This window comes from Gymnoscopelus microlampas (assembly GCF_963454915.1).
Source record: "Gymnoscopelus microlampas genome assembly, chromosome: 11".
In the NCBI taxonomy this organism is placed as follows: Eukaryota; Metazoa; Chordata; class Actinopteri; order Myctophiformes; family Myctophidae; genus Gymnoscopelus; species Gymnoscopelus microlampas.
Window position 1 is genome coordinate 32,391,577 of NC_139948.1, and position 63,167 is coordinate 32,454,743.

General features: G+C 40.6%; 3 protein-coding genes across 4 annotated transcripts; all 3 read right to left on the reverse strand.

Annotated features, from left to right (window-relative positions):
• Positions 1 to 24,572: 24,572 nt before the first annotated feature.
• Positions 24,573 to 30,410, reverse strand: LOC311055254 (7-methylguanosine phosphate-specific 5'-nucleotidase-like). Its single transcript, XM_084071377.1, has 9 exons — positions 30,266 to 30,410; positions 29,161 to 29,259; positions 28,282 to 28,351; positions 28,112 to 28,158; positions 27,712 to 27,797; positions 27,519 to 27,608; positions 26,441 to 26,603; positions 26,154 to 26,354; positions 24,573 to 25,529 (listed from the first exon to the last, which is right to left on the reverse strand). The coding sequence occupies exons 1-9, from the start codon at positions 30,266 to 30,268 to the stop codon at positions 25,419 to 25,421; spliced, it is 870 nt and encodes a 289-aa protein (XP_083927503.1). The 5' UTR covers positions 30,269 to 30,410; the 3' UTR covers positions 24,573 to 25,418.
• A 200-nt stretch (positions 30,411 to 30,610) lies between these two features.
• LOC311055379 (kelch-like protein 11) lies at positions 30,611 to 35,168 on the reverse strand. The gene is made up of 2 exons (XM_084071556.1): positions 34,588 to 35,168; positions 30,611 to 34,327 (listed from the first exon to the last, which is right to left on the reverse strand). Exons 1-2 carry the CDS (start codon positions 35,043 to 35,045, stop codon positions 32,743 to 32,745), a joined length of 2,043 nt encoding a protein of 680 aa, XP_083927682.1. The 5' UTR covers positions 35,046 to 35,168; the 3' UTR covers positions 30,611 to 32,742.
• A 934-nt stretch (positions 35,169 to 36,102) lies between these two features.
• aclya (ATP citrate lyase a) lies at positions 36,103 to 60,095 on the reverse strand. Of its 2 annotated transcripts, XM_084072702.1 has the most exons (28): positions 59,920 to 60,095; positions 58,579 to 58,701; positions 55,628 to 55,690; positions 55,291 to 55,481; positions 51,732 to 51,811; positions 49,850 to 49,980; positions 48,524 to 48,642; positions 47,814 to 47,950; positions 46,553 to 46,614; positions 46,339 to 46,456; positions 46,076 to 46,230; positions 44,920 to 45,013; positions 44,549 to 44,578; positions 43,642 to 43,783; positions 43,041 to 43,209; positions 42,832 to 42,936; positions 42,507 to 42,703; positions 42,287 to 42,368; positions 42,027 to 42,137; positions 41,786 to 41,913; positions 41,094 to 41,187; positions 40,657 to 40,811; positions 40,423 to 40,573; positions 39,618 to 39,761; positions 39,393 to 39,506; positions 39,052 to 39,134; positions 37,532 to 37,608; positions 36,103 to 37,429 (listed from the first exon to the last, which is right to left on the reverse strand). In XM_084072702.1, exons 1-28 carry the CDS (start codon positions 60,076 to 60,078, stop codon positions 37,335 to 37,337), a joined length of 3,309 nt encoding a protein of 1,102 aa, XP_083928828.1. In that variant the 5' UTR covers positions 60,079 to 60,095; the 3' UTR covers positions 36,103 to 37,334. The 2 variants fall into 2 exon arrangements, with proteins under 2 accessions (XP_083928828.1, XP_083928829.1); XM_084072703.1 differs by lacking the exon at positions 44,549 to 44,578.
• Positions 60,096 to 63,167: the final 3,072 nt, after the last annotated feature.

Genomic DNA, 63,167 nt, shown 5'->3' on the forward strand with positions numbered 1-63,167 from the left:
ACTTTACTTGAACATGGTGTTTGATACAGGAATAGACGGCACCTCTTTGCTAAATTGGCAATGTTTCTCCCAAAATGTAAAGCAAATGAAGAATTTGCAAAATGTTCTTAAAGCAGGGGTCTTCAACAGGGGGTCCAGGACCCAGAGTTACTACAGGGGGTCCGCCAAATCTTTTTTTACATTAACCACTTGAACCCTAGCATCCCTTTGCTGAGGAGAACTTAAGCCAAAAATAGCAGATCTACAAGCTCACAACGCCTCGCGCTGCAAGGCGTAGTGAGCTTGTAGATCGGCTATTTTTTAGCAAAGAGTTATAGGTGTAGAGGGAAAAAAGAGCAGCAAAAGTGTATCCCAAACACAATTTTATACAATATAGAGGGGGTCCCTGCTTCATCTCTCTCTCAGCTAGGGGGACCTTGGCCTGAAAACGTTGAAGACCCCTGTCTTAAAGGGATAGTTACTTTAAAACACTTTTTCCTATGGATTAGTCACCCCATGGAGACATGAATTCATGAATATGTTTTTGTTTTTGTCTCATTCCTAAACCAATAATTTGATGACCGGTTCCGGTAGGAGAAACAAAGAGTCTCCTTTGTGCCTACCGGTCCATAATTCAAGGCTCCGTGGGGTGACTAATCGAAAAAAAGTATGTTTTTGGGTGAACTATCCCTTTTTAAGTAATGTAAAGTATACATGATGTGAACATGTACGGGTGGGTACATCATTATCAGACCTAAAACGTATTGTTTTATGTCCACAGTGGCTGTAGGCCAGTCAAGCATCTTCAAAGCATGTACTTAAAGGAGTAGTTCACCCAAAAAATCACTTATTTTCTATGAATTGCACACCCCATGAAGCCTTGAATTCATGATTTAGTTTTTGTCTCATTACTAAGCCAATCATTTGATGACCGGGTGTATTTCCGGTAGGAGACACAAATAATTTACTTTGTGTCTCCTACCGGATACATTAGCCGGTAGGAGACGGGAATCTAATTATTGGCATAGGAATGCGACAAAAACAAATCCATGAATTAAGGCTTCATGGCGTGTGCAATTGATAGAAAATAAGTCATTTTGTGGGTGAACTACTCCTTTAAGTTACTTAATTACTTACTTTGAGGAATAGAAATGGCCAATTACACATTGAAGTGCCCACTTTTCCCGGGTGCCCACTCTTCTAGTTACAAAAATGTATAAAATGTGATTTATTTTCAAACATGTTCAATGTTCATGTACAATACAATTAAATCCTTAATCACAATTCTTTGTGACAATTACTCAAGTAAAATGCCATAATGGTGACACAGCCCTGTCAGTGACCAGCTTATGGCTCTACAGACCATCTTGGCTTCCAAAATGTCACCCTGTAAGGCCTGCTCAACTCAACGTTTTTGTTTTCTTTTTTGTGTCGTACAGAACACGAAGATGACAAGAAGTAGACGTCCGTAAGTGAAGATGGCAGGAAGGTAGGAACCTTTTGATTGCAGCTGCTGCTTGTTAAGGGGCTACATGCTACATGCTACCATACCATGTATGTGGTAATTTGCGTCGTCTATCGTTTCACGTCATTTGCATCGCGTCGGTCCACATCACATAGGACCATGTGCCTTTCTGTGATGTGGATTAATGTGATTTTATTTATTGTTTCACGTCATTTGCGCCCAAAACTTTGATCACATCGGTCCACATCACATATGACCATATGTGGTCGTAACTTCTCCTCTTTTTCTCTATTCTTTGCTTTAATAAAGCAATAACAAGATTATTTGTTTTTATTTACTTTTGTGTCTGAGTTATTTGATCGATTTTTTATTTTTGTCTATCTTTCTTTTCACAAACACATTTATTTCTTCTTGCCTGTCTATTGCACTAGTTCTTCACTAGTAGTTTGTGTGTACAAATGTATGTGATGTGGAGCTATGTGATTTATGTCTGGTATCATTATGGTAGCATGTAGCCCCATTAACACTGTTAACAGTCATCTATGCTGTAGGTCTGTGCAAACTAAAAGAGAAAGCAAATGATGTGCGTGGTGTCATTTGCTTCTTTCTTAGTGTTTTTTTAATTTCATCTGCTGTTTGAGTCGTGGCTGCTGTTCAAGGTAAGTGATAGTAGTGACACGGTCTATCATTGGTTGTCGGGCAGAAACCATATATATATATATATATATATATATATATATATATATATATATATATATATATATATATATATATATATATATATATATATATATATTTATATTTTTATATTTATATATATTTATATTTATATATTTATTTATTTATTTTTGTCGTAAAGACATTTCTTTACTTGGTCATACCGTGTGACAGTGTCACATACTAAAGCAGTACAAACAGCCGATCTACAAGCTCACAACGCAAAGATCATGATAATTATATTGGATCCATTGGAACACAGGTTATTTTGTGTCCATTTTAAAAAGTAACAATTTTGGACATACAAGGTTTCTGCCTGACCTCCATACTTTAACTTCCCCTCTTTTCTCTTCATTATTTGCTTGAATAAAGTTATAACTTTTTTTCCTTCTAGTGTGTCTTTGAGTTTTTTACAAATGGAACCAAATGGACCCGTCACTGGTCCATTTGGTTCTATTCGTAGTACTGACAGTATACGTATCCAGGCTGTTTATGTAATGACAGGGTACAGTATAGGTAGGCCTACGCTAAGCTGTATAATATAGTGACAGGGTACAGTATATGTATACTAGGTTGTATAATATAGTGACAGGGTATAGTATATGTATACTAGGTTGTATAATATAGTGACAGGGTACAGTATATGTATACTAGGTTGTATAATATAGTGACAGGGTATAGTATATGTGGCTCTTGGTCACATAGCAAACTCACATAGTTAAACCTATTTGTGCTTTATCTATTTTTGATAAAGTTAAAAATATAGCTTTTTTTTTTGCCCTGTCATAGTATCAACTAAACATTTTTTTTAGCTTTAACTGTAAAATTTGCACTATCAGCGCCGCTTGCGTTGCGTCATTTAACGGGTGGCGGGCCAGTGGTTTGCGTCGTTTGCGTTCAATGCCCGTCATTCGTGAAGAATATGTAAGGGACTGGACCATTTTTTTATATTATTGGGTCACGGCCAGCGTTTGTGTGATTTATGTCTCGTAGCATTTCGCGTCATTTGCGTTAAGTAATTTGATTTGCGTCGCGTCTCAGGATTTCACGTCATATCCGTGCAGGTAAGTCTTCATCACGTCAGCCCACATCACATAAGTCCATGGTGTAGTGTAGTGTAGTATGTGATGTGGATTGATGTGATGTATGTGTTGTCATTTCACAACACATGCGGGTAAAAATTACATTTGATTTCACGTCGCTTCCGTCATATGCAGGTAAGTCTTCATCACGTCAGCCCACATCACATATGACCGTACACGGGGGCCGTATGTGATGTGCATTGATGTGATGTATGTCTTGTGTTGTGTCATTTCACAACATATGCGGGTAAAACATCATCACGTTAGTCCACGTCACATATGAACATATGTGGAGGTATGTGATGCATGTCGTCCTTTACGTCGTGTGTCGTTTCGCGTAATTTTATTGCCGTTGTACCGTTTCAGGCTATTTGCGAGTAAAGCTTCATCACGTCAATCCACATCACATAATAATAATAATAATAATAACATCACATTACTGGTCGTAGGGTTAGGGTTATATGTGATGTGGATTTATGTGATTTTGTGATTATTTCACGACATTTGCGGATAGCTCGTCATTCACATCGGTCGGCAATTTTTTCTTTTAGGCGAGGTACACGCCGTTGTTTACAGTAGGTCAGAACAGGGAGAGATGTAGGGCCATCATTCATATCATGCATTTAATGACTTTGGTTATTCCTGTTGCTTGTGTTGTATGTTGTGTATTAATGTCATTCATAGTGTTGTATATTGTGTACTAATGTCATTCATAGTGTTGTGTACTAATGTCATTCATGCTGTTGCTGTATTGCTGACAAATATTGGCACAATTGATTTTGCGTTGCGTCATTTGCGGTAAAGCTTAATCACGCCAATCCACATCGCATATGACCAGTATGTGATGTGAAGGTGTTTGACGGATGTCGGCATGTGCATCACGTATAGTTGCTCGTTATTTGTGCCGTCATTTGCGAGTAAAGCTTCATCACGTCAATCCACATCACATAATAATAATAATAATATAATATAAACGATACATACAATCATATGACCAGTATGTGATGTGGACTTCGTTTCACGTTGTTTGCGTACAATGCTCGTCATTTGGCCGGAGAATAATGAAGAAAATGGACTGATGCTGGACTGAGACTGATGCAGAGAACATGAAACAAAGAATGCTGCTGCCATTGCGTCATATGCGCCTCGTATGATTTATGTCAATCGTTCACAAATGATGTAAATTATACGAGTCTCTCTATCTATCCCTCTCTCTGTCTCTTCATCCCTCATCTCTCTATCTCTCCCCCTGCTAAGTATGTTGGTGAATGTAATGCACATTACAAAGTGCTTTGGTTAAAGGTACTATAGATAAATGCACCATTTACATTGAAACTTTGAATTGAACTCATAGGCATCAGCTAGCAGCCACTGTGACACTGTGTAAGAGGCAGTTCAGTCACTGTAGACTGTATTACTTCTGGAAAATAAAATAAACATTAGTCATAACTGTGTGATTGCATTCTAAACATTACAGTCATAACTGATGTCATTCAAAATGTGTAAGCTCTATATTTAACAGCTATCAGGCATTGTGCCACTGCAGAGGTTCCCAAACCTTTTAGCCCAGGACCCAAACTAGTGAAGATAATAGATTTGCAAGCTCACAACGAGCATGTAAATCTATTTTCACAACCTCTTTTTTTTGTTTTGTTTCTAATTTATTGCTTAGATTTGTTGTTTTCACGAAATAGCACATGTTCTATTTTGCTTGCTTCTTATATGTGCTTTTAATTCATTTTCATTTTACTATTTGACCCCAGAAAAAATAGTCACTGTTTGAATCTGGATCTGAAATTATCAATAAACAAGCAATGGCAAAAACACTTCAGTGTAAAGATTTTCATAACGTTTTAGCTCGAGACCCAAAAGAGAAATGTGATGTCTCCTGGGACCTAGTGAGAATAGCAGATCTACAAGCTCGGCTTGTAGATCTGCTATTTTCATTACTCTTATTTTAATATTTTAAATTGAATTTCTTTGATTTTTGTTTTTAAACGTATCGGGTTCTTTTGAAACATAAGAACGTTTTACTACTCTAAATATTGTATTTTATTCATGTAAAACAAATGTAGGATGCTAAAAGGAAAGAGGAATATTCACTGACTGATCTCAAAAACAAATTAAAACTGGCAGAAATAAAGACTCACTCCATAAAAACCTTAAGGAAAACTCCTCAGACAGAGACTAAGAACATATATTTTTATTTTATTTTTTCTATGTTCATAAAGTGCTCCAAGTGCTCAAAGTGAAAAGTGCAGCGACACACATTTAGGTCGTAGGACCATCGTCAGTGCAATTAAAGCTTCATCACGTCAGTCCACATCACATAATGACCGTAGTGTAGTGTAGTGTAGTATGTGATGTGGATTTCTGTGTTGTCATTTGTGGGTAAAGCTTCATTATTCATGCCGGTCAATAGGCGAGGCACTGACGATGGTCCTTTGACCAAAACGTTTGCTGCTGCACTTTTCACTTTTAGCACTTGGAGCTCTTTATGAGCATGAACAAATAAAACACTAATATATTTTTTTAGTCTCTGTCTAAGGTGTTTTTCTTAAGGTTTTTGTGGAGTGAGTCTTTTCTTCAACCGGTTTTCCTTTTGTATAAAGATGTTAACATGGCTTCACATTTATGGTCTGTAATGATTAAAGTATTACACATTTCTAAATGTTTTTGTTTGGAAGAGTCAAGATTGTATTTCACACTTGTAAGTTCTGTGGATATTTTTGCTTTGTTTTTGTTGATAAAAATATGATGTATTGTTTACACGATGATTAAATGCATTATCAGGTTGTCATTAAAAAAAAAAGTAAAACAAAAAATCCACAGAGCTTTAAAAAGTGTTGAATAAAATAGTTTTTCCTTTAAAAACAATCTTAATTGTGAACTACATTTTGCTCATGTACAGAGCGTTAATCGATAGGGTTATGTTTTGATGTTGTAGATCTTTGATTTGATTGAATACTTTATTAACAGGTTTGGGGGGGGGGGGTATTTACTCATGACCCAAGAAAATGTGTCCACGACCCACCATTGAGTCCCGACCCATAACTTGGGAAACAGCGGACCAGGGTCCATTTGTTGCCTTAAATGTATGAGGTTCTTTTGAAATATGAGAACTTTTTATTTCTGTAAGTGTTTTATTTTTAAAAAAATGTAGGAAACTTAAAGGAAAAAGAGAAAGATTGATAGACAGATTAAGAAAATGATCATAAAGTGATCCAAGTGCTCAAAGTGAAAAGTGCAGCAACACACATTTAGGTCATAAGACCATCGTCAGTGCTATGTCATCAGATCTAATCATTTGCGGTTAAAGCTTCATTACGTCAATCCACATCACATAATGACCATAGTGTGTGTCTGGTGTAGTGTAGTGTAGTGTAGTATGTGATGTGGATTTATGTCTCGTATCATTTTGCGTAATTTGATTTGCGTCTCGTCTTATCATTTCACGTCACTTATAAGTCATTTGCAGGTAAGTCTTCATCACGTCAGTCCACATCACATATGACCATAGGCGCTGTATGTGATGTGGATTTATGTGTTGTCATTTGCGGGTAAAGCTTCATTATTCACAGCGGGTAGGCGATGCACTGATAATGGTCCTTTGACCCAAACGTTTGCTGTTGCACTTTTCACTTTTAGCACTTGGAGCTCTTTATGAGCATAAAAAAATAAAACACTAATATATTTACTTAGTCTCTGTCTAAGGAGTTTTCCATAAGGTTTTTGTGGAGTGAGTCTTTTCTTCAATCGGTTTTTATTTTTTTTAAAGATGTTAACATAGCTACCCATTTATGGTCTGTAAATGATTACATTATTACAAATTTTAAAAATATAAAATTGGTTGGAGGAGTCAAGATTTTATTTCACACTTGTAAGTTTTGTGGACATTTTTGTTTTTTGATAACAAATATGATCTATATGTCATTTACCCGATTAAAAGCATTATCAGGTTTTTATTAAAACAAAGTAAAACAATGTCCACAGAGCTTTAAAAAGTGTTAAATAAAATAAAGTTCCTCTAAAAATGTCAATCTTAATTGTGAAACTTAATTACATGTTGCTCATGTACTTAATCCATAGGGTTAGGTTTTCATCTGCCGTAGTTGTAGATCTTTAATTAAATGTTCATGTACAGAGTGTTAATCCATAGGGTTATGTTTTCATCTGCTGTAGTTGTAGATCTTTGAAATGTGTAAATCAGTGGTTCTCAACCTTATTCTGGATCTGACCACTTAACATGGCAGCCGTGTTAAGTGGACAGATGGGTGGGCCTTTTCAGATCATGCTTTAAAGACCAATCAATCCATTGGTACTAACTTAGTATAAATTATTTATTTAGTATAACTTTTTTATATTAAATCTTAATGTTTTTGCCAAATATTTAGGAGGAGATCCACTGGTTTAAATTTCAACTAAATGTAAGTTGTATGTTAAACAAATGATTCCCCTACTTTATGGAATTGCTTCTTTTTTAATTTACTTTATTAAATTAGTTTGAGCTTGTAGATCTTCACTCTTGTAGATTTTCATTATTTTCTTTTCTTTATGGAATTTCTTATTTAGCATTTTCCTAAATTACATTATTTTGAATGTTTTTCTTTATTTTTGTGACATTGATCTTGTAGATCGGCTATTTTCACATTGTATAATGTTTTTTGGACATCAACAATATTCCAATATGTCATATCTGCTCTATTCAGAACAAACCAATGTCATTTTCAAATGTATTTAATACATTACAATGTTCAATGAACCGTAATCCACAGGCCAATCACCTGCTGGAAGCTTTGATTGAATACTTTATTAACAGGTTCGGGGGAGTGGGGGGGGGGGGGTTATTTACTCATGACCCAAGAAAATGTGTCCACGACCCATTATTGAGTCCCGACCCATAACTTGGGAAACAGTGGACCAGGGTCCATTTGTTGCCTTAAATGTATGAGGTTCTTTTGAAATATGAGAACTTTTTATTTCTGTAAATGTTTTATTTAAAAAAAATGTAGGAAACTAAAAGGAAAAAGAGGAAGATTTATAGACGGAGATTAAGAAAATCTATTTTTGTTTTATTTCTTTCATGATCATAAAGTGATCCAAGTGCTCAAAGTGAAAAGTGCAGCAACACACATTTAGGTCATAGGACCATCGTCAGTGCTATATCATCAGATCTAATCATTTGCGGTTAAAGCTTCATTACGTCAGTCCACATCACATAATGACCATAGTGTATGTCTGGTGTAGTGTAGTGTAGTATGTGATGTGGATTTATGTCTTGTATCATTTTGCGTAATTTGATTTGCGTCTCGTCATATCATTTCACGTCACTTATAATTCATTTGCAGGTAAGTCTTCATGTCAGTCCACATCACATATGACCATAGGCGCTGTATGTGATGTGGATTTATGTGTTGTCATTTGCGGGTAAAGCTTCATTATTCACAGCGGTCAGTAGGCGATGCACTGACGATGGTCCTTTGACCCAAACGTTTGCTGCTGCACTTTTCACTTAGCTCTTGGAGTGCTTTATATATATTTTCTTAATCTCTGTCTAAGGAGTTTTCCTTAAAGTTTGTGTGGAGTGAAAACATGGCTACCTATTTATGGCCTGTTCATGAATTTTCCATGGCCAGTCATTTGGGATCAATAAAAGTAGGACAAAAGTCTGTTATTCTAGTCCGGACTTGTCCTTTAACATGGCAACCTTGTTAAGTGGATAAACTAAATTGGTAAATAGATGAACTGTGACGGGATAGATGAGGGAGGTCAGCAAGAGTTTTTTTTTGTGCAAATATTAATTTGAATATCTGTTAGTTTATTGTATCTTGTCTGTATTTTGTTTTAGTTTTTCTCCTTTTTTATTGTAATGTTAATTATTGACATGTATTTTGGGTTATTGTTTTCCTGTTTTCTTCTTGGTCGTCATGACTTCATAGGCTTGTCAAAATTACATAATAGCATTAGTCTTGGATATGGATAATATCATTGGAAATTATGTAATATTTGCACAAAAAATATTTCAGTTGTAATGTATGTTTTGTTTTAACTTCCATTTACTGTATTTGAATGTGATTGTATTCTATGTATGTGTTTACCTTGTTTATTGTGAGTCACTCTGGACAAAGAGTATAGATGAATATCTACATTGAAAATTGTGAAGTGACTTTACTGTTGAAATGTAAATGAGTGAATGTTACCATGATTTGTAAATAACATAAAAACAAAGGCTCTGGTGTGGTTCTCCTGGTTTACCGGGATGGGGTTCAATTCCCTGCAGTGCCCTACTCATAGTGTTGTATTTACCATTTTATATTGTCTGTTTTATTTATGTTCATAGTGTTGTATTTACCCTTTATGGTTTTATGTTTTATTCTTTATGTTCATTGTGTTGTATTTACCCTTACATGGTTTGTTTAATTCTTTGTTCATAGTGTTGTATTTCCCCTTATGTGGTTTATTTTATCTTTATGTTCATAATGTTGTATTTACCCTTACATGGTTTGTTTTATTCTTTATGTTCATTGTGTAGGGTTGGGATCCTTCATTATCATTATAATTGTTGATGACCAAATGGACCATTACAGGTCTGTAACTCTTTAGTGTACAAATGGAACCAAATGGACCCGTTATGGTGGTCCTTGAAACGTAAAAGTTTGAGGACCACTGGTATTGTAATGGTTTATCTGACGTGAAGTCCACACACCAGCTCTGACAGTGTGATGGATACGGTTCCCAATGCTAACGCAGCTACAAACACCCTGCAACTCTTAGCCTGTCTCAAAGTGGGGTCCGGGGTCCTTGGGGGGATTTCAGGGGGTCCCCAGCTAAAGTAGTTAATATAGCATCATAAACATTTTAACCACTTTATCCATTTATATGTTTGCTATTCAAAAATAGCAGATCTACAAGCTCACAGCGCGTCACTTCGTGCCGCGCTGCGAGCTTGGACATCTGCTATTTTTTAACATTTTCGAAGGCCCGCTCTTGTCCTCCGACGGCCAGGACGCGCTCGCCTCTTTCGCCGTCTCCATGCTATGATCCCTGCCGAGACAAAGGGAAGATCTCCCACCACCCAGCCGGTGGAGGGTTATCTGCGAAAAAGTCCGGAATTCTGTGTGCGATCGCTGTGCTGATGTCCAGAAGTGCTTGTCTGTCATAACTCCTTAGACACCTGACGGTGTAGGAAAAAAATAAAAGGCTTAAAAATTCTAAAAAGGAGGAAAGGAAAAACTTTGCGACGCTGAGGAGCGTGTACGGAAGCAGCCTTCCCCCTCCATTGGCGCTCCCATATAACAATGAATTCAATACCTATAATTCTAGCTTCACATGTGTACTTTTTATAGAATGTCATATCAGAAGACCGAGCTTCGCAGTGTAAAGAATAGTCATACCCTTCCAGTCAGAGCTCTTATGTCTTCAAGGACCCTATGTCCGTCCCGAATAGAGCGAGCTCTGACCAAAAGGAGCCTTGCCTTTTAGGGAAGTGTGTTGTTAGGATTCTGTTCTAACATTAATAGAGAGTTGATTCCAAGTCCTTGGAATCTATAAGCGAATAATAGTTGCCCCTTCCTACCGGCGTCTATAAGGTATATGTTGCATTCTGACTTTGACTCTTGCCTTGAAGACGACTGTGTCCGCCGGGATATGACTCTTGTCTGGAAGGGTATAACTATTCTCTATGCTGCAAGGGTCTGTCTTCTGATATGACAATTCTATAAAAGGTGCAAATGTGAAGCTAGACTTCTGGTCATTAAATTTGTGCAATAGTAATGCTGAAGTCGTAAAGATGGCTAATTTGGGGTGTGGCGATCAAGCTCAGTGTAGCCATTTAGCACAAATACATATTTAGTTGATATAATAAATATATTTAATTAATCATGAATAAAGAGTACATGTAGTACTAACTATTATTTGAGTAGACAATAATAAATCATGGTTATCGATTTATAGAAGTACCTAAAAAGTTCCAGTTCTGAATACATCTGACTTTTGAGTTTGGTAATCTATATATAGAAGTACAATTAACTAAAAAAGTTAAGTTCTGAATACTTAACTTTAATACAAACTTTTTAGGTAAATGATTGCCTGAAAGGTTTTGAGTATTGATACTTTTACTTAAGAAACATTTGAGTACTTTTTGCCGGCTGATAGGAGGGGGGTTGTTGCCATGATCACTACATGGTGGGGAGACTCCTGTTACTGAACAAACACTCTATGGCAATGATTATTACTATCAAAATATAGTGCTTTAACCTTAACATTTTTTTGTTTTAACCCAAAAATATTGGTGTCAATCCGTTTCTCTACAGTGGAATCAAGCAGCTCTGTCCTTAAAGGAGGAGTTCACCCCAAAAAAATCTTATTTTCTATCAATTGCACACCCCATGAAGCCTTGAATTCATGGATTTGTTTTTGTGGCATTCCTAAGCCAATAATTTGATGACTGTGTATTTCCGGTTGGACACACAAAGAGTCACCTTTGTGTCTTCTACCAGATACATTAGCCGGCAGGAGACAGGAATCAAATTTTTAGCTTAGGAATTCAAGGCTTCATGGGGTGTGCAATTGATAGAAAATAAGTAATTTTTTGGGGTGAACTACTACTCCTTTAATGTATGTTGAGTGATGTCTGTCTGTGTCACAAGGACAAACAGAGAGACTAGAGAATAGTCGTCTCCATTATAGGACAAGTTGAAAATAACTTTATATGGGGGCTCGGTAGCGCTGTCGCCTCACAGCTAGAAGGTCCTGGTAGCTAGGTAGCTTAAGGCCAGTTTTTTGAAAAATGTGGACACGGCTGACAAAAGCGCCATTTTTTTTTTACATGTTCTCCATCACCATACGTTTCATTTTGGAAGGGGAGCCACACCATCAAGATGGCAGAAGGCAGCCATCTTGGATTACAAAGATGGCCACCATGCAATATCTACTAAAAGCCAATATCTCAGCTTCCAAGCCACTTAGAAGGTCAATCTTGGTGTCAAAATATACATTTTCTGGGACAAGGAATGCAATAAAACTATAGGGAATAACAATAAGTGACTAATTCAGCCAATATTAGATAATTTGGTAAATTCTGGCAAAATATGTACACAACTATGCCCGATGGATTCCTGTCCACATCCGCATGAATGGAAGCTTGCCAACGTCCATTCATGAGGAATTTGCAGAACATGGTCATTGGGTTGTTCCCAAGACCACAAACAGATTCTCAAGCATACCAATAGACCAGGCTCATGAGCAGAATAATGATCTGGTGAAGGGCTCTGGAGGTGCAGTTGGACTGACAAAGAATCCCTCCGCATTCAAGAGGTGGATGATCGCAGGGCCTGAACAAGCGCGACTCCTAAAAGAGTTTGAGCATGAGTATGAATTAGAAAAAGGAAATAAACAACACCACCATGAAGAAGGAATGGCTACACAAAAGACATTCAAACACTAGCGCTTGTGCACACCATCAGTGGGATGGGCAATCCGTTCCTAGATGATAGCCACGAGCTTCTAATGTTGGACACACGAAATGTGATTGACGAGTCAGTGGTTAAAACAGTCCACACTGTGGAATCAGTGGGCAGAGAACAGTTAACAAGTACCATAAGACAGTGATCATGGACCGCACACACTCTATTCATGAGCCCATCAAAAATAACTCACTGCCTCTCTTTAGATGCCCGACACTCAAGATCAAGACCAAGCAGGCAGGGCAGATCTCAATGTTGAAAGATGATGTGGCACTCTTCTCCCGGTTATATATAGCCATGCAACACAGAGAGGGGAACATGAGCACCTTCTTTAAACATGAAAACCACCCATACCCTCCCTCTCTATCTGACAGAGGGAAACTACGGCTGGGAAAGAAGTCAGATCTGCTAAATATTCTGACACAGAAGACACAAGAAGAACCTCCAGCTACGTTTGATGTCAACGTACTCGATGGAGCTGCTGTGGTGCACTTCCTGTCCACTACCAACATTACCACATTTGACGAATATGCCAGTTGTGTCTTTGTTCCCCACATCATGAAACACCTGGAGATCTCCAAAAGAGTTGATGTGGTCTGGGATACTTACTGTACATCACCAGCAGCATAAAAGAGTCAACAAGGGAGAAGCGAGGCAAAGGGATACGACGGAAGGTGGCTGGTCAGAACAAGCTGCCGGGGAATTGGCCAGATTTCCTGCGTGATCCTATAAACAAGCAGGAACTCTTTACCTTTCTCTCTGGGAAGATTGCATCCACCGCCTGGCCAGAGGGCAAGCTGGTCTTCATCACATCTGGCATCACAGTGGTCGGCACAGACACCAGCCACTCCATGCTGCCATGTAACCACGAAGAGGCCGACACCAGGATAGTGATTCACCTGCTTGATGCCCTGGAACATGGCTGTTCTACCTGCTTGATACGCACTGTGGATACGGATGTTGTCGTTATCCTCATCGGCAAGTTCCATGCCCTGCTCACCAAGTATCCAGCTGCAGACATCTGGGTTGCTTTTGGCACTGGCAAGAACTACACCTATGTTCATATAAACACCATCTGCCATGCTCTGGGCAAAGACAAGTCCACAGCACTTCCCATCTTCCACTGTTACACAGGCTGTGACACAACATCAGCATTCTGCGGGAAAGGGAAGAAGTCAGCATGGGTGGCGTGGAAGTCCTACCCTGAGGTCACCCAGGCCTTCAACTACATGGCAGAAAATCCATACACTTCAGTGACCATAGATGCCCAACACTTTCAGCTTCTTGAGCGTTTCACAGTCATCATGTATGATAAGACAAGTGATTTGGAATCTGTCAATGAAGCACGGCGAGAGTTGTTCTGCCAGAAGAACAAAACGATGGAACATTCCACCAACGCAAGATTCACTGTTGCAACACGTGAAGCGAGTTGCCTACCAGTCTGGGATCTGGGCCACGTCTGAACTGGCCCAGCAGCCGACACCCAGTCCAGAAGGATGGGGATGGACATTGGATGACAACAACCAGGTCTGGCTTCCTGTGTGGAGCATTCTACCGATGGCGTCAAAAGCCTGCAATGAACTGGTCAAGTGCGGTTGTAAACGTGGTTGTGGTGCATGGTGCTCATGCAAGAAGGCACACTGGAATTGCACAGATCTTTGCAGTTGTCAATGTGACAGATAATTTGAATGTTAATTCACTTCATGCTCCATGTGTCTGACTGCTAACCGAGTTGAAAATTATGTAAATATGTTGCTAGAATTACCATATTTATTTGATCTTGGCACAAATAAACATCTAGTGGTATTCTCAATCGCTTTATTGCATTCCTTGACCCAGAAAATGTATATTTTGACACCAAGATTGACCTTCTAAGTGGCTTTGAAGCCGAGATATTGGCACTTATAGATATTACACGGTGGACATCTTTGAAACCCAAGATGGCCGCCTTCTGCCATCTTGATGACGTGGCTCCCCTTCCAAAATCAAACTTATGGTGATGGAGAGCATGTAGAAAAAATGTGGCGCTTTTGTCAGCCGTGTCCACATTTTTTTGTTAACCTCCCTCACTATGGGTTCGATTCCCGCTGGGGGTGTGTCCTCTCCTCCGCATCATCAGTACCCATACCCTAGGTGGGGTTGGCGAAAGGGCCTTTCTGTGTGGAGTTTGCATGTTCTCCCATGTCTCCTAGGGTAGGTGCCCTCACAAAAATCATGCAGTAATCCTGGTCTCTATACCGCCTCCCCCTGGCCAGCCGGGGTTCCTGATGGAGGGGAAAGGAACTGGAGCCTGTTCCTCAAAAGGTGAATTAGAGCTTAAACCTGGCTTTAACACCTATCCTGGCTTAATTTAGCCAGGATTAGGGCTGAATCGGTTCCTCAAAAGCTGAATTATCTTGAAGATTAGTTTAGCCAGTTCACCCTGGCTAAGTTTAGCCATGACCCGATTCCTCAAAAGAGAATTGAAGCAAGCCTACTTTAGTTACCATGGCAATTTAGCTGTGAAGTTAGCCTGGTCAGGAGCAGGCTACCAGCCAAGCTTACTTAATCCAGTGCCTTTGTTCTTCAAGTTTGTCCACAGTTAATTCAACACATGTGTTTGTATATGGACTCATTGAATGACCCTGCATTCAAATAAAATGAAATAAATACAATAAGATATAATCAAATTAATTATATTACTGAAATAGTGTGTGACCATGAATCATAATTGTTTCACAATGACTCATGTGATATGTCATTGTCACTCTGTTAACACAATAGTTCATATTGTTGTTAGATGTTTGATAATATATTACAGATATTTTTTAATATTATAAAAAATGTCTGACATCATATATATATTTTTTTTTTATTTTTTTTTTGAGGTCCCAAAATCCTCCATCGACGTCCTCCATTATAAATCTCCGAACTTTTAAAGGAGTACTATTCTAAAACAATGAAACATTTCAAAGATCCCTTTTCAGGCAAAAATGTCCATATTAGGATGAACATTTTAAAGTTTGAATGGGGTTTCTATTCTATATATGACATTTTGAATCATTACAGTCAGTTCACCTTCTTTTGGGTCTTGAGTCGAACCGATTACTCCCGCGGAGACATCAAATTTCTCTTTTGGGCCTTGAGTCTTGGGACTCAAGGCCCAAAAGAGAAATTTGATGTCTCCGCGGGAGTAATTTGTTCGACTCAAGACTCTTTTGGGTCTTGAGTCTTGGGACTCAAGACTCAAATCCTGGAAATCAAATCCTGGAAATGGCAAATCAGCATGTGTGGGATTTGAAGGTAAAAGAGTCAGGTAAAAGTTGGACGGTAGCACTTTACAATAATGACCCGTTATAAAGCATTTATAAACGTTTATAAGTAGTTTGTAGACTATTAACAAATCATTAACAACCTGTGTGTTGACATTCGTAAATGATTACTAAAACCTTTATAACTACAGTTACAAATCATTTATAAAGTATTAGTAAGTAGTGAACTATTCATGAATAAGCCATTTATATACATCTGTAAAAGATTATTAAATCATTTGTAACGACCCATTCTAAAGCATCTATAAACGTTTATAAGCAGTTTGTAGACTATTAACAAATCATTAACAACCTGTTTATTGACATTCGTAAATGATTACTAAAACCTTTATAACTACGGTTACAAATCATCTATAAAGGTATTTTATGACTATTCATGAATAATGTATAATACATCTGTAAATGATTATTAAATCATTTGTAACTGATGTTACATAATATATACAAGCTATTGGTAGCTTGTTCATGTTTAACATATGCTTTGTTAAACATTCCTAAAGTATCTATAAATCCTCAATACATGTTATTATGTGCCCTATAGTAAAGTGAAGACAGTTCATCATTTACAACTGTCTGTTAATGTGTTTGTTCATGTTTAACATGCTTTGTAAAACATTCCTAAAATATCTAAGACTATGCATTATTATACTCTACCAGGAAGGCTGTACTTGTCAGCCATCTGTTAGCTCAATGGGTTGAGACGCAGTATTCATGATCCAGAGGCCATGAGTTCAAATCCCATTGATGTCATTCCTATGATTCTTTCCTTTGCAGACTGGCTTCCAGAAGATCAACTGAAAACTACCAGGAAGGCTATATTTGTCATCCAACTGTTAGCTCAATGGGTTGAGACGCAGTATACATGATCCAGAGGCCATGAGTTCAAATCCCATTGATGTCTTTCCTATGATTCTTTCCTTTGCAGACTGGCTTCCAGAAGATCAACTGAAAACTACCAGGAAGGCTATATTTGTCATCCAACTGTTAGCTCAATGGGTTGAGACGCAGTATACATGATCCAGAGGCCATGAGTTCAAATCCCATTGATGTCTTTCCTATGATTCTTTCCTTTGCAGACTGGCTTCCAGAAGATCAACTGAAAACTACCAGGAAGGCTGTACTTGTCAGCCATCTGTTAGCTCAATGGGTTGAGACGCAGTATTCATGATCCAGAGGCCATGAGTTCAAATCCCATTGATGTCTTTCCTTGAGTGGGTTCGATTCCGAGTCATGTGTCCCCGGTAACTTGGGGCAACGGATAAATTGACTGATATTCTTCGTGATGCTTCCCTTTGCAGAATAACTTCTAGAAAAACAAGTTAAAACCACCAGGAAACCTGTAACTCTCAGCCAACAGCATAGCTCAACTGGTAGAGCGTCTGTCCAATGACTTGACTTGACTTGACTTGAGTGTGTTCGATTCCCACTCGAGGCAAGTGTCCCCGGTAACTTGGGGCAACGGATAAATTGACTGATATCCTTTGTGATGCTTCCCTTTGCAGAATAACTTCTAGAAAAACAAGTTAAAACCACCAGGAAACCTGTAACTCTCAGCCAACAGCATAGCTCAACTGGTAGAGCGTCTGTCCAATAACATGACTTGACTTGACTTGACTTGAGTGGGTTCGATTCCCACTCGAGTCAAGTGTCCCCGGTAATTTGGGGCAACGGATAAATTGACTGATATCCGTAGAATAACTTGTAGGAGCGTGCTGGTTCAAATCTACAAGTTATTCTACGGATATCAGTCAATTTATCCAAGTTACCGGGGACACTTGCCTCGAGTGGGAATCGAACCCACTCAAGTCAAGTCAAGTCATGTTATTGGACAGACGCTCTACCAGTTGAGCTATGCTGTTGGCTGAGAGTTACAGGTTTCCTGGTGGTTTTAACTTGTTTTTCTAGAAGTTATTCTGCAAAGGGAAGCATCACAAAGGATATCAGTCAATTTATCCGTTGCCCCAAGTTACCGGGGACACTTGCCTCGATTGGGAATCGAACCCACTCAAGTCAAGTCAAGTCATGTTATTGGACAGACGCTCTACCAGTTGAGCTATGCTGTTGGCTGAGAGTTACAGGTTTCCTGGTAGTTTTAACTTGTTTTTCTAGAAGTTATTCTGCAAAGGGAAGCATCACGAAGAATATCAGTCAATTTATCCGTTGCCCCAAGTTACCGGGGACACATGACTCGGAATCGAACCCACTCAAGGAAAGAATCATAGGAAAGACATCAATGGGATTTGAACTCATTGCCTCTGGATCATGAATACTGCGTCTCAACCCATTGAGCTAACAGATGGCTGACAAGTACAGCCTTCCTGGTAGTTTTCAGTTGATCTTCTGGAAGCCAGTCTGCAAAGGAAAGAATCATAGGAAAGACATCAATGGGATTTGAACTCATGGCCTCTGGATCATGTATACTGCGTCTCAACCCATTGAGCTAACAGTTGGATGACAAATATAGCCTTCCTGGTAGTTTTCAGTTGATCTTCTGGAAGCCAGTCTGCAAAGGAAAGAATCATAGGAAAGACATCAATGGGATTTGAACTCATGGCCTCTGGATCATGTATACTGCGTCTCAACCCATTGAGCTAACAGTTGGATGACAAATATAGCCTTCCTGGTAGTTTTCAGTTGATCTTCTGGAAGCCAGTCTGCAAAGGAAAGAATCATAGGAAAGACATCAATGGGATTTGAACTCATGGCCTCTGGATCATGAATACTGCGTCTCAACCCATTGAGCTAACAGATGGCTGACAAATATAGCCTTCCTGGTAGTTTTCAGTTGATCTTCTGGAAGCCAGTCTGCAAAGGAAAGAATCATAGGAATGACATCAATGGGATTTGAACTCATGGCCTCTGGATCATGAATACTGCGTCTCAACCCATTGAGCTAACAGATGGCTGACAAGTACAGCCTTCCTGGTAGAGTATAATAATGCATAGTCTTAGATATTTTAGGAATGTTTTACAAAGCATGTTAAACATGAACAAACACATTAACAGACAGTTGTGAATGATGAACTGTCTTCACTTTACTATAGGGCACATAATAACATGTATTAAGGATTTATAGATACTTTAGGAATGTTTAACAAAGCATATGTTAAACATGAACAAGCTACCAATAGCTTGTATATATTATGTAACATCAGTTACAAATGATTTCATAATCATTTACAGATGTATTATACATGTCTTATTCATGAATAGTCATAAAATACCTTTATAGATGATTTGTAACCGTAGTTATAAAGGTTTTAGTAATCATTTACAAATGTCAATAAACAGGTTGTTAATGATTTTTTAATAGTCTACAAACTGCTTATAAACGTTTATAGATGCTTTAGAATGGGTCGTTACAAATGATTTAATAATCTTTTACAGATGTATATAAATGGCTTATTCATGAATAGTTCACTACTTACTAATACTTTATAAATGATTTGTAACTGTAGTTATAAAGGTTTTAGTAATCATTTACGAATGTCAACAAACAGGTTGTTAATGATTTGTTAATAGTCTACAAACTACTTATAAACGTTTATAAATGCTTTATAACGGGTCATTATTGTAAAGTGCTACCAGTTGGACAAATGTCCAAGTTGGATTTGAACTGGGAACCTTCCGGTTGTAAGCCCTGTATCTTAACCACTACACCACAGTGATTCTTACTGACTTTGTTCACTTTTGTGTTGTTCACTAAAAGATTAGATAAAGGTGCAGGAGTCAGGTAAAAGTTCAAAAAATGTCCTTGTTGCATTTGAACCAGCAACCTTCTGGTTATAAGCCCTGTATCTCAATCACTGCACCACTTTAATTCATCCTAATTCTGTTCACTTGCATATTCTTCATTGAAAGGTTAGATAAAGGTGAAACAGCCACGTAAAAGTTGGAAAATATTCCTAGTTGGTTTTGAACTCAGAACCTTCTGTGTGCAAGGCCTGTATCCTATCCACTGCTCCAACATGGTTCATACTTTCTCTGGTCTCATGCACGATCTTCAGTGAAAGATCAGATAAAGGAGCAAGAGTCAGATAAAAGTTGGAACACTCTCCTGGTTGGATTTGAACCAGTAACCTTCTGGTTGCAAGTCCTGTATCTAAACGACTGCACAACAGAGGTACTTGCTTGATCTGTTAACTAAGCCTGCTAAGGCTTGTACTTTCCCCCCTCTAAATATCCATTGCCATTGACAATGTATTGGGCGCTTAAAGTTAAATATTTCAAAAACTACAAATCATTTCAAAGTAAAACATCTCAAGGATGTATGTCCACAGTAAGGTGGAATTTCTGAACTGTGAATGGAGTTTCTAGGTGAAAGTGTTTTTTTGAGGTCCCAAAATCTTCCATCGACCTCCATTATAAATCTCTGAACTTTTAAAGGAGTACAATTCTAAAACTATGAAACATTTCAAAGATTCCTTTTCAGGCAAATATGTCCACATTAAGATGAACATTTTAAAGTTTGAATGGGGGTTCTAGGTGTAAGTATATCCTGCCAAAGTTTGTACTTTTTCCCCAGTTTAAATGCCCATTGCCATTGACAATGCATTGAGCGCTTAAAGTTAAATATTTCAAAGACTACAAATCATTTCAAAGTAAAACATCTCAAGGATGTATGTCCACAGTAAGGTGGAATTTTTTAACTGTGAATGGAGTTTCTAGGTGAAAGTGTTTTTTTGAGGTCCCAAAATCTTCCATCGACCTCCATTATAAATCTCTGAACTTTTAAAGGAGTACTATTCTAAAACAATGAAACATTTCAAAGATCCCTTTTCGTGTCACTACCGAAACGAAAGTTAAATCCGAAAAAATCACTAAGTGTGTAGGCCAAAATCGTCCCCCCAAAAACCTGTTAGGAGTACGTTTCAGGCAATTTAGAGTTGATTGGTAGTACTTTGTAGTGGAGTAATTTTTTTTCCACCATTGTGTCACTACCGAAACGTTTTTGTGTCACTACCGAAACGAAAGTTAAATCCGAAAAAATCACTAAGTGTGGAGGCCAAAATCGTCCCCCCAAAAACCTGTTAGGAGTACGTTTCAGGCAATTTAGAGTTGATTGGTAGTACTTTGTAGTGGAGTAATTTTCTTTTTCACCATTGTGTCACTACCGAAACGTTTTTATGTCACTACCGAAACGAAAGTTAAATCCGAAAAAATCACTAAGTGTGGAGGCCAAAATCGTCCCCCCAAAAACCTGTTAGGAGTACGTTTCAGGCAATTTAGAGTTGATTGGTAGTACTTTGTAGTGGAGTAATTTCTTTTTCACCATTGTGTCACTACCGAAATGTTTTTTTGTCACTACCGAAACGAAAGTTAAATCCGAAAAAATCACTAAGTGTGGAGGCCAAAATCGTCCCCCCAAAAACCTGTTAGGAGTACGTTTCAGGCAATTTAGAGTTGATTGGTAGTACTTTATAGTGGAGTAATTTTTTTTTTCACCATTGTGTCACTACCGAAACTTTTTATGTCACTACCGAAACGAAAGTTAAATCCGAAAAAATCACTAGTGTGGAGGCCAAAATCGTCCCCCCAAAAACCTGTTAGGAGTACGTTTCAGGCAATTTAAAGTTGATTGGTAGTGACTTTTTTTTTGGTCCCTAACATTCATCGAGCTCTGGACTTAGTAATTTTTTTTCCGTTTCGGTAGTGACACAATGGTGTCACTACCGAAACGAAAAAAATAATTGTTCCCCCAAAAACCTGTTAGGAGTACGTTTCAGGCAATTTAAAGTTGATTGGTAGTGACTTTTTTTTGGTCCCTAACATTCATCGAGCTCTGGACTTAGTAATTTTTTTTCCGTTTCGGTAGTGACACAATGGTGTCACTACCGAAACGAAAAAAAAATTGTTCCCCCAAAAACCTGTTAGGAGTACGTTTCAGGCAATTTAAAGTTGATTGGTAGTGACTTTTTTTTTGGTCCCTAACATTCATCGAGCTCTGGACTTAGTAATGTTTTTTCCGTTTCGGTAGTGACACTACCGAAACGAAAAAAAAAATGTTCCCCCAAAAACCTGTTAGGAGTACGTTTCAGGCAATTTAAAGTTGATTGGTAATGACTTTTTTTTTGGTCCCTAACATTCATCGAGCTCTGGACTTAGTAATTTTTTTTCCGTTTCGGTAGTGACACTACCGAAACGAAAAAAAAAAAGTTCCCCCAAAAACCTGTTAGGAGTACGTTTCAGGCAATTTAAAGTTGATTGGTAGTGACTTTTTTTTTGGTCCCTAACATTCATCGAGCTCTGGACTTAGTCATTTTTTTTCCGTTTCGGTAGTGACACAATGGTGTCACTACCGAAACAGAAAAAAAATTGTTCCCCCAAAAACCTGTTAGGAGTACGTTTCAGGCAATTTAAAGTTGATTGGTAGTGACTTTTTTTTTGGTCCCTAACATTCATCGAGCTCTGGACTTAGTAATTTTTTTTCGAGCTCTGGAAAATGTTCCCCCAAAAACCTGTTAGGAGTACGTTTCAGGCAATTTAAAGTTGATTGGTAGTGACTTTTTTTTTGGTCCCTAACATTCATCGAGCTCTGGACTTAGTAATTTTTTTTCGAGCTCTGGAAAATGTTCCCCCAAAAACCTGTTAGGAGTACGTTTCAGGCAATTTAAAGTTGATTGGTAGTGACTTTTTTTTTGGTCCCTAACATTCATCGAGCTCTGGACTTAGTAATTTTTTTTCCGTTTCGGTAGTGACACTACCGAAACGAAAAAAAAAAAGTTCCCCCAAAAACCTGTTAGGAGTACGTTTCAGTCAATTTAAAGTTGATTGGTAGTGACTTTTTTTTTGGTCCCTAACATTCATCGAGCTCTGGACTTAGTCATTTTTTTTCCGTTTCAGTAGTGACACAATGGTGTCACTACCGAAACAGAAAAAAAATTGTTCCCCCAAAAACCTGTTAGGAGTACGTTTCAGGCAATTTAAAGTTGATTGGTAGTGACTTTTTTTTTGGTCCCTAACATTCATCGAGCTCTGGACTTAGTAATTTTTTTTCAAGCTCTGGAAAATGTTCCCCCAAAAACCTGTTAGGAGTACGTTTCAGGCAATTTAAAGTTGATTGGTAGTGACTTTTTTTTTGGTCCCTAACATTCATCGAGCTCTGGACTTAGTAATTTTTTTTCGAGCTCTGGAAAATGTTCCCCCAAAAACCTGTTAGGAGTACGTTTCAGGCAATTTAAAGTTGATTGGTAGTGACTTTTTTTTTGGTCCCTAACATTCATCGAGCTCTGGACTTAGTAATTTTTTTTCCGTTTCGGTAGTGACACTACCGAAACGAAAAAAAAATTGTTCCCCCAAAAACCTGTTAGGAGTACGTTTCAGGCAATTTAAAGTTGATTGGTAATGACTTTTCTTTTGGTCCCTAACATTCATCGAGCTCTGGACTTAGTAATTTTTTTTCCGTTTCGGTAGTGACAAAACCGAAACGAAAAAAAAAAAGTTCCCCCAAAAACCTGTTAGGAGTACGTTTCAGGCAATTTAAAGTTGATTGGTAGTGACTTTTTTTTTGGTCCCTAGCATTCATCGAGCTCTGGACTTAGTAATTTTTTTTCCGTTTCGGTAGTGACAAAACCGAAACGAAAAAAAAAAAGTTCCCCCAAAAACCTGTTAGGAGTACGTTTCAGGCAATTTAAAGTTGATTGGTAGTGACTTTTTTTTTGGTCCCTAACATTCATCGAGCTCTGGACTTAGTAATTTTTTTTCGAGCTCTGGAAAATGTTCCCCCAAAAACCTGTTAGGAGTACGTTTCAGGCAATTTAAAGTTGATTGGTAGTGACTTTTTTTTTGGTCCCTAACATTCATCGAGCTCTGGACTTAGTAATTTTTTTTCCGTTTCGGTAGTGACAAAACCGAAACGAAAAAAAAAAAAGTTCCCCCAAAAACCTGTTAGGAGTACGTTTCAGGCAATTTAAAGTTGATTGGTAATGACTTTTTTTTTGGTCCCTAGCATTCATCGAGCTCTGGACTTAGTAATTTTTTTTCCGTTTCGGTAGTGACAAAACCGAAACGAAAAAAAAAATGTTCCCCCAAAAACCTGTTAGGAGTACGTTTCAGGCAATTTAAAGTTGATTGGTAGTGACTTTTTTTTTGGTCCCTAACATTCATCGAGCTCTGGACTTAGTAATTTTTTTTCGAGCTCTGGAAAATGTTCCCCCAAAAACCTGTTAGGAGTACGTTTCAGGCAATTTAAAGTTGATTGGTAGTGACTTTTTTTTTGGTCCCTAACATTCATCGAGCTCTGGACTTAGTAATTTTTTTTCAAGCTCTGGAAAATGTTCCCCCAAAAACCTGTTAGGAGTACGTTTCAGGCAATTTAAAGTTGATTGGTAGTGACTTTTTTTTTGGTCCCTAACATTCATCGAGCTCTGGACTTAGTCATTTTTTTTTCCGTTTCGGTAGTGACACTACCGAAACGAAAAAAAAAATGTTCCCCCAAAAACCTGTAAAGTACGTTTCAGGCAATTTAAAGTTGATTGGTTTTTCCGTCGAAAAAAAAAATGTTCCCCCAAAAACCTGTTTATCACTTTTAGATCTAACACCACAAAATGGGAGCTCCTTGATAAACCTTTTAATTGTGTTTACATGAATATTAGGGTGAACAGGAATTAAACAAGGACAGGCATTTTTCTGTTAAGTATAAGGTGTCCTATTTCACCACTTGGTAGCACTGTAGTATTAAACAAAAGAGTTAAATGTTTTCCATATAAAACACACTATCCATATAGCATCATTAAATGGGAAGAAATTACATAGCAAAGTACAAACTTCCATTTAGGATTAAAACTAAACCAGCACAAACCTTTCAAACATGTTTTTGACTTTCAGTGCCATTGCATGATTTTTTTCCCTTTATCCTTGTCACATGTAAAGAGTAATTTATACTCATGGCATCACTTACCAAAAACCTGTTATTTTCGGTAGCGACTGATGTATGATAGAGTATAGATTAAGTTTAAGAATCAGAGAACGAGACAATGGGCATTGCATGTCAAAAATCTCCCTTCCTTTGCAAAAATAAACCCAAATACCTACAACCACGTGTATTTGTTACAGTACATTCTGTACGTGCTTCTCATCAGTAACATTTGGCTTCTCCCCACATATTCATGAACATGAGTGGACACGCAGTGGATAATGACTAGAAGAACCAAATGTTCTGTAGGGCTGTTTGGCTTCAGAAAGTGGTAAAATGACATTTTCGGCAAACCCAAGTGCATTCACACAACTGTGTAGCTTTACTAAATTGGCAAATATAAAAAAGAACCAGTCTTTGTTTGTTCTGAGAAATCTTGTCAACTGGCACTTTCTGAGCAGGGCCTTCCTACTGGATGACACCTTCCTCTTGTGGCACTGGATTGTCCAATACTGCTGCGCCAGTGAGATGAACCATATTCTAAGTTCACTTATTGCCAGTGAGGTAGAGCAGTATGGAGTTGGCAACGTCCAAGGTCTCATCCTTCACCAAGACAATGTCATAGGAGTTCAGATAAGACTGCTTCCGCTCCTCTACCTGAGTTCAATACAAACAGGAGAAAAATAAACTACATGTCACAATTTCATTGCATTTTTCAACAAACAATTCAGTCAGTTACAGCTTTAGTATATTGCTGAATTTTCTGTAAGATCATGTGGTAGTCAGGAATATGGCTCAAGTTAAATGTAAACATGACCCTCAAAATGTATAGTCTGTTACATCTAAATAAGTTAGATTAATGTGAAGGGTAATAGTTTAATAAGCGCAAAGTGGTATGTGTAGAGGAAGGTGGATATCTCTGGTTATATGTTGAACTACCTTAGCCTGTGCAAGAAGTACATGCGCTTATCACATTTTATTTTTCATGATTTGCAATGCATGCCAATCAAAGACACTTCTTAAGAGCAATGGCCATATATTTAATATTTATACCTATCCACTCATCTACTACTTATGTCAGCAGTGTTTAACCACTTAAGCCCTATTTATACTTCACTGTACTGCAAGCTCACAACAAGTAATGTCACGCATTGTGAGCTTGTACAACTATTTTTGGACATTATAGAAAACCTTCGCTATAATGGCATGACCAAAATAGGGATGCCAGGTTGAAAGTGGTCATATGACTGCCATTGCTGATGAATCAGTCGATGTATGAACCTTGTCATTGAGGAAGCCGATCTTGAGGATGTTCTCCATATCCTGAACGCCGTCAGCCATGGTCAGATCTCCAAGAGAGTCTCCCAGTAACAGCACGTTGGGGCGCGCTCGCAGCTCCTGGAAATGGCCGGAGTTGAGCAGAGCACCTTCCCTCTTGTTGTAGATGTGGATCAGCTCTCCTTTGAAAGCCTTCAACACGCCCTGGAGGGGTCCATGGAGGTTAGGAATGTGTGAAACATACACATACAGCACACCATTTACCATCATCTCACTGACTCAAAACTTACCGTCTCATCAAAGTCCATGTAGTTGGAGAAGACTTTGACGTTGGGGTGGAAGACTCCTTCCTGTCGAATCACCTCCTCTAGGACATCTCCTATTCCAGCAGAGAAGATAAGAAGGGGGATGCTGTGCTCATGCAGGTGGTCAAAGAAGATCTGGTAGCCCTCCCTGTGGAAATAAGTCATCATCACTGGGGTTAGAAATTAGGATAATGATATAGTGACAGATGAGGTCTGGGAGGACATTATAAAACGTGCTTAACGTGGGCTTCTACAATGTAAGATACTACATCTGACACACTGGTCTAAAGAAAGATTGTCCAAAAGATTCCAAGACATACTGTAGATCCATCATGTAGCCGCTGGCGGTTGTCCCCAGCCTCCTAGGTGCACACGTTTTGGAGCTGCTCTATGCTGTCACAATTGGACCAAGGTATTTGAGGCTCTTCCGGGGGTCCTTGATATAATCTTGGACCCTTGTCCCGTTATGGCACTCTTTGGAGTACCTCGGCCTTAAGTCTTTATTCTTTGACTAAACTTCAATATGATTTCTTGGCTTTTTGCACCCTTCTTGCCTGATACATGAAATGGAAGGAGGTACCCCTCCATTTCATTCACCATGAATAAGCGATGTTATGTATTTTATGAGGCTGGTAAAAATGAAATACACTCTAAGAGGTTGATACATTTTATAGGTCTTGGCAGCCGTTTCTTATGTAATAAGGAACAGCTACGGAAGACCCTTAGTACAGTTTGCACATTTATTGTTTAATTTCTTTTTTGTATTTTTTGTTTGTTCTTGTTCTTCTTTGTTTGATTATATTCCTTTTGAGGGTTATTTTCCTACTTAGATTGTTTGTTTGTTTTGTACATTGTCTTTTGTTGGGGTTTATTTGGGGAGGTTGGGGGGTTGTCTGTGGTATGTAAAACATTTGAAAACAGATAAAGTTGTAAAACAAAAGAGGAAAAAAAGATGATAATATATATACTTTTGGGATCTTTATTTGCTTTTACAAACTCTTAAAAATCTGAACATCATTGTGACTGTAGGATCTCAAGCGTCAACAGACACAGGTGCCCTTACCTCAGCATGGCATCAGATTCTCTGACCACCGTGGCCAGCAAGTCTTTCTTAATCTTCTGTTGCACCAAAAGCTCATGGGCTCTCGTCCACCTGTGAGATGCAAAGCAGACAGCATCCAAGTTGAAGGGAAGCTGAAGGATACAATGAAGGCAATACAAAGGCTTGCACAGAGGTGTCAGTCCATCCAACTCACCACTCCACCATAAGGGGCAGCTTCTCCTCTATCGACCGTGACGAGTCTATCTCTATGGGGTAGTATGTGTTGAGCAGCACCTTCAACTGAGGGAGAATGGACAATACTGTGACTGGCTATTATGCATCTAGAGGAGACACAGCAGTGAGGAAACTCACTGATCATCTTGCGGATGAGGTTTCTTGGCACCAGTTATGGACTGTGACCTTTAATTACACTGATCTTCCAACCCAGACTCTTCAAACTAACATCAATCTATAAATTCAACATTCTGGTGTAGCACCCGTCTAGAGACTTCTGCACGGTTGGTTTCAGGAAATTCCAGGAATATCTATGTATATATCTAATCAGTGTAAAATGTGAAGTTGCTCAGATGAGCAGTTATCCAGAACCAAAGTACCTTTTCTTTGCATTCTTCATTGATAAGTTTGCTGTTATCCAGAATGTCTGAAAGTAAAACCCACAAGCAACATCAAAATCACAAATAAAATTATTAATATTCAATATGTATAAAAAATGTCATTTGAATGTAATTTAACTATTCATTGTAAAATTACATTTACAACTTACTATGACAGGTAGGACACCGCTTGCCATTATGTGCAAATCTTGTGAGGGTCATGTCAAAATCTGCGATCACCTTTGGACAAACATAAATCACATGAATTAGGACATTGTCAGTGTTCTGCAGGCGCAGTATTGCAAAGGGAAACATCACTATAAAACCTTGTTGGACCACTGGTTCTCAACGTGGGGTCCAGCGACCACCAGGGGTCCTTGAGAGTCCTTGAGAGCTAAATGATTGATAAACCAAATGGACGCTTACAGGTCTATAACTCAGCGTTAAATTAACACTTAGGAATTTACAGTGTAGATTGGGGTCCCAGAGATAAAAAAAGCATATCCAATGGGGGTCTATGGCCGAATGCATATCAAACTGAACTGGGGTCCATGAAAAAAGGTTGAGAATCACATTAGCCACTGGTTCTCAACCTTTTCAGGCCACGACCCCCCAAAATAAACATATTCAAACTGGGGACCCCCCAAAATAATCATATTTGAACTAGGGACCCGCCCAAAATAAACAGATTTTAGTTGAGGCATTACATTTAGTTTGACTCGGTTCCGCAGATAAATATTGTGAAACTAGCCTATCTACAAGCTCAGAACGCCTCGCAATACGAGGCGTTGTGAGCTTGTAGATAAGGTACTTTCACAATTTTTGCCTCTTTCTTATTTGACAATTTGTTTTTTATAGTATAGTTTAGTTGTTGATTACTTTTGATGCAGTAATGGCCTTCTTTTAATTTTCTTCTTCTTCTTTTTTTAAGTTAAAACTTAAAAGTCCTAAAATTGTCACTTTACTTTCATCTGGGGACATCCCAAAAATCATGTGGGGAGTCGGGACCCCAACCCAAAGGTTGAGAATCACAGCATTAGACCATGTACCTGTATGGTGTTTGAACCCGCTTTCTGCATGGCTTTAAGGATGTCCTCTACCCTCTGAGGGTCCCTCATGAGCACCGATGCGTTCGATAACTCTGCAATCTGACAACAACACACAGACATGGTGCCATGCGCGTGCGTGGGAGGGACATGGCGTTATGAAAGTGCCATTGCAGGATATGTCACATTGGAATGTTTTGCATAAACACAGTAGGCATCTCTTTCAAATGTTAAGTTTCCTTTTTAAGTCAGCCGCTAGAGATGCCCTGCCGAAACTTGTAGGGACAACACCACACAATATGAACAAAATGTACTACAAATGTACTGCATCGAGACTAGCCTTGATACATTACTCAGTCATGGATGGACTTCAACATAGTGTTTGCACTTTCTCCCCTTTTGGCCCGTACATCTACATAAACGTTCAGATTTCAAATATAAGGTGCTTACCCCATGGCCACGTATGTTACAATTATGTACGGGCCCTCAGAAGTACCCGTATCATCCGTATTGTTCAATAAAAAGCATTTTAATCCGATCGGTGGCCATTTCTCCGTATTTTCTCCATATACTTTCAACTACGCGACCCTATCAGTTGGTAGGTGTATTACAGTCTGATACGTTATAACTATGAGAAAATGGCCACCAATCGGATTAAAATGCTTTTTATTGAACAATATGGGAGGTACGGGTACTTCAAAGGGCCCGAACATAATTGAAACATCCATGGCCATGGGGTAAGCACCTTATATTTGAAATCTGAACGTTTATGTAGATGTTCGGGCCAAAAAGGGAGACATACATACACTATGTATGTCTCCCTTGTGCAAACACTATGTTGAAGTTCATCCATGACGGTCATGACAGATGACCGTCTTGGATCCGTGGCTACATCGAACATCGAGACGTACAATGCAGCTTTAACGTGTTATCCCTTTAGCCTAAATGTCTGACTGTATCTCGTGCTGTTTACATTTCTGACTAAGTAATCAATCAAAACGTGCAGGGAAACGTTACAATCGTATCGATACTCGTTAGCTAAACAAGCTAGCGTGGTGCATCCAGGGCCTTTGCCATTCATTAAAAAACACAAATAAATAAGTCTTACCATTTTCGGAGGGCTGTTTTCTTTCAGTCGTAATGTAATGTTATTACAACGTTTCTAATCGATAACGACGCTACACGTTTGCAGACGAACACACTTGAACTACAGACTGTTGCTTAACTACTGGCATTACTTGACGTGCTGGAGAGGACGGACACACTGTACTCTCCCCGTCGTCACAAAGCCACTATATACATGGTTCCTACCCGCTATCCCATCTAGAGATCAATGTCTGTTTTTTTAACTTCATACTGCACTATGTGCAATCAAAACACATCGATTTTACCCCCCACTAATGTAAAAGTTGTCTCATCTTTTTTTTTATTTGAGTTTCAACAAAAACAGATCATACAAAATGTTATTCATACAAAGTTTTACTGCAAATTATGACAATAGCATTTCAAACATCCAATAAAACAATTATCAGACTGTCACATGCAATGCAAAATATATAGCTTATTCCATTTAATAACTGCAGTGCTGTGTAAGACTGCCAAAAAGAGGAAATTAATATAATTTCTGACTTCCCTAAAATGTCTGCAATAGAAAAGCTGTATGGACAGACCTTACTGTTGGAATACTGGAATACCATTGCTACACATTCACAATGGAATTCCGTTTAGTTTTTTTTTTTTAGTTTAAACAAAAAAATAAAGACAAGAAAATCCACATATATTTCCCCCCTCCACCTCATTTATGGTCATCTTTGGACAGTGAAAGGAGATGGTGGGATCTCTAATAAACACCCAGTTGAGAATGCAGTAAAGAAAACCATCAAATTTCAAAAACACGTCATATCATGACATTTATCAGAGAAGATCAACATTGATTGGATGCTGGATAAACTAATACATTTCCTAAATACAATCACCTCGTCTGAAGGGTAGTAAGAAAACAAAGTAAAACACAATGGCAACTGACTCATACCTACAGGTTTATAAGACATTACATAGGATTAGATGTCAAAAAGTGCATAAATCAAGCTTTTTCGCTTCGTAAAGTAGCCCCCCCCCCATACACACACACACACAATATGCTTTGCTGATATGGAAGTTAATAAAAAATTCTTGAATTTAAAGACATGTACAGAGGTCTGTCAAAGTGCATAAAAAGGAATGAACAGGAATGATTCATGCACTACCAAAGTTTGGAGCACAAAAGGAATGTTACACATACACAGTAGATATAATTTTAAGATCCAAGCAAGAACGATGCAAAAGCTAGATTTTCTTTTTAACGTGTTGGCGAGGTAATATCTGTCTCATTCAGAGATCATCACAAACTTGGAATATCATTGTGGAGTGTTAGGCATTACATAAGCAATAACAAGAGGCAAAGTATAATTTCATATTCTGCATAAAGCGCTGTAGGGAAGCTGCAGTCAAAAAAGCATTAAAAGGAATCTAATGCTTAATTTATACTCCTCTGTATGACAGTTACATGCCAGAAATAGCAGGCCGGCTATTTTCAGTGCGCAACACTGACATGACACAACAAAGTATAAATGTAACGTAAGAATAACATCCTTTCTCCTCTCCTTCATGTTAAGGTATTGAGGGCGGCTATTGGGTTGTAAGCAGGGCCATTCGAAGATAGAAACTACAATAAACAGCATAGCAAAGCCTTATGATTATAATATCTGACCAAAAGATCAATGTGATATTTGCAAGAAGAGATTGTCACAGTGTCACTAATGGAATGTGACTTCTTTAAGCTAGTTGGTTTGAATACAGGAATGTGAATACATACACATAGCTTCACATAGCTTCCCCTGTACAAGCACAAAATAAAGGGATGTTAAAATATCTATATAAATGTATAACATATACAACTATATACTATATATGTACAAATAGATCAACTTAATCTCTGCTGACAATATTTAGGGTATTCTCCCCATGGCCATGGCAACACTCTTATTCACATGTGTACATTCTGAAATGTCCTCCCACAGCAGACCTCTCTGCCTACCATCTCACAGACTTCGGCATATCAACAGCTAACACAAAACTGCTTGGAAGCTGATGGCACAGAGTAATGACATTGACCCTATTCACACAGCTGCCATTTTGCCCTTAAATTGTACTCTGGGTGGGGTTTCACAAAAAAGCCACCATGTGAATGTGGTCAATATAAGCGTAACACAGGGCCTGCTAAAGCATGTTAAGAGAGTGGTCAATGATGACGGCAGAGAGCTTGGGAGTACTCAGGACCAGGGTGTAGGGAATACAGGAAATATAATTAGGACACAGGGGACAGGGAGGTATGGGATATAGGGTATGGGATTAGAATGTAGAAGACAGGGAGGTATTGAGTATAGGGGACAGGAACGTATGGGATAAAACAGACAGGGAGGCATGGTATACAGAGGATGGGATTCGGATACAGGGGACCAGATGAGGATTAGGATACAGGGGACAGGGAGATATGGGATACAGTGCACAGGGAGGTATGGGATACAGGGGACCGGGTGGTAGGACTCAGCACTCTATCTGGGACTGTAGCTGCCTGCGCAGAGTGAGGGTGCGCCGGTGGAGCTGCTGCATCTGCTGCATGCGATCCCGCTGGCGAGCCAGATTCTGGGGCATGGGGTAGCGCTGGCAGCCATATAGGAAGCGATAGGGAATGCGTACGTGGCAGGCGGTGGCTCGGCAGCGAGGCTGCGGCATGGGCGGCAGCAGCATCCAGCGCTTCCTCTCTGCGCAGTAGCGGTATGCCTCCTTGCGGTACTGCTTGTCCACATCGTCACTGTTCTTCCAGCCACCAATAATGAAGACATCCTCGTCAAAGTGGCAGATGGCGGCGCCCTCGATGCTGGTCACCTCCGGCGGCAGGCTTTCCAGGATCTCGTCAGAGATACGTGCATTGATCTTCTGTTTGGCGACCTCATCTCGCACTGTGTAGCTCTTGGGGCAGCAGGAGGCTGTGTGGTAGAAGTTAGTGGAGGCCACGGCCATTTGGAAGATGCAATAGTTGTCGATCAGGGGCAGAGAGTCAACATCCTGCCACTGGCGGCTTTCCGTGTCATAGCGGGTTGTCACCGTCTTCAGTCCGTCGTCATTGTCCGTGTCGACAGGTGTGCGCGCCGTGACATACACATAGCGGTCCTCCACACTCACTGCCTTCACATCCCGCAGGATCTTGGGTGCAGATTCCAGGTTGTGCCATTTGTCCTGATCAGGCTCATACACACTCACATCTTTGAACCCTGGGCTGAAGTTACCATGGCCACCAATGCTATAGAGGATATCCTTGATGCAGGTGAGTCCAAAGGAATGCTTACGTGTGGTCAAGTTGCTCACCTGCTCCCAGGTATTGCGATTGGGGTTGTACCTTTCCACTGTCTTAGCAAAGCCAGGCTCCATGGAGCCGGCAACGTAGACATGAGACTCTGTGGTGGCAATGGCATGGCCGTCCAGGTGGTTGTGGATGTGTGGCAGATTAACCCAGCGGTCTTCGTAAATGAAATAGCCTACACACTCACTTAGGTAGTCCCCTCCCTCTGACACGCCACCCACCACCATGATAACGTCCATGTTCTGGCCGAAGCGAGGCTGGAATGAGGCCATGTAAGAGGACCAGAACTCCATGTCTGCTGACTTGAGGTTCTCAAAACGGATAGCATGGCCCTCCACGGCCTCAGACACCAGGCGGAGACAAGCCTCATTGGCTGCCACCAGGCGCTCGCTCTTCACCACCCTGGTCAGATAGGTAGGCTTGATCTGGGGCAGCCTGAGGAGACGGAACAACTCCTCAAAATAGCGTCCTCGGTCCTCTGCATTTTTCTGCACCCACTTTACCACAGCCTCAAATAGCACCTCCTCAGAATCCACTGTGATCTCAGCATCGGACAGCCAGTCACGCACCAGGTGAAAGGGCAGAGTGTAAAACTCATCATCCTGAATGACCTTGTGGAAGTTACGGCGGATCATATCTGCAGCCCTAAGAGCCAGCTGGTCCAGAGTGTACATATGGGCTAGACTGTGCACTGCCACACAGTTGGTCAGGCTCAGCTTCTTCTTCAGGAACTCACCACAGAAGTCCTTCAACTGCAACAGCAGGAACCTATGGTCAATAGAAATAAAATATCATACGTGTTAAGACTTTTGCCAACCAAGCATCAATGAGTTCAATCAACTGTAGTGTATAATGCTTCAAGTTTGACTGATTAGAACAACACCAGTGAGTGTTAGATTCAAATATATGCCATGATGATCAACCGCAGCCCTAATGTCAATAGATCAGCCATTGTGGGATTAGCTGGGATCGGATTTCTTATCAGTTAATAGCACAAGCACATGCACGTCATTCTAGGTTAAACATACCTATCAGCTAGTTCCAACACTTCATGCACATTGCAGGTGCTCACGCGTATCTCCCCAGTATACATATACTGGATGACGCTCTCCACCGTCTCTGGATCAGGTCCCAGTTCTGCGCTCCATTCTTTCATCTCAACCCGCCCGGAGAGGGACTCGGAAAACTGTCCTCCCAGCAAGGGTGTGAAATAGTCAGTGGCCGCGGCCAGCACGGAGCGGTGGGCCGAGAACTCACAGCTCTGGACGTTCCCGCTGGCCGCCCCGCTGCTGAAGGCCAGCGTCACGTCGCAGAACAAGCCCTGCTTCCTCTGCTCGTTCTGCCGGCGAGACAGCTCCGAACAGTGGGCGGAGGAGGTGAAGTCCTCGGCCTCCTCCGCATCGCCGTCTCCGGCGAGGGCGCTGGGTGTGCTGGTGCCGCTGCTGCTCCGCGACGAATCCTCTGGATTAGGGGCTACGGCTGCCATTATGCCAGTGGAGCCAGGGATAATTCGGAATTATTGCGGTGAACTCGCGAACGAAAGAATTCGACCACATACGCATGAATTCAAAACAGAGGACGGCTCTGAAGTCAGTTCCGTCTTCGTACGTTTACGTTATGCGTGTGTGTGTGTGTGTGTAGGTGACGTTTAAAGGGGACCTGTCAGCTTTTCCTCAAACCACAAAGGGATCATATTACGTTTTTCTTGCCCTCTTATTTGATTGTTATTGACATGTAACATTTCAACAAAAAATTATATACAGTAGTTACAATGATTCGACGAAAAGATGTATGCCACTGCTACAAAAACGTTTTTGAACTAAATTTCGTCCTTCTAAAAAAGAGGGGAAAAGGGGGAAAATCTGCCTCATTTAGTAAATGTGTGACATACAGTGTCTGAAAATCCTAATAGTTAGTTAGTAGGTCTCATATAACGTTAGTAAACACACAATTTACTGACATGCGCAGTGCAGTGTGTGAAGGGCTTTACGGTGTCGGTTGGTATGACGACAGAGTAGACGATCCCTGATTCCCCTCGGTTTAACCATTTAAACCCCATACGGTTGAGTTCCTCAGGGCTCTATGCTTGTGTATCTTTTTTGTTTTCTGTTATTGTGGGGAAAGCTTTTGCAGAAAATAGCCGATCGACAAGCTTACAACTTTGTCGCAGCAGTAAGATTGTCGAATAGGCTATTTTCTGCAAAAGCTTTCCCCACAATACACCGATGCTGGGGCTTAAATCCAGACTTCAGAGTTGATGCAAAATCATTTTGTTTTCTTATCCACGCTGCAAATAGCCTTTTACCTGTAGTCTACGTGCCTTGCTTTCACAGGAGGTTCGGGACAGTTCATTCAATGTTCTCTATTTAATTGTAGGACCTGGATGTGAACAGAGTGAGAGATTGATTGCCAATTTGCCATCTATAAATAGGCCTACACATATTTATCAACAACGTGATACCATTCCTTCTCTCTCTCACACACTCTCATTTGTTTCAGCTTGGAACCAAATAAGATCACAATAATAGAAAAAAAAAATTACACCAAGTTGCATATATTTTATTTGACTAATTTACACAATTTATACAACAGATTTGAACGGAGATAATATTTAGTTCACACATAACCAAAGTTAAAACAGGTAATACAAGACAACACAGTTTTAAGACAAAAAGGTAATGGTTGGCCACAATAGCAGTAACATGTCAATTGTGAGTCATTCCTGGTGAGCGGGGCTTTTCTGGACCTCATACATCTATCTGCAACAAGTTTGTAGTTTTACATTTTAATAATTATCTAGTAATTAATGACGTCAAAGCTGAATCTACTGTATAGTAGCTTACATTCTTTTGAGGAATTGCAGATTTGATGAAAATAAAATTCTAAAAATATTAAATGAGAGCAACCTGATAAAAATTAAAGCCCCCTAGAATCCCCCACTTGATGTTGCATTCTCTTGGAACAACAAATGGCACTCCATACTAGGAATGACTCAAATACACCTCAGCCAATGCAACAGAAACGTTACAGAACATCAAATCAAAACTGTTACATTCTTGTACCTTCATTTTTACCGTTACAACATCTATAAATAAATAAAGCTCTGATCTACAGTATGTTCTTAAACAATAGCTATTAGCTAGCTAGACATTATTGCACTACAGTATCATCCCTTATCGCAAGCTCATGATTCTGATATGGCACTTGAGACAATGAAGAAAACCGCACTGAGACACAATAGTATGTGATACAGACAAACTAGCTTTACATAGTTATGTTGTAATATTTGGGGCGAATAAAAGTACTTCACTGTGGTAGCTAAAACGCAGTAAACATTGTAATCTCAATTTCCACTGGCAATGTTGGCACAATAATGTCTGATCACAGAAAATAACTTATAATAACAGATCTTCTAGTGAAGAACACATTGACACTGACCACGGTTGTAAAAGTATAAATTACGCTTAACTTTACAACACAAAGGGCCAAGAGTCCATCCATTTTACATCCTAATTATCTCCCTAGTTCAGATCCCAGCTTTGTCTCAGATGGGCCTTCATTGTTCTGTGGGCTTTGCCATTATTCTCAGGACTGCAGCACTAGCTAGTAATAAAGACTAAAACCATACGCTTAAAACTCTTTGCAATTTACAGCTACAGTATATTAATAACATCTTCCCTATATATTGCCACCACTTTGGGTAACAGATCACAGTACAAGGGGAGTTACAGGGTCTAGGGTGAGGGCTGGCACTTTCTGGTTTGGTCTCTTTGTTTTACATGGACATGTGTTCTGGGAGCACATAGGAGATGTCATCCCAAGGGTGACGGTACAGACCCTGCTTCAGCCTCTTCTGGTCCAGGTAGTGTCCTGAGAAATGACAAGATCATCATACATTATCATGGGTGTTTCTTGCATCTCAAATGTTACAATACAATAAGTGTTAACTGAGGACAAAACAACAAGTCTCACCAATGAATCCCATGCTGCGTCCCAGGACAAAAATGCCATTCAGAGCACCAATCTCCACAAACTCATCAGCCTCATCCCTGTAGAAAACAAAACAATAAGGAAACTCTCGCACAACAATTGCATCTAGAATGCCATGGTCGATATCAGTGTTGCCCGGTTCACAACACCATGAATCAGCCCCTCTCTTTGATTTACTTGTTTTTACACAGAGATGAAAGTAAGCCTTTTCTTTTTTTCAAATACAGAATTTGAGGGTACTATAAACAGAGTACATTAACATTATGATCTCATGGAAGCTCTTTCTATGATTACTACCAATTAAGCATGACCATTCCCTGATATCTTAAAACAAGAAATGGCATCGCTCTAATGCAGATCTCTTGAATGCAGACTTCATGTGGCTAGCCTGTGCCGTCAGCCATCTACTGTATGACGATATCTATGATGTATGACTCCTAATTCGGGCAAGGTTTCAGCAAGATCAGAGGCCCATTGGCTTCCTGTATGAAATTAAAGTTAAATATAAAAGTGTGCTCTTTGTGGGCGCCAATGGCCTAAGGTTAAGGCGTATACCACATATAGGCTCTAATGCAGCCTGACAGCAAATTGTGGGTTTGATTCCCCGAGCCTGATGATCTTTGCTGTGTGTCACTCCCTGTCTTTCTCTCTCTGTTTCCGTCATTCTCAACCGTACAAAAAGCCCCCAAAATAAAAATTTACATTCACAATCAGAATTTTGTCATATGCAGTATGAAAACCCTGTTTGGCGGTCAATGGCACATGATGCACGAGAGCATTTGTGCCTAATTTGGTGAAAAAATAAATCAAATGAAGTTTCTGCATTTGCAGCATTTTGTGGCGTGTTGAAGTTAAATCACTTTTGGCTCTGCTTTGTTTAAAAGCCACAGGGCCGGAAAAGTATAAAATATATTTAAATATTTTTCTTTCTTTTCCTTTTTTTAAAGGTTAGGTATTTCCATGGTTTACTGGCTGTGTGCCACGCAAAATTTGGCGGTGATCTGTACAGCGGCTTGTGAGATCAGCTCTGGACACAAAGAGACACAGACAGACACTCTTCTAGACAGCTCGCCTCTGAGAAGCCATGCCATTAAAAAAAAAGAAGACATTTGGTAACTGGCACTTTAAAGGTAACCTGACGCTGCCAGATCCAATAAGCCTGTTTCACACATTTGTTTCACTGGTTACTTTAAAGGGACAGTTCACCCCCCAAAATGACTTTTTTCTATCGATTACTCACCCTATGGAGACTTGAATTCATGGATATTCTTTTGTTTTTGTCGCATTCCTAAGATAATTTGATGACCAGCAGACAGGTAGGTAGCAGTTCCGGTAGGAGACACAGAGGAGACTCTTTGTGTCTCCTACCGGAACCACTGCCGGTCATCAAATTATTGGCTTAGGAATGCGACAAAAAATCTAATCGATAGGAAAAAAAACATTTTTGGGGGTGCACTATCCCTTTAAGGGCGGATGGAATTTATTATCCTAGAGGGCATTACCTTGTGAATCCATCACAGGTCCTGAGCAAATCCACAAAGGCCACACCAATGAAACCATCCACATTCAGGATCAAGTTGGGTTTCTGATAAAGCAACAGAAGGAAAGAAACATAATTTAGGATGGACCACAGACCTGATGAAGAGTTTAGGCTCATAACATTACTTGTGGTGGAATCAATTAAAAGACATTTGAGCATCCAGCAGCTAGTATTTAAACATTATCTATTCTTACTTGTGCACTGGTGTTACGCACCGAAAATAGTAAATCAGGCATTATTGTTTGGATGTGCTTTTAAAATGCAGGAAGGGAGTAAAGACACACAAGCGGACTTCATTCTTACCTTGGAAGTGGTGATCTTCTCCACATCCAAAGCATAGTCCAGAAGCTGGGTAGCAGGGAAATGCTGCTTCACAAAGTCCTTCAGGATCTGCACTCTCATGTCTGGGTTGTTAATCTGCACACACGCACACACACACACACTTCTTGAGATGTGTAGAGAAAAAGACCCATGTAGAGAAGAACAGCGATGTGTTAGCACACAAACTGAAGGAGGCTTGGCACTCACCGACTTTATCCTGTGACCGATGCCCATGATCAGCTTGCCGTCCTTCTTCATTTTGTTGACAAACTCCATGGGCAGCATGCCACTGTCAAACGCCTTGCTGAACTGCTTGGCTGCAGCATCCAGGGCACCTCCAAAACGATCACCCTGAAAAGCCATGGCAGGAAAACATTCAAATTTGGTCATGAACAGACATACAGGAATATAGAGACTTGAGGACAATCTCCCAGCTTTTGTGGTTAATATTGGGTGCAGTAAAAAAAAAATCCACACCAAGCACGATAACTATAACAATAATTCTGTGAATATCCACACTGATGAATGATAACCTTCTGTAAAAATTGTCACCAAACACACTGCACAGTCCAGCTGTGCAGGGGAAGAGAGAGAGAGAGATCCCTGTGGTGCTGAAAGACGCATGCAGTAGGATAAATGGATTATCTGGCTCTGATGATTAATTATAAGGAGGCGAGATAGTTGTAGAAAACCTGAGGTAGTGCCAGCTAGTGTTAACCATTCATAATCGTCTCACCGAGGGTGAGTGAGACCGATTGTCACCCAGATGTCCTTCTGACTGATTTGGTCCTTATATTATAGTTGTGGTGTGGACTCCATCATCCACTTCAGTTAGAACGATTCTTTTAAATTAAAACTAGTAAACATTGTACGGGACAAATATCAACGAAATATCTAGTTATCGATATAGTTACCGTGCTTGGTGTGAACGGCGCTTAAGTCATGAAGTACCTTGTGGATGTGAGATATGCTGATAACATAATATTATGGCTCTGGTTGAGCAATGTCTTACGATGGTGAGGAGTCCAGAGGTAAGGCTGGAGATCAGATCTTTGCCAGCACGGGCACAAACGATCGTGTTGTGGGCACCAGAGACGGCAGGGCCATGGTCTGCAGTCACCATCAGGCACATCTCAATAAACTGACAGGCGTACTTGGGCAACCTACACACGGAATTGGACATCATATAAGTGTCTATTTGTTTCAAAGGAGTTTTCAATTGCAATTGTTGGTTTGAGAAGCTGACCTCCTCTGGAACCAGAGCAGTCCCAGGGTTCCTCCAATGCCCATCTCTGACTTAAAGACCTCTGTGATGGGCATGCCTGCGTAGATCAGCTCCTGACCCCTCTCGTCACAGATACTGCTCATGAATGAGGCTGGCTTACGGATCAGACCCAGCTCCTGGAATGGCAGGAAAAACAAAAATATCACTCAAGGCACCCTTTGTTTTCCATCTATTCCCGAGTAGCCTGATCTGATGTAAAACTAAATAGTGAACTCTCAGCTAAAAAAGCCCACCCATCATATTGATCTCACAGAGACGTGATTAAAGTCTGATTTATACTTCGGCTATTTTTGCCCCGGGACATTGTCGTATGACTTTGTACAAGCTCACAATGCGTCACATCGCATGGTGACTGGTGACACTGTTGGACAATGGAGTATAAATTAGGCAATACTCACCCGTGCCCAAGAGTAGTCCATTGGTACAGTGGGAGGGGGCACTTCTGCTGCTGGCACAATGACTCCTTTGGAAACAAGGTCATCATACACCGATCTGCACAAAGAAAAAGCAAACTTAAAGGACTACGTCAATACATGTCAATGTCTATTCACAGCTTTGGTCATATATCATAAATAAACATAGACCATTTTACTGTTAATGGCCACATATACTATTTTACTGTTAATGGCTTCACTCTAAATATGTTGTGTTTATTTACCTTTGTCTCTATAGTCATTCAAACATGACCAAATGTACTGGAATAACTGAGTCAATATTGGCTAAACATCATTTCCACAGTTAAGAAGTCATGGATGAATGAACTTTGTTTGTAAATCAATTATTTTTTCCAGCGACTGGTTTTGCCTAGACTCACTGTATTGAATTAAACAAAAGTCTCTGCAAGTTGATTTTCACAATGTACTGACATGAACGGTATCCAGTGGCTTCCTTGAAAAATCAAACAAACTATGGCATGCTTCCAAAAATGTTTTTGGTGTATGTCAAGTGTACCATGAGCTGCAGTCAAACGGGTAAACTTGTCAGATAAAATCAATGTCTGAACATACAGTATGTACTGAGGAATATGGATGTTGACATTATATGTAGGAAGGTAGGAGCATGTCTGTGTCAGGTGTTTGTGTATACTGACTTGATTATATCTCCCAGCTCATCAAAACTCTTGGGAACGAAGGCGCCAGCCTCTTTAAGGGCCGTGTTCTTAGCTACTGCTGTCTCAGAGGCCTGGTTGGCACAGGCTCCAGCATGGCCAAACTGGACCTGGGGGACAACAATGAGCGAAATGGATCAACTATTGTATAAATGAAAGACTTTCTCAATATGCAGCTTTTATACACAAACACGATTTTACAGATAACTATCTGCACTCTCACCTCAGAAGAGAACATGGTGGCACAGGTACCAATACACCAGCAAACCACTGGCTTTGTGATCCTGCCTGCCTTTATAGCCTGGCTGATCTTGTATTCTTCTGTACCTCCGATCTACAGCAGGGGTGGGGAGGGTCACAGATAATAGTGTTAACTAATATAAATAATTGTTCACAATGGTATCTAGAAGTAGTGTGACTGTTAGATCACAGGTTCTGAACGTGGGGTCCGGTGTACTGTATGTGTGTTTGCTTATCACTAACCTCTCCTAATACAACAATCATCTTCACATCTGGAGTGTCCTGGTAGCGCATTACGTGCTCTGTGAACACAGACCCGGGGTATCTGAAAAAAAAGGGTCCAGCATAAAGCTTCATTTATAGTCCAGTGCATGATGGTGCCCCTTTCCAAAAATAATTTAAGCTTTACACGTTGATTGTGACTGACATGCAGACACAAAGCAGAGTCCAGACAGTTGCATACCTGTCCCCACCAATGGCCACACCCTCAAAAACGCCATCTGTGGTTCTGGAGATGATGTTGTTGAGCTCGTTGGACATTCCTCCAGAACGGGAGACGTAGGCCACGCTGCCTGGACGGTAGAGCTTAGAGGCAAGGATGTTATCCAGCATGCCCCCCGTGTTCCCAATCTTAAAACAGCCTGGCTTGATGCCTCCAACCTGGATTAAGATTAAAATGTAATGGAGGTTCATTTATATGCTCATACACAGATCTGTTATTTGGTTGATTATGCATAACATACTGTAACACGAAACGTTGTGGAAATTAAGATCCAAGATGGACTTACTGTTGCTGGCCCGATGAGGGTGACTCCCTTCTCATCTGCAGCTTTGATGATCTTCCTGGTGTGAGCTTCAGGGATGCCCTCAGCAATGATGGCAATGGTATGAATCTGAAAGCAGTTGTATTATTATCATGAATTATTTTAAAAGTTGCACCACTATGCGCCTCCTGTGCATGGCGTTAATTCTACGCCGTAGAAGTTATTATTGTCACCTGTGGATACTGCAGGGTTTCCATGGTGCTATCGTAAGCAGATCTCAAGGAGGCAAAGCTGATGAGCACATCGACTCCCGGGTGTTTCTTCATGGCGTCTCCCATGTTCTTATACACAGGTATCAGGATCTCCTTATGGCCCCAGTAGAACTTCTGTTTGTGATCTCCACTGAAACACACATACAGGAGAGTCTGTCATGTGTGAAGCCTCTGCACAGACATACACTATACCATACATTTACAAACGGGTAAAAAGGAAACTTGTTTACTAAGAACAGTGCTTCTCAAAACTGTTTATGTCAACGACCCCCAAATTGATTAGCATTTAGCTGCGTACCCCCATTTGAGAAGATTTCGTGCCAGGACCAAAGCATAAAATAGGGTTAAAGTAGTTAAACTGATTTGATACTAAATTTACTGATTTAGCTGGTGACCCCCTAGGAACCCCTTCAAGGGCCCCTGGGTGTGCCCGCCCAGACGTCACTTTGAGAACCAGTGCTATAAGAGACCCTGCTCAATTTTAAATACCCAAGCAGTGGCACTTACAGCATCACCACGTCAACATTTAATACAGAAACAGGACAGATGACATAACACTTACGTGAACGGGTAGACCATGGCTGCAACTGATGGCTCTTCTCTGGAGCAGACATAATCAAAGTCCATCATACCCTGCACCGCCCTCGTCTGCATACCCCACACGATAGTCTTGGTGTGCTTGCTGAACAGAGCGGTTCCCTTGGCTACATGGACAGGTAAACAGAGTTGCAGATGGAGGAAAGTAAAGTGTGGGCCATAAATTGATGGGTTGTACAGTATGCAACCAAACACACATAAATGTAGATCTATATTTAGATTTTAATGCATATGGGTGGTTGATTTTTAACATGATAAAAAGAAAATCTGCATGGCAATTAAGTTCTATTATAATCATAATGTATGGTCATTCATCTCTAAATTTCAAGTTTACTTTAATCACTGAATGATTATTTACTGAGGATTTCAATGCTGCAGGTTATTTTTGACAGTCAACAACACTCCCACATTTCATTATATTTTAGTGTCATTGTGTACACCCAGTAATATATCTAAATCGATCTATCGATAGATAACAGCTCTTAATATCATTTTATGATTTTCGATTACAAAAGCCTTCTTTTGAATATCACACCATATCACATGTGACACGTCATCTTCAACCGCCCGTATACAATACAAATCTTAAAGGAAACGTTCATGAAGATTCAAGTCCCCATCTTTAAGTTAAAAAGTGAAAGGGCCACACATCAAAAGAACAGACACTGTAAGCAGGTAGAAGTTTTACACGTGACACAAGGCAAGAACTGGAAACCAAAAAATAGCAGCTCAATCAGACCACTTCTGTATGTTTGTCAGACATAAAGCTTATCTAAGAGGGCATCTAGCAGAGAGGGCGAGTAAAGGACAGGAGCGCACAGCCCAGCCGACTCCAGAGCTCTGGGATGATAAACCTATTGGGAATGGCCTACCTCCTGACCTGGCTGAGGAGACCTGGCTCTCTGATACACAATCATGACAACAAAAAGTACAAAACAAATATATCAGTTTGTTATGAACACACGTACAGAAACATGTAATTTATGTTTGCAATCACAGTCAGATAGATAAGTAACTAAAGTGCTGTGGGTTCACTGAGAGAGACTGCAAGTCTCTCAGTTGTCCAAGAGGGGGCACTGTGCCACCTAATCATAAGCTTGACTTGTATAATTACAAGGCCAATGCATCCCTTGTGTAACAATTTAAGACACCCAAGACTCAGCTTTCAGAAAATATTGATTTCATAGTCCCAAGAACCATATTGCATGTCTGTCTGTGTGTGGAAGCAGTGTCGTGTTCTCACCGAGAGCAACACCGGACTTGACTCTCTTGGCAGGTGACCCGTCAGGTTTAGAACTGTTGTCAGAGAAGGATGCGGTCCTGCTGGATGCTGGGGTCTGTAAACACAAAGTGAGAGAAGATCAACATCACTCTGCACCGTTGTGAGCTCGTAGATTGTTGATTTTTTTCAAGTATAACTCAATGTATAATGAGATCCTATTTGAACTTGGCATAAAATTTGAAGGATAGCCATAGAAGTGCAATTACAATTTATAGAATTTTTACTTTTTTATTGCAACTGTTATTAAAGTATACTAATCGTCTAATAATCTTTAATGTACTATGTTTTACTGTTATGGTGTTTTACTTTTTTATGTGTTGACGACACACCAATTTTGCTCCAGAGATGATCAAATGACTATTACTATGTCTATTGCTACATTTGAGTCATGTACTGTAGTGTATGTATGTGTACAAATACTGCATGTCAAAATTCATTAAATAGCAAAAAGGGAAAAGGAAATAAAACGATAAATCAGGAGTAAAATCCCATTGAGATAAAAAAAAATCTTTTTACAAAGGAACAAAGCTGCACACATAATCACTTATAACTACAGACACAATCACGCACACACAAATGCTTCTCTGAAAGCCTATACATGTACATTTCACATTTTTAATGGAAGCCTTAGCCTCCAGGCCATAGCAGTCTATTCTGCCCAGACAGCCATTTCTATCAGAGCGTTACACAACAACCTCCCATGCAACCCGTTGACATACAACGTCACTACAAGGCCTGCTTCACGAACACGACAAGACAGTAATAAACGAACCAAGAGGTTACCACTTAGGGCTGGGCAATATATTGATATTATATTGATATTGTGATATGAGACTAGATCGTTTGGCATTTTGGATAGAGTAATATCGTTAAATAGCATAAGTGTCCTCCTAAGCATTATTTTATACTGTACTGTGAGCTTGTAGATAGGGGCTATCTTTGTTCTTTGTTAAGACCTGAGGCCGATTCTACAAATGCCTTCTGAATGATAGTTCTCAAACATTTTCGTAATTCAAAATGAGTCGAGATTTTTCTATAGCAGATGTACAAGCTCGCAGCATGGCACAAAGTGACGCACTGTGAGCTTGTATATCTGCAACAAGCCACCATGCCATACCGATGAACCCCCACTGGAGTTGAGGAGGAAGTTCGCAGTGTGAGCGGCCACAGGAGGCTCATGGGGGATTGGTCGGTGACCTAGTGCCATGCCAACAATGGCGGTCATGTGGGTTTCTGTGCCGAAGACGTGAATGGGGATCCCAGTGGTCTTGCCTATTGAGAGGACATAAACATTTGGTGTTATGTGTGACAAATGAGCAGACATGCATTTGATGAGAATAAAAGCGGGCGTGAATGAACAGTGTATGTGAGTGCACATACCCACTTCTCCCATGACCCTAAGACCCTCCTGGTAATTGGGACCACCACGGCGAACAAAAATGGTGACCTCATGTTCTTTTAGAGGCCCCTGGTAGTCTCTGATGGCTCTAACAATTCCCTACAAACGAAAAGAAAATGACAACAAAATTACAATCTGAATTCTGAACCACGATATTATGTAGTAATACTCTGAAAATAACATCTCAGTGTCTACCTTAAATGTAGCTGCGACGTTTGTAAAGTTTGCAATGCTTCCTCCAATGATCAGAACCTTTCCTGTAGGCAAGGAAATGATTGCTCAATGAATGGACTACAAATTCAGTCCACTTATAAAAAGGGGCATGAAACCATAGGCTGGTACATAAAAACAAAACAGTTTAAACACAATAATAAGTAACAAGAATTAACAGCAAAGCAGTGCAATGCATACACGCATACTAATACATGTGTGTGTGTGTGTGTGTGTGTGTGTGTGTGTGTGTGTGTGTGTGTGTGTGTGTGTGTGTGTGTGTGTGTGTGCGCGCACACACAGTGTTTTTGTGTATAAACACTGTAGGCAATTGAGTGCTTGGTTCAGGCTAAATGATGTCGAAGGCTGATGTAAAAAGGTGTATTTTGAGTTTACTCTTGAATAAGTTGACAGAGCTAGACTCTCGGATATGGAAAGGGAAATGATTCCAGAGACGAGGGGCTTGATAGGAGAAGGCTCTGCCACCTACTGCTGTGTTATTTATTTTTGGGAGACCGACACGGTTTGATTGTAGGGCTGTGGTACTATAAGGGGACTCACCAAAACCAGGTGTTTCTCCCAGATGGGCGTGGTTTAGCAGGACGTAGCAGTGTGCACACTTCTGACCAAGGCAGGCACACTCTTGCTGGGTGGCCAGTCTGTTTACATTATGTAGCTATAGCTAGCATGATAACGTTAGCTAGCATAACATTTCTATGTATTGAAAAGAAAAAATGTTTAAATAACTAATCCAGGGCTCTAAATTAACCTTTTCTTGGTAGCTCTGGTGCTCCCAACTCAAAGGTTAAGAGCACCAACAAAAATGTAGAGACACACAGCATACACAAACGCACATACAAGCACACACACTGCTACTCACACAAACATGATGTGAATGCAAACGGATAGGGTTGGAAACGTTTATGATGCATGTTTAAATGTAAGTGATATGAAACATATTTCTGGTTGTCGACATTCAACGTATCTAGCATAGCTTGGTACACGGTGTATCGCGCATAAGGCACGATACACCGATACAGAACTCTTTATGGCACAGGACGTAAGGGCCATTGCCGGGCTAAACACCTGTTTTTTGGGGAGTCCCGTAATATAAGGTAAATCTAATGCAGCCTGTCATGTTTTTCCCTGCTGTAGTTTGTAACCTGTGGAAACCGAACTACAAAATCCGCCTATAGCTGGTTTCATCCCCTTGAAGTGAGTATAGGACTCAAACCTCATCTCTTACCTTCACGGTGTTTCTCTCGGGTCATCAGAGACAGGATGGTCTTGGCGTAGTCATAGGTCTGCTGTTCGCTAGGTGCTCCTGAATATTCTCCATAATTGGCCAGCTCATCGACTCCGCCCAGGTCACAGATGGTGTCACTAGGACGAAGAGCATTCATAGGTCATCCACAGAGAGAAAACACAGCAAAATGACAGAAAACAACATTTTAAACAACAAGATTATGCAGTATTGGGGCATTCCACCTGACACCATAAGACTCAGAGCCCTCTTCCGTTCTTTTCAAAATAACAATATAATGAATAAACAACTATTTTACCAGTACACAAGGGGAATAATTAGTCACAGCTTGTGAAACTGCATCTTACGCTTTACGTCCTTTGACAGACAGGCTAGCACAGGAGACATCATTCCTGAATGCCTCCAGACTCTTGCTACAACAGCATCATTAGAGAATCCAATTTAGCTAGCAGACCAACAAATAGAGTCAAGCACGGCTGCTGTACCATCAATCTCACTACTGCATAAGTGCCGTACTTTCCCCCAATGCTAAATTAAATTACACATAACATGATCGAGATTAGGAAGGAAAAGGCAGGGGACAATTTACGAGGACCATAAGAACCACCTAAATAGATTATATTGTTTGTAACTGTTATTTATGTAGGCTATCTTCATGAGTCGAGCACACATCTGTGGTTGAGATTGTTTACCTGTAAACCACTGATGCGCCACCTCCTGCCACCATGGTCCAGATCCTGCCACGGGGGTTGAGCAGGGTTAGTTTAAGACTAGCACCGCTCTTAGCATCCAGGTCGGCAATGTAGGCCTCCTGTAACAGCCAAGGGGATGATCAGTCAATCAGAGGTTAGAGGACTCTTAAGTAAAGAACGGAGGAAGCGGTTTTCTAATTGTGGTTGCAATCAGGGCAGACACTGTACGAGCCCCACTCCATCTATTGATTCATGATTGCGGATGTAGCCACACTTTAAAAGAGTCAGACATTTCAGAAGGGAGCCTGTGTGACAATACAAAATATGGGATAGAAGATACAATATATGGTTTAACACTGGGACAAAAATGTTAGGATTAATCCGATGCCCACGCTACTCGTTTGTGACAACCAGGGCCACAGCTGGGGACCTCAGAGTACACACATCCAATCAAAGGCGCCTGCTGTCCCTCATCTCCACCCCAGAGTCACAGCAACCCAATTAGACAAACCCGTCTGGTACCCAGACAGTCTGTCTCAAACGAGCTCTTCCAGGAACAACATACCTGCACACATACAGTAAACGTGACATGCAAGCCTAAAACCTAAAACCCAAGTAATCAAATTATTCATTCATTCATTCAAGATGTATTTATTCTTGAAATTACACTAATTACACAAGTAATTAAACACATTTGCAGTGATAATGAAATCCAACACAGTAAAATCCTCAGTGTTTATCCATTTGTAACTCCAAGAGTGTACAAATCTCTCTTAGCTAAATTAACACTCAGGATTTTACTGTGAAGCTAGAATTTAAAGTGTCCCCAAGAAAAGGACACTTTCATAACCCAATATTTAGTGTCCAGCGAGACAACCTTTAGTGGAGGAGGGTACGTCTGCAGATGTACCCAGCCAGAATGAGTCATAAGGGCTGATTAACAGCTCTGCTATTAGCTTTCCCCTTAAGCAATTCCATGCGGGGCGGCAGGGACCCAAACCACAGTCAGAGGAATAAAACAGTCACACTGAGGCAAATTACGTATGTATGAAGTACCAACTGGATTACCGACTGTGACGCGAGGAAATATGAATTCAAACCACAGAAAAACAATTACAAAAAAACAATTATTTACAATTACAACACCCTCTCTAGATTATACAATCAAAGAAAAAAAGCTAGAATAAAAAAATTGCTATGTTGTGCAATCCGCTTTTCTGCCCTACTTGAGAGCTCGTTTGAACATTCTTGAAAAATAAACAAACACTCAATGCGGCTGATCTTAAATCTGATGCATGGCTACAGTAGTGGCAACAGTACTCTTACCTCAGGATAGGCCTCTCTGCCGAAGGGGGGAGGGAACTCCACGTCTCCCCACTTAGCTTTGCAGATGTAGTCAGCCGTAGCATCAATCTTGGCTGCCATGTCGAGCACATACACGCCAGCCTTGGTAACCACTGATGGTGGAGAGAGAGGTCAGAGTGAGACATACGATGGGTGTAATATCAGAGATGGCTTATTAAGACGTATTAAGGCCTAAGAGCCACATCCACCTACTGACGTTTGCTTGGGTTCAGGTCTGAGCTAATCAGACGACTGGTCTCCGTTTGGGCTAGCATCCACTTGCATCCCTTCTACACCATCATTAACCACTTAAACCCTATATACTTTGTTGACCGGGTCCCCCAGGTGTCTATAGTTGGTCTCCCCCCTTTTCCCTCCACACAAAATCTCTCTAAAAAATAGCAGCTCTGTAAGCTCACAAAACCTCGCACTGGGTTCATGTGGTTAATGTGGGAGGCAAGATAGATCAATCTTTTGCTGCATTAATACATGTTAAGGTAATTTTGTATGAATATTATCACAGTATTTGGACCACTTTGCTGTCATTAAAGAACGACTTCACCGATTTTCAACCTATCTTCATATAATTGGTCCTCACTAATATAAATGGTACCATTTTTTTCTACTTGGTCTGTGTCTCATAGGAGGGCTGTGGACAGTCCAGAAACCCGTCTACCAGTGACATCATCGTTAGGCATGATTGTTTTTTCCAACAAGATTTCACATTTCTTATTTAGATTTTTATTAACACGAGAACAATGGCTTCTTTTATTGCATTGCAACTTTCCAGGAATAGAAAGCCTGCAGTTTCTATTAGCTTGGATTCCCCATTGATGATGTCACTGGTAGACGGGACTCTGAACTGTCCACAGCCCTCCTCTGAGACACAGACCGAGTAGATTTTTTTTTTACCATTTTATCATGAGTACTAGTGAGGACCAATTATATGAAGATAGGTTGAAAATCGGTGAAGTCGTCCTTTAATTACTCTACAAATAAATAAAAATGACATCTTTAAATAGAAGATGGGAAAACAAGAGGGCCATCATGCCCACCCACAGGGGACGCCACCACCTTCCTGCTCTCCCTGCAGGAGGTGTAAGACATAGGGATGTGGTGTAGGGGAGACGGGGGGGATGGGGCATCAAAGCATTGAGAGGCAGTCTGAGCAATCCCTGCCACCTCCACGTGAGCAGCTGCCAGTGGGCATACTGGTGCCCAATTACTCCATCATAAACACGCACTGCCATCATCAAACAGTAGGGGGATGAATTATTGAATATTTTTCACCCCCAGTGTTATTATGTAGGAACCAATTTCAGCTCCTCGATTTGGTACCAAGATTATTATTTCCTTTTGATGTCCGCCTTCTAATTTCAGAGTCTTCATGACAAATTTATGGCCGCTATTTTTAAATAAGAGTATGATGAAACATTAAGGAGGACTTGCTTAGACACAGAAGAATCACAGAGTTTGGGTTGTAGTAGAATCATGGAGTAGTGTAGTGCTGTAGTGGAATCATGGAGTAGGGGTTGTAGTGTAATCATGGGCTAGTGTAGTGTTGTAGTGTAATCATGGAGTAGGGGTTGTAGTGTAATCATGGGCTAGTGTAGTGTTGTAGTGTAATCATGGAGTAGTGTAGTGCTGTAGTGGAATGATGGAGTAGGGGTTGTAGTGTAATCATGGGCTAGTGTAGTGTTGTAGTGTAATCATGGAGTAGGGGTTGTAGTGTAATCATGGAGTAGTGTAGTGCTGTAGTGGAATCATGGAGTAGGGGTTGTAGTGTAATCATGGAGTAGTGTAGTGCTGTAGTGGAATGATGGAGTAGGGGTTGTAGAAGAAGTCAGGTGAGGTAGAAACCTACCCAATGGGTTAATTTCCAAGTATGTGAAGAACAGGTCTTCATAAAGGTTGAAGAGACCCACAATGAAGTTGGCCAGTATCCTGAAAAAAGCACAAAAAGCACACATTAGATTCGACTCTACAGCTCTGATAATGCTTGTTACGGTGACTGCAATTAACTGGGATCATCCAGTGACAACTGCTATTACAACCTATTGTAGCAAACAAGTCTCCTGTTAACACATCGGGTGCCAAACACGGTCTGAACCGTGTGTTTACATAGTGGCGGTTCCGAAGCTTCGGTGCCGAACACGGTCTGAACCGTGATTTCAGTCTTTTTGTTTTTTTCGTTTTTCTCCGCGCGGGCGGGGCTAGAGCAGCTCTGGGAGCACCCATTGTAATCCTGCGAAGGAAGTGCCAGATCACTCACCGGAAACACTTTTTTTCCCCCCATCCGGTTCCTGTCTATTTCCTACTTTGAAACGCCTATATCTCCGAATCTGTTTCCTGTGGGGAAAAACGGTCATGCGCGATGCGCGATCCACCCCCCGTTGTAACTCGGCAGGGTAATGTTATGGTTCCAGCCTGTAGCCAGGCTCATGGCAGAACATGAATCGATGCTTTTTTTTGCGTGGATTTGCTTGTAACGCACGTGGAAACAACAAACAGCAAAGCGCAGTCAATGGGAGAATGCTGGCACCCACGGTAAGTTGTTATGAAAAAACGCTGGCACCCGATGTGTTAATAGTTTTTCTGAAACAATCCACACGCATATGATTTCAGGCCTATTCATATCCATATATTACTTTTAATTGATGATAAATTGGAAGTCGGTGGGACCACCCACCAAGTTTGGAGCATGCTGAGAACTGGAGTTATGGCGGTTTAAATCCCAGCCAATGGGAACGCAGAGGGGGTGGGGCAATTACAGCCCACCCCGTAAGACCAACTACCAAGTTTGAAGGCTTTAGCATGCTGGGAACAGCAACACAGAGGGGGCAGGGCATCTGCACATTTCAGCCCGTCCCTATTGGCCGCCTCAGAGCACCCACCAAGTTTGGGAACTTTAGCATGCTGGGAACTGGAGTTACGGCTGTTTAAAGCCCAGCCAATAGAAACACAGAGGGGGCGGGGCATCCACAAATTATAGCCCGTCCCTATTGGCCGTCTGAGAGCACCCACCAAGTTTGGGGCCTTTAGCATGCTGGGAACTGGAGTTATGGCTGTTTAAACCCCAGCTAATAGGAACATAGAGGGGGCGGAGCAATGCACCCAGGGGCCCCTGGGTGTGGCTATTCTGAGAGCAGACCCCTGACCAGTGTTTGTGCCAAGTTTAGTGCGGATCGGAGCAACGGTACGGCTCGCAGGTCCACATGTTACGCTTGTGACGTCCGCCATCCACCGTCCACCGTCGGTTGACCCTTTAAGCAATTTTTATATAGGATGACGCTATAGGAAAGGCCACCAAAATCTGCAGTGGCCATCGTCTGGGTAGCATGAATATGCACAGTAAAGTCATAAAGCAAACCAGACAATAAACAAAGGTATTTTGGATTGTGTTTGGGAGTAAAGAGTAAGATTCATGGAACAACATTGCCATTAGGCATACTCCTCCTAGTAGAAACAACTGCTACCATCATTAAAATAGAGTCAAGGAGTGAGGGGCAGTAGCACTCCAACAGCAGCTACTAACCAGCACCAGCAAATTAATTTCAGTGAGCAGCTTGCTCCAGAGAAGGAAAAATCTAATTTGCTCCATCCTCTTCCACCTGTCAAAACAGAGCAGAAACGAATGCGGTTTGTGAGAGGAGGGGGCGGTGGGGGCTGGGGGGTTGGTGGTGGAGGCGATGTTTGGCTCTTCCCTCCTGCCTGTCAGTTGTGCAGGCAGCTTGGTGCCTTTGTGACCATCCTGTCAGTCCTTCGTCAGTTCTGTGACTGCCCTGTGGGGAAGAATCGTGACCCAACCCAGTGACTCAGCTCCTCATGTCAGGGTCTGACGGCTGGGTGGGTGGGGTAACGGGACCCCTCTCAATTCTGATCCAAACAAGGGTGAGTGGAAGGTGAAGGGGGGGGGGGGGGGGAGTGGCTGTGGTGAGGGGGGTTGGCATTTGGAGTTTATGCAGAGCCGTCTTCCTCAATGTCAGCCAAGACAGTGAGACCAGCCAGAACCTGGCTTTAACAAGTGCTCCTGGGAAGATGGAGGTATGTGTGTGTGTTGGGGGGGGTAGACGATGGACGATATGGACGTGCTCTAAGGAACGGGGGATGGGGGTGATCGAAGAAAAGCGCAGCAGAGAGAGTTTGTCATTTGTCTAATGGAATCCCTCCGCCCTTCTCCTCCCCTGCCTCCACCTTCACTGCAATACATTAAAGTGCTCTCTGCCACTGCCACTGTATTTTCCAGCATATTGGCAGCAAGCCCCAGAAACATAAAGCAATATGCCTGCCCAGTCCTGTCTAGCCTTTATATTATAGAATAAATGTATGTGGATAGAATATGATATTAGAAGTATGCCCATAGTTACATCGTCATGAAAGTGAAAGCTTATGAAGCTAATTAATTCATTAATTGCAATACATCAAGTCAATACATCATGAAGACAAATCATAATAGCCTCACAATGTACTTAAGTCACTCCAAACAACAACAGACAAAAACAGCGTTGGATGGTGGAATCTGATGGTGAGCAAACTGTATCGTTTAATTTTGCCTTATTATCTGGGGCCTATTTGCATATTGTAGATGTGCACAGATACAGGTTGTTCCTTCACTTAAACCAAGATAAAAACATAACACATTTTGTAGATTTACAGGTGAAATATGAATATGAATGGTCGATTGAAGTGAATTTGTCAATGTAACTGCTTCCTTATCTGAATAACTTGCACACATGAGCTACGTCCAACTCAGAATAGGAGCTATGGTAATTCACTTGATATTCATAGTATACGATGTGTTTTGCCCAACAGTATGTTGCAGTGCCATGGTTGTCAATTATAATGCTATTTGATTACACTCTCCTGTGTTTCACCAAGATGTCTGCAATCGAACGCTATGAATACATTGTAGGCACTGAGTTTTGTTTTAGTTTTTTGCATGAGCTGCAGTATTCTTTGAGATGGGGACTTGTGCACAGTGGATAGCTTCATGTGATCAGAGTAAGTTATCCTATAAAAGGAAAAATAAGGGGGTGTGTCCACATAAAACACCTTTTGAGTTGGCAGCGCCAGTCTTCCATGTATTTCTACTGTATGGTAAAGACACGCTGGTGCGCTCCTCTTCCCAGCGCTGACCATCATGCTTCAGCGCTCCCGACGCCCAATGTTTTTTTGGCGCTTCAAGCTGGAAATAGTTCAACTTTTGTAAAGGAGCGCTGGTCATTTGATCCTCCTGATTGTTATTGCTAATAACGCAGATGACAGGACGTTTGAGCAGTGTGCACCTCAATGGTTGATAGGTTCGAACAGTGCGGGCATCACTCGCTGTGTGCGAGCGCTATGGACATGATATTCAAAGCACTCCACAGCTCAAAAGGCTTTCTCTGTGGACACGGCCCCTAACCCTCTCTCATGCAACTCACGCTTTCTTGTCATTGGAGACATGGGTGAGGAGGTTTGTGATGACAGAGTCCTCGCTGATCTTTTCATCTATCCCGACTAGCAGCTTCTTAGCCTTGGAATCCACATCGCCAACATCCACCCCTCCCTCATGGTGAAACAGGAGGTAGTCGCCCTCCCGGGCTGCATATACACACATGTAGAACTCCTCCTCCTGAAGAATGGAGATTCAAACAACAGAACATATATAACAATATGTATTTGAACGGGACAAGGCAGGGTACATGATATGTTTGGATAAGATCTGTTATGCTACAGTATCTGTTACCTGTACCTGGAGATGTCCAATGCGTGCCTTACCTGCTTGTGGGCAACAAAGGGTTCAATGAGGAAGTTCTTTAGGATTCCCTTTGCTTTTCCCACCTGAGGATCACACAAAACACAATTTCATCAGAAGCCAGACATCAAACATTTGATGGATAATAGATGATGAGAAAGGGTCATCGAATAATTGATTAGTTTAATGACAGAAAATGTTTCTCATTACATTTTAGTAATCAAATAATGATTATAGTCATATAGCATGTCAAATGTGTATGTACTATTTACCATTTCACCAAAATGTGAATTCTTATTTTATATTCTAAAATGAGTGGTTATGTTTCTGAATGTTTGGTCATGCTGAAAATAGTTTCAGATAACTTGTGATGACCATTTACCATAATTTTGTACTTTATTACCTTACTGGCATTTATTGGTCTAACAGCTAGACACATTAGCCATATTAATTGATTATGAAAATAAAAGTTTGGACAATGCAAAGATATTAGCGATTTTCGGAATCCCATTGAAGACACCCACGTCGTTCTGATGTGGAAGGTTCACATGAATGCTACAGCCATTTATAAACCAATGACCACTGGTGTCTAGAACACACAGTAATGCAGACAGTGAAAGGTAAAACCCATCTCATTTCTATTCAAAATGACAGGATAAAAAAAAACACGTAAGATTGTCCCTAGCAATCCGATTTCAAAATGAAGTCAAGCAGGAAAAATAAAGTGTCACCATGTATTGCTACAGGCAAGGCCCTGCTCATTTGGAGTGGCTGTCACAATGCCCGTGTTAAATGCCACAAGGCACGAAGGATCCAGGAACTGCCAGCACGCAGCCAGCCACAGAGAAGAAAGGAAGAGAGGGAGAGGCTTGCCGGTTTGAAGAGAACAAATAAAACAGAGCCGATGAAGGGAGAGTAGGCCTGTCAGAATTACAGAACATAATCGCCTGATTGCAATTATTTGAACCAATCACAGTTCTTTTTTATAATCGTTTCCATTCATCTGTATAAAAACAGCTGGATGGAATTAGTATTACTATTTCCACATTGTTGTCCGCTTTTAACCTAATCCATATTTTGGGCATTTAGATCACCTATTTTTGATTTTAAGTATAACACTTTTAAGTATATGGCCTGTTTTGGCCACAGTATATTATTTACTTTGATTGGTACCGGTCGTCGCCTAATCATTTTTTTGCAGTGGGCCTATTATTGAAATATACAATCTTTGTTTACAAAGCCTAAAAGGCTAACTGAAATGTATTTTGTATCCAGTGCTTAATGCCAAAAACACAATTAAAGTCATTAATCGCAATTATTTGTATGATGATTAATCGTCAATTGGAATGTAAAGATAATGACTATGGGAAAGAGGAAGGCCCATCTGATGGAAACCTATATGGGTTCAAGTCAATTGAGCTTCCTAGTCTGCCACGCTGAGAAAGAGGAGAGGAAAAAGGGCATTTAACGTATAATGTGAAAATACAGCCCATTTGACATAAAACTGGGAGTTACTGGACAGCTGCAACTTGGAAATAGAATTTGCAAAACAAGAAAAAAGGGAGTTAGTATATACTATAGAGAGACAAATGTGTGCTGTCAAACTAAATTGTTTAGTCACTGGTCTGTTCCCCTAGCTACCACTAGTTCTGTCTTCAAGACACAATAGTCAAACACAGGCAAGATTGCACAATTAAAAGACTGTTCAGACATAAATAAGTGACATCATCCTGTGTGGAAGAAACCTCCCACTGTAAGGACAGGTATAACAAGAATATAGTGGCCTCGTCAAACAGAGGCAAAACACTGTAGATGAAGAAATCAAGATGGCCTCTTATTCATTCATGTTAAAATCCCATATCTGATATTTTAAATACATTTAATGTATCTATTTATCTACAACAAATCGTGTAGATCTTTCATCACAAGGTAAAAACAAAACACAGATAGAAATGCTATACTGGAAGACAACATACAGTATGACATCATTATTTATTGCCACTTGCAGCCACTGACAGCTTCATCTCAACTGACTGGTAAATGATGCACCCAGTCACCCAGCTGGTCTGCCTGCCTGAATCTCTAAGTCTTTCTCACACTCATGCGGCCGTTTTGGCAAATTATAGTTTGTCTTTAAATGTCTTGATGAATTGAATACACAGGACCTTAATGGAAACAAGCCCTGAGGGCTTATCTGGGTTATCCTTCTAGCATTCTTTTGTATAAATCTGTGCCACGTGCCTTGTTTTTGCAAACAGTTAATAAAGTATTCAATCAATCAACACACACACACACACACACACACACACACACACACACACACACACACACACACACACACACACACACACACACACACACACACACACACACACACACACACACACACACACACACACACACACACACACACACACACACACACACACACACACACACACACACACACACAAAATGCTTTATGAACTAGGGCCTAGGTTTATGAGGCAAGCCGCCATCTAAGTGGCAGAGTGATAGATCTGTTGCATTGCTGCTACACTGACTGGACTAAATGTGTTTACTCACTGGCAGCTGACTGCTCTACTGGTTGGCTGAGAGGGAGCTCATTAGCAAAGCATCCAGATGTTTGGACAACACTGCTATATATCAGGAAAATACACAACACAAGAATCTAAAGGGCCTGATACACTTGTGTATGTGTATGTGTGGTGTCACATGCCAGAAATAGCAGATGTACAAGCCCACAATTTGCCCTGCGACACGTTGTGAGCTTGTAGATCAGCTATTTTCGGTACGTGACACTGGTGCGCACTGAGCGCACCAGTGTTGAGTATAAATCCAGCTTAACAGTCTAAATGGAGGAAGAAAGGTGAAGGAAGGAAGGAAGGTTACATTGATTGAAGGAGTCTTCAATAAACCGTACGTGTGTGCGTTTTAGACAGTGCTAAGAGCAGACAGTGGGTGGATGACTTACTGTTGTTTCTTTCATGAGGCGGAGCTTCAGCCATTCTCTGACGCCATCCAGGTCCAGATTGACTCCCACCAGTCCCAGCTTCCCTCGCCTTTTGATCAGCTGGTCAGGTTTCACAACCAGCCTCTGAGGAAAGTAGACAACGTGTTGGCAGACACTATCTTTCTTAGGAACGACGGTAAAATTAAGTATTCAATTTAACCTTTTCTTTTCACCTAAATATGGTACATTTTTTTGTAAAGTACATAAAATAAACAAATGTGTGGCAGATTGGAGAGAAAAAAGAAATAAGAAGAAGTAATACAAATGTCACTATGTAAATAAATAATAACTTTTGCATCCAAAGAGGATCAATTATTTTTTCTTTTTTTCCCCAGTTTTTACTTAAATAAAAATAGGCATGGCATGCTTATATTTTCACTTCATTTAGAGCCAACATCAAGTCCCAAAATAAATTCACAGAGCTGAGCACCTTTCTGCGGTGGCCCTTCAAAAGCTGAGTCCTGAGTGTTAAAATGTAAGAGTGTACAAATGTAACCAAATGGGTCCTTTTGATTACATTTGTACACTCTCAGGGTTAAATTCACACTGAGTATTTTACCGTGTACATGAAACCCCTACCACCCACCCTACTAGCTCATCTCATTGGTGGCTCCAACATAGAGAATGACTTATGAGACTGCAGCCATTACAATCTGGGGGCCTGCCAGCGAGCTCAGGAAAAAAGGGCCAAGGGTGAAAGTGAATGCAATTTGCTAATCAATTCTGGCACATCAGCTATCTCCCTACATACCTTACAGATAAAACAACCTTGTGACAGAGCAGAAACAGGGAGAAGGAGGATGACATTTTACCCTGCCAGATGAGTCACAACATAAAATCAGATTAACTTCTATTACAGTCCCTCTGTCCGTGGTCCTGAAGTGACTGAATCTTCCTAATGTGCATGTCACTTAAAAAAAAGCCACCATAAAGTACATTCCCATGTAGCCGACCATTCTCCTATACATCTACTTAAGTTTTATTTCCATTCGGCTAGCAGAGGAGCTGTTGGGAAGCCCTGCCCAGCTGTGATGTCTGTTAACAAGCACCAAGAGACCACTCATCTAGACAAACTAATAAAATAAAGATTCCTTTCACGCAGGCTAATCTCATAATGTGCTTTCATGACGGTTATGAGCCATAAATGTACAATATGACTCCACTCACTGCAGTAGGAAATATTAAGAGCAAAATGTTTCCATCTGTAACTAAGAGTGTACAAAATCTCATTGGTGACTGGAGAGTTAAATTAACACTCAGGATTGTACAGTGTCATGACAGTCCTGCAGGCATATACCTCACCTCTGTGAGTAGCCAGGGGTGCTCCTGTGCCAAGCGGTCAAAGTCAGTCTCGGCCGTCACGTTGGCATACCGGAACCGGTTCTGGATAGCAGCTGATGTACAGATGTACTTGTAGAGGAACTCTTTTCCTGTCTGCTCGGAGATGGCTTTGGCTGACATGACTGCCTGGGTTAGAGTGGCCTAATGGGAGGGACAGACAGATGGAGAGAAGAGATTGACTGATTGATTGTGAGAGAGAGAAAGAGAAGGGGGGGGGGGGGGGGGGGGATGCAGTGACAAGCAAGAGATGTAGCCAAAGATATAAGGACATTAATTCAGACAGAAATAGAGAGCTAGTAGGTTCATAGCCCAATCTACAGACAGATAAGAATATAGATATGCAGAGAACATTTTTAGATCTAGTGCAAATAATTGCAGCATCTCAATGCTGCTTACAGTATAATGGTGCCAACAACCTAGATGGATGAAATAATCCTCAACAAATGTTTCAGAAGGACTCAATTCATACACACAAGCACAGAATTTGATCAGATGCAAACTGCAGACTCAGGTTTGGACTTTTTGTCCAGTCATCCTTTCTGCATGCCATCAGACACTCCGCTAGAAAACAGCCAATGCAGGCAGTAAAGCTAAAGCTACCACGATTAGCCTAGGTTTGTAAGACCTACACAATAAAGGAGTAATTAACCCTTCTTTGTCATTCCAACAATCAACATACAACAACCAGGAGTCCCTTTGTTGCAATCAGGTAGGTAGAAACTAAAACAAACCACAACAAAACATTCAGACAAGGCCATTTTCCTTGCATAACAAAAGAGACAATACAAAATTATCCTTAGGAATCCAAATTTTTTCCAAATCCAAATATTTTTGAATGCTACCTGACCAAGACCAACACAGTGATCTCATCTCAGTCGTAGTTTGATCTGTCGTGACGTAACGGCACCAGCCATGGTGACAGTATCATGGCTGTGAATTCAGTTTCTTAGTATGCCTATTGCCTACACAGTAAAGAGAGAAAAGAGAGTGTACTACAAATGTAACCAAATTGTCATTTGTACACTCTCAGAGTTAAATGAATAAATTAACATTGAGGATCTTTGTGTTTAAGTATCACAAGTTGAACTGATAATCTCATGAATAACTCTTATTACCACAGTCAGGGGTTGTGATCTCAAATCTCTGAATGAAGTTGTAAACAGAGTCCAGCTCATTCATTGACACTGAGGTGTTTCAAGCTGAGGTGTTTCAAGTGCACTACCGAGCTGACCAATATGTCATAGTCATAGTGTCAGGGGCTTTGTCAGAGTACCCGTTGTACCCGTCTGTCTGTGTCTCTTTTGAGATTATCAGTTCAACTTGTGATACTTAAACACAAAGATCCTCAATGTTAATTATTCCGTCAGCCCGGCCCGCCGGCGTCCTCCCTTAAGCCAATTTTAATATAGGATAAGTGTTGTCTTTTCTTGGCCTTAAAGGCTTCATTACAGTGATGTGATATCATTTTCTGAAGTTATTAGACACTTTTATCGGAGTGAATGAACAAGGAATGGCGCTATCCAGTTGCACACCATATCCACATTACTAATGAATGTTTCTCTAAATCTTCTTGTGTATACTACTCATCTGAAGGCAACAACACTCATCCGCAAAATATCATCACATTGTCAATAGAAGTATTCTGTCCAAAGATATTGTGATATTTAATTTAGTCAATAACAGCCACTACTAGTGCTAGTCCATGGCCAATGAATGAATTCAGATTTTTATGAGCTAAACCATTGTGCATCATAGCAAAAAAAAAGGCAGCCTGTCTTTCCATAGGACATACAACAATTCTACATCTCTGAAATTGAGACAATTTGATTACCTTTATCAGTCATTCATTTTCCCCACTGCCCCCAAATGAATAGGTTGAAATTAGTGTGTGTAGTTTGTGCACTGAGCAGTGGAAAAACTAATTCCATCTGTCAGTAAAAATCTAGATGGTTAACATTAGACCTGCCTCCAGGCTCTAGACTCAGATCCATCCCTTTCCCTCCGTCTCTCTGCTACATCCCTGTTATGGAGTGGACTGGTACTACTAGAACACCTTTGTTATTGATCTGGCTGTGCAGTCCTGTAAGCCAGAATCTATCTTTGCTTATACCTCAGACAAGGGATGGGACGAATCGATAACCGCTATTATCGTTTATTGCGGTAAAAAATGCTCACAATCATATTGCAGAGATTTAAATTTATCGTGAAATTGTCCTTCGTCCATCTACACCAATTATTTTGGCCACAATAATCGTGACATGAAATTTTCATGTGTCAGCCACCAACTCTCATAAAATCACAAGAAGAACCATTACGCAACCTTGCTGGGACAAAGTACCCTGGGAGCCTGTCTAGTTTTTCAGTGGCTCATTAAGTAAAAAGGGCCTCATGTCGGCTCTAACAGGACTCCCTTACATACATTGCGGCCCTGTGTGTCTGCAGTTATGGGGATTAATTGGAGGTGTCACGAAGACTCTCCAAGTATTGATCACTCCGAGTCACCACAGTTCTGGTCCCATGCCAGTGGAAGATGGTCTACCAAATCCCATCTAGGCTCCCCATTAATTTCCTAACTGCAACAGGCCTGTCAGAGTTGATAAATACCAACACCCCAGTAATAACAAACAATAGTCAGGATGATGCACTGATGCACAATAACATTTGGTATGGGTGGAGGATGGATGGATGGCCAGGTGCACCAGACATAGACTGAAAAACACAGTGTACCTCTGCACTTATTACCAAATAAAATATAATACTGAATTAATGAAACCAACTCGTATGACTGATAGCTTTTGCAGTGCATCACTCTGAACCAATGGTTCTCAATGTGCATTCCAGGGACTTTCAGGGTCCCTTGAGGGTCTAAATGGACCCTTACAGGTCTGTAACTCTGACAGTATACAAATGAAACCAAATGGACCCTGACGGGTCCATTTGGCTCCATTTGTATACTGTCAGAGTTAAGGGGAGATCTTGAAATGTATATTGTTTTAAGAACCATTGCTCTAAACTTTAGTCAGAGTGACATTAAGTTGGTATCCCACCTGGAATCATCTGCTTACTTTCGTCGATTACAAAACACGTCACTAATGAAATGCAATGCTTTCATAGCGTTGTTAACCACCAGTTTTAAATTGCACACTTGGATATCCAGTTAAACTTGTTTTTCGATGCTGTTCCGGATCGTTCTTGTGGTGAAAGAAAAG

Bases quoted from the DNA above. Each gene is read 5' to 3' on its own strand.
- LOC311055254 (XM_084071377.1), bottom strand. The intron at 26,604-27,518 runs GTAAGGGCACCT...TTATTTCCACAG, and splicing joins GAATCTGATGCCATGCTGAG to GGAGGGCTACCAGATCTTCT. The intron at 25,530-26,153 runs GTTCATACATCG...TATTGAACTCAG, and splicing joins TCGGCTTCCTCAATGACAAG to GTAGAGGAGCGGAAGCAGTC.
- LOC311055379 (XM_084071556.1), bottom strand. From the start codon at position 35,045: ATGGCAGCCGTAGCCCCTAATCCAGAGGATTCGTCGCGGAGCAGCAGC. The intron at 34,328-34,587 runs GTATGTTTAACC...TATTGACCATAG, and splicing joins GTGTTGGAACTAGCTGATAG to GTTCCTGCTGTTGCAGTTGA.
- aclya (XM_084072702.1), bottom strand. From the start codon at position 60,078: ATGTCAGCCAAAGCCATCTCCGAGCAGACAGGAAAAGAGTTCCTCTAC. The intron at 42,369-42,506 runs GTATGCAACTGT...CTTTTTTTTCAG, and splicing joins GTGGCCATTGGTGGGGACAG to ATACCCCGGGTCTGTGTTCA. The intron at 39,135-39,392 runs GTAAGAATGAAG...TTGCTTTATCAG, and splicing joins AGAAGATCACCACTTCCAAG to AAACCCAACTTGATCCTGAA.